The sequence below is a fragment of the Nicotiana tabacum genome, chromosome 1 (genome assembly GCF_000715075.1).
Source record: "Nicotiana tabacum cultivar K326 chromosome 1, ASM71507v2, whole genome shotgun sequence".
Lineage (NCBI taxonomy): Eukaryota > Viridiplantae > Streptophyta > Magnoliopsida > Solanales > Solanaceae > Nicotiana > Nicotiana tabacum.
In genome coordinates, this window is record NC_134080.1 from 214,658,813 (window position 1) to 214,730,901 (window position 72,089).

The 72,089-nt window shown below is 36.4% G+C and overlaps 4 protein-coding genes across 10 annotated transcripts; 1 reads left to right on the top strand and 3 right to left on the bottom strand.

The window, feature by feature from the left end:
• Window positions 1-3,748: 3,748 nt before the first annotated feature.
• Window positions 3,749-29,232, bottom strand: LOC107807683 (nuclear cap-binding protein subunit 1). 4 transcript variants are annotated; one of them, XM_075256726.1, is made up of 19 exons: window positions 26,992-29,232; window positions 26,825-26,884; window positions 25,454-25,510; window positions 24,463-24,534; window positions 22,360-22,422; window positions 21,359-21,535; window positions 20,289-20,420; window positions 19,623-19,689; window positions 16,691-16,890; window positions 16,169-16,239; window positions 15,887-15,971; window positions 10,548-10,616; window positions 10,285-10,403; window positions 10,025-10,163; window positions 8,020-8,517; window positions 4,966-5,265; window positions 4,684-4,859; window positions 4,440-4,551; window positions 3,749-4,086 (listed from the first exon to the last, which is right to left on the bottom strand). In XM_075256726.1, exons 1-19 carry the CDS (start codon window positions 27,073-27,075, stop codon window positions 3,979-3,981), a joined length of 2,589 nt encoding a protein of 862 aa, XP_075112827.1. In that variant the 5' UTR covers window positions 27,076-29,232; the 3' UTR covers window positions 3,749-3,978. The 4 variants fall into 4 exon arrangements, with proteins under 4 accessions (XP_075112827.1, XP_075112826.1, XP_075112831.1 ...); XM_075256725.1 differs by having other exon boundaries at window positions 4,440-4,557; XM_075256730.1 differs by having other exon boundaries at window positions 24,463-24,530; window positions 25,450-25,510; window positions 26,992-27,346.
• A 132-nt stretch (window positions 29,233-29,364) lies between these two features.
• LOC107762560 (tRNA (mnm(5)s(2)U34)-methyltransferase, chloroplastic) lies at window positions 29,365-34,130 on the top strand. Of its 4 annotated transcripts, none has more exons than XM_016580927.2 (7): window positions 29,365-29,587; window positions 29,664-29,730; window positions 30,759-30,951; window positions 31,842-31,915; window positions 32,079-32,234; window positions 32,519-32,647; window positions 33,670-34,130. In XM_016580927.2, the coding sequence occupies exons 1-6, from the start codon at window positions 29,365-29,367 to the stop codon at window positions 32,640-32,642; spliced, it is 837 nt and encodes a 278-aa protein (XP_016436413.2). In that variant the 3' UTR covers window positions 32,643-32,647; window positions 33,670-34,130. The 4 variants fall into 4 exon arrangements, with proteins under 4 accessions (XP_016436413.2, XP_016436416.2, XP_016436418.2 ...); XM_016580930.2 differs by having other exon boundaries at window positions 33,732-34,130; XM_016580932.2 differs by having other exon boundaries at window positions 33,778-33,911.
• Window positions 33,378-37,036, bottom strand: LOC107762559 (transcription factor MYB58-like). The gene is made up of 3 exons (XM_016580926.2): window positions 36,863-37,036; window positions 35,883-36,012; window positions 33,378-34,186 (listed from the first exon to the last, which is right to left on the bottom strand). The coding sequence occupies exons 1-3, from the start codon at window positions 36,999-37,001 to the stop codon at window positions 33,553-33,555; spliced, it is 903 nt and encodes a 300-aa protein (XP_016436412.1). The 5' UTR covers window positions 37,002-37,036; the 3' UTR covers window positions 33,378-33,552.
• Window positions 37,037-66,692: 29,656 nt separating this feature from the next.
• LOC107826882 (ubiquitin-NEDD8-like protein RUB2) lies at window positions 66,693-71,644 on the bottom strand. The gene is made up of 3 exons (XM_016653921.2): window positions 71,408-71,644; window positions 68,349-68,608; window positions 66,693-66,988 (listed from the first exon to the last, which is right to left on the bottom strand). The coding sequence occupies exons 1-3, from the start codon at window positions 71,498-71,500 to the stop codon at window positions 66,877-66,879; spliced, it is 465 nt and encodes a 154-aa protein (XP_016509407.1). The 5' UTR covers window positions 71,501-71,644; the 3' UTR covers window positions 66,693-66,876.
• Window positions 71,645-72,089: the final 445 nt, after the last annotated feature.

Here is a 72,089-nt window from a genome sequence, read left to right on the forward strand (position 1 = left end):
AAAAAAATCAAATACAACAAAACAAAAAAAAGTTCAAACTTGTAACCTAGCAATATGTACACCTACAGCTACACAGTTAGTTCCCCGGCAACGGCGCCAAAATTTGATCACGCCCAACTATGCCTTATAAAAAGGACTAAGCGGTCGTTTCAAATATAATCCGGTTTACAAGTCCGGAGTAGAATCCCACGGAAAACTAAGGCTTAGCTACAGTTGTTCAATATTGCTAAGAAACACAAGTCCAAACAATTTCCTAATTATAAAGATTATAATATTTATTTTTATCTAATCAACTAACAAATACTAGAAAGCAGTAAAACTATCAACTAACAAGGATATGGATTGGAGAAAAGATTAAGGAGGTCTAGAGTTATGATTTTCCCTATTATTGGAATCTTTTCCACTACGTCTTCTATAAATTTCTCTAAGTTTTCGCTACCGATCATGAGCGCTCTGAGTGTTGTAATTATCTCCCGAGTAACTACCACAATTTACTAGATATATTCTCCCGAATTACGCTAGTTGGTATTAAGTACGGCTCACTCGGATCGCACCAAGGTTTCGTTATCCCTAATCCCACCTTTAAACCCTTTGTATTGATCCCTCATATACGTTAGGAGTGATGTTGTTCAACAACTACCTAAATATGCACTCTCTCCCTAGTAATACATACTAAATAGACACGGTCGATTGAGAGCTATTCAACCAACCACAATAATAATGTAGTTGAATAAATAGAGAAAATACTACAACAAATCTGTATTAACGTAACATGAAATTCATCCTCCAATAGGTTCCATCAAAAACCTAGATAACAAATTAGCTATTCATAATAGTATGCAAGCTACAATACTATAATTCACAACCAATAATGAAAATAGGAAGAAATAAGTGAAAAACTCGTAGAAGAATCCTCCGCATTTCTCTTAGTGTATTTTTGCCTCCTTAGGTCGAATCCCCGGTCTCCTTAGCCTCCTTAGGTATAAATTATGTTAAAAGTATGTCCAAGGTGCTCAAAATATCATTTTTCCATGTATATATACCAAGTAGGGTTGGTCCCAAACAATTACACCTTCTCCTACGCAAAAAAGGACACTTTTCCCGGACAGGACATCCGCGACCGCGGATTTTGCATAGTGTTTTGTCCGCACCCGCGGATTCGACCGCGGACCTGACCACGGACTGTTTAGAATTTGGAAAAATGTAAAAAATGAAAGTTGTATCCCTTTGAATTATCTTTCCAACCATATATTGTATAGCTCAAATGGAATTCTGAGCAAAACGTTATGTGCATTTTACTAGACAGTGCACAATTTGCTTACTCGATTCTTCGTTCGTTCTTAACTATCATCCGTTGATCCCCGAACACGATCCCGGCTTAATTCCTTGGGCTTTTACTTAGACTTCAAAGCTTCAAATTACTTGAATTCATTTCATAACATCTACATAACTCGGAATCACTCCTACAAGGCATAAAACACGCAATTAATGCAAAACACTAGCGATTAAAGCGCAAACTCAACTGAAGTGCAGTGAATTGGAATGTAATAATCAACTAAAATACATAATTATAGTATATCATCACAAACATAAAATGAAAAATAACAACTTTTATTATAGCTTCATTCCCCAGTAAGATGATTAAATCTTCAGTCAACACCTCAAAGAAGTCTCCAGCTTCTAAATGAGTAATATTTGAAAGGCATCCATAATCATCATCTTTATATGCAATACGTGCCTTAGAATCATATTTGTTTGAGGGACCTGCTTCATCATCATTATTTTAAAAGTTCAAGTGTGTCTCCACATTATTTTCTTTCTTTCTTAGCGAGACTTGATAAAGTTTGACAACATGATCTGGCGTACGACGAATACGTGCCCAATGACCTTTAATACCAGTGGCAAATATTAGTTTTACCTTTTGAAAGATTACTTTGAGAACCTTAGTGTTCTCTTGTTTATTTTCACCATGATGACGATAATTGTTTCGTCCCCTGCACGTCTACAACTATATCCACGATCACAATAATTATTTTATTTTCTTTTAGACTTATCATATGTTGCTACGACATTCACTTCCCGGAATGGAGCTGATCTAGTGGGACAAGTTTCCTGATTTTTTTATTAATAGAGTATTATTCTGCTCTGCCACAAGTAGGCATGTGATTAACTCATAATATTTTTTAAAACCTTTTTCATAATATTGTTGTTGTAGCACCACACTTGAAGCGTGAAAAGTGAAAAATATTTTTTCCAATAAGTCTTTATCTGTGATAGTGTTCTCCACATATTTTTAATAGAGAACTTACTTTTAAAATAGCAGAATTTTACTCGCGGGTTTACAATCTTGCAACCTTAAATGTAGTCGCTCGTACCGAGCTTTCGGTAATACCATAAGTTTTAGGTGGTCATATCGATCTTTCAAATTAATTCATAATTAAAATGGATCTTTTACGGTTAAATATTCAATTTTTAATCCTTCGTGTAGATGATGACGAAGGAAAATCATGGCATTTGTTTTATTGTGATTTGATCCTTCTTTTCCTTATATAATAGTATTCCCAAGACTTTTAGCGTTAAGGTGAATTTCAGCATCAAATACCCATGATAAATAGTTCTTCCTGACAATGTCTAGTGTCATGAATTCAAGATTTAACAAGTTTGACATATTGAAACTATCATAAAAGTAACCTATTAGAGAGAATAAAAATAGTTTTCAATGAAAATTTTTACTTGTAAAAAAAAATTCAAACAACTAATTAAGAAGTTGATGACTTTAAACATGTAGCATTAAAAAAAAAAAGGTGTAGGTAAAATATAACGTATATGTCAAATAAGCAAGAATTATGGAGATTCGGTATGGTAAAAGAAAAGCATTTTATTAGAAGAGGGGATTTGAAAAATAACTATATATGTTAATATAAGAGTGAATATATTCAAATATTATGTTCCACCAATTGTAAAGTAATTTAGACTATTATGTACAATTATCACTTTTTCACCTTGGTTTTCACTATTTTTATTTTTTTATAAAATGTCTTAAAGATAAGTTTTGCTCTACGCAGTCCACACCTATTTATTAAATTGTTTTCGTTAGTTTAACGCACTTAAATTCTATATCTTATATATTTTTTTACAATAAGCAAGGTAAGAGAACTTCAGTCACATGATCAACTAAAAAAAATGCTTAACAGTATATGAATTTGTTAATAATGAGCATACTGGTGGCATATATATTACCATAAACCAAATGGATATATCGGTGATATACCTGAAGGAGAATCAAACACAACTAGGATGTGATTGTAAAAATGAAGGTGGCAATCATGTTGATAACGTGTTATGAAATAAAGTAATTTAGCAAAATAAAATAACAAAAAAGAAGTAAAATTAATAACAGATGTAGTAGAATTCTCTTTTCTCTTTCTTAGTGGTCACTACCTATATAAATTGTCATGCTGTTATAGGCAAGAAAAGGTAATATATAATCAATCTTGAATAGTGCAAAGATAAATATCTTGTAGGAAAATCCATCCATACACTATTTAGAACATTTAATAACTTGTCTCCATTTTTTTCCTTATGTGCATAATATTTCATCCTATCCCATTCCAGAAACTCTTCGCTAAATGTGGCTCATAACCGGTGCCAGTAAGGTATTCCAGTTGAGATTCCCGAACTTTGATGATTGTCTCGTCCCCAAACTTCAAGAACATGCAAAGAAATCATGCAACACAACAGGAACAGATGCCCTACCAATGAATAGATTAGTCTATGAAGCCAAATGCTTTTGGATGGGTAGTTGAATAGGGGGATTCACTTACTGAAAAATACACAATTTTTCCCACTAATGTTGTTCGCTTTTATTTTTACATTCAACTAAAATGAACATCTAATCTACATAACAAAATCTAATACTCATGATACACCGACAATAACTCATCAAAAACATCAAGCGCAAGCCAACCAAGTTATACATCATTCATCCAGAGGTCTTCGCAGGCCACAGTATATAGCTTTTCGAAATAGAGGATGAGCATCTTCAGTTAGTACCTCAGCATCCAAATTCTCAATATTTTGCCATATCTGCAGATCACCAAACAAATGAAACAAAGAAAGATCAGGTTAAGCAACTCTAACAGTTAGGTCCATGAGTTTGCAGCACGGGAGTAATTCACACTCTCAGTGATATTAGACGGATATCTAGCTGCAGATTACTGAATTCTTCTGAGTAGTTGCAAGGCTGAACCTCTGCTTTTATTTTCACTCTTCGTCACAACGCTAGGCATTTTTCTTTATTTATAAAAGGGTCTTTTCACTCTTCACCACAATTCTAGCCATTTTTCTTTATAAGAAAACGGCGCCATCACTTTGGCAGACAAAACTAGTGGTAGCAGATGTAGGTCCAATAGGGTAATTGTTAGATGACAAGTACTTACCTCCGAAGCATATTGCCTTGTGAAGGCCTTGAGGTAACCCAGAGTTGATAAACACCATTGCTGTTTTCCATCAAGATTATAGCCATTTATTTCTCTGCTCCCATTAGGATGACTGTAACTTACCAACACAAGATTAAAATAATTAAGAAGCAAAAAGAAGAAAAAGAAGAAAAGAACAGAATAAGCACAAAAACCTTGTCCTAGTTACATCACAATGAAGAGGTATAATTAATGGATACACCACCTTTTCTTAGGTCTTCCACCATCATCCTTGTCCAAGTCCATTACAGAAGAATCTTCAAGGTCAATGTTCATCTCATCTGCCTGACCAGAGGGCCGCAAGGTTCCATCTCTGAATGCATCATTAAGGGGTTCCGCTAAAGCAGTCAAGAAGCCTTTATACAATGAAAGGATCAAAACCTGTAACACCACACACAATTTTGGCAGCATTTTAAGCACTCTCCAGATCCAATTATACAAGTTGATTTTTCCCTTTAGCTATATCCATGACCACAACATAAAATACCTTAATTTCATCAACTGCTCGAGCAAGAAGAGCTTCCTTTGCTTCTAAAGATTCACGAACAGACACCTCTTCCTCTTTTGCTTTTTCCGCATATGATTTCAGCCGTTTTATTCTTACAGGGTTTTCACCAAGAACAGGTTCCCCATCCATGATACTCAGCTTAGACTCCGCAGAATCTAACTGATATCTGGCTCTAGATGCAGCTTCTTCTGCCAAGACGACACTTCTCTCAAGGGATGAAATCTCTTTCCTCAGATCAGAAATCCGATTATACGTCTTACTGACAGCATTCCTGAGGATCTACAGTCACACAAACACTTAATCATGGATCAAACTACAATTATATCATAACAAAGCAGAAAGCAGAGCTGCAAAGGCAAAGAGAAAAAAAAAACTAGTAATGCAGAGGACACAAAGCATATCACAATATTCAGACAAGACAAAAGGTTGCAAGTTTCCTTTAAAATATAGAACGGAGATTATCTCACAAACGCAGTAATGGCCAAACACACTTCAAGATCATAAAATTAAGAGCGGATCTGCAGAAAGACAAAAATGCAGGAAAAGGGAATTGAGAACAGTAAGAAATAATCCTGCCAAAGCAGGAACAGAAAAACCCATAATAGAATCTACTTCAAACGTATGACTAAGGGGATTAAACCAGCGGCCACACCCGCCAAAAAAAAAAGAATTTGCGCGGGATTTCCTTTTACACACCTTAATTTTGAAAATTTCACAGCTAGAACCCACAATTCCACCATGTTTCAGGCACGATTATCCCAACTTTTCTTGTGCTTGAAAGGCTAAAAAATTTTTAAAAATATATCTAAAAGGAATTCAATGGTCCAGATTTGACCAAATGATGATCCAAGGGTCTAGATCTTCTTCATTTTATCATTTTTTTCATTTTCTTCCTTTTTCTTTTTTTAATATCCTGCTATTTCACCGTCCACACCTCCTTCAGCACCCACAGTGAAGCCACCACCTCTTCCAACACCCCCTCCAGCTGCAGCATCCCCACCTACCCCACCACCAGCTCCACATCCTCCTCTACTGCCTGCTCCACCATCAGCTCCTCCATTTTAACCACTCAAAATTCTCCTCCAGCTCTAAGACCTCAACAAGTACAAGCCCCACCTCCAAACCTTCCTCCCGAATTTTTACCACCACTAAAATCATGATCACGTCCTCCAAATCAAAACACACACACAAAAGAAAAGAATTCCAATGTTTTCATTCACATCTACTATCACACGTTCAAACTAAAACCGCATAAACAAAGAACCATAGAATGAATCCAATTGTGAAGATAACATTCAAATACGCCAACGAAAAGGTAAGTTCTTTTGTAGCTGTAAGACCTGCAATGTTATATGGGAGTGAATGTTAGGATGCTAAAGTCCAATACACACACAAGATAGTGTTCCTTAGATGTGGATGCTAAGATAGATGTCTAGTCATACAAGATTAGACAAGATTATTTTGACCACATTCTCCAGAAGGTGCAAGTAGCAAACACTGAGGATAAATGAGAGAAGGTCGCTTGAGATGGTTTGGTATGTCCTATGGCGACCTCCAGATGCAGCAGTCCGTAGGTGTGAAGCCATGGTCAGTCAAGGTGTTAAAAGGAGACGAAATAGACCTAAAATCACATGCAAGGAAGTTATCTCGTAAATCCCACAATATCTTGGAATTAATGCAGACTTACCGAAAGAAGAACATAATGGAAGAAAAAGATTATATAGTCATGTTAATACGTTTACTTTAAGTCCTATGCAGCTATGCTATCAAGGAGTTTAGTAACCCCATTAGTAGGAAACATAGAGAGTCTGTAGTATTGTTTATTTTTATTTATATTTTGTATATTGTTGACTTGGGATGAATTTAAATAGAAAACATGATCGGTATGAATTCATATAGCCGCCCCAACTTATTTGGGACTGAGGAGTAATTGTCGTAAATACTTTTCTATCGCGCTAGCGTGATCAAATGCAAAACCAATCTTTAACATACAAAAAACAAAAAAGATGATGGTATATCTAGATGGTATTTTATTGGTGGTGGAGGCTGTGATGGAGAGAATTTAATGGAGTAGAGTGATAGTGGTAGAGGAGAAGAAGAAAGTATTTTGGCAAAAGAAAAACTATTTTGGGGTTAATAGTAACTAATGAAACTTACGTGGAATGAGAAAGAATTTTTTAGCATTTTTATTTTTATTTGGCGTAATGACATGAGCTGCACTGATGGAGATCTTTCTGATTTTTATTTGTAACTAATGACATTGGAATGTCATGCACTTCTAAGCTTAAAAATAATCTAAGGTGAAATCATGGGGTACTTGCTACAGATGGTTGTGTTTTTTGATAAAGTAATAAACATCATTAATGTTTGGGCAAGAAAAGCCTATATACAAATATACCAAATAGTAGAAAACATACACAAAGATATGGTTTCCTACGAACATCTAATCTTATATATATAAAGGAACCTCAAAAAAAAAAAGTAAGGGATAAGAAGCTAGTCAAATGCACAAAACTCATTTCTACACCTTCAAAAACTCCCCTATTGTGCTAGTGTACCAACATTCCATGGCCTATGTGTTCTCCTCCGCCTACCACAATTCTAATTGAACATTACTTCTTTCACGATGTCCGACATCACTCAAAGCATTCCAAACCATCTTAGAATTTCCCACCATAACCCCGAGACTACTCGGCAATCTAAAAGGAGATGGTCGACGTGTTCACCCGAGCCCTTACACAAAGTACCAGCTGACCTAAGTGATCTTCCGCTTCATATCTGGTGTGTATAAGGTTCCCCGTGCATTTAGGGAGTTTAAAAGGTTCACCTTTACAAACAAAAAAAAGGGTGTGTGTTGGGGGGGGGGGGGGGTTATGCATTACTTGGACTGGAGAACTAATAAACTAAGCACATCAGCACAAAAATGGGTGAAGTTTTTACAAAGAGAACATACGTTTAAAAAGTTCAGAAGAGAATGAATATAAATATGCCCGTAAAAAAGTGACTCCACACTAGTTAAATCGGGTGATTTACCTCCCATGGACTGTCAGAGACATGAAATCGATCAAGGTTCGATGAAGAGAAAACCCATCTCACTATGGCCAAATTAGATATAAGCCGATAACTCATCATCCGGTCAATGGATATAGCTGTCATTTGAGCGCTGTTTTGCCAGTAAGAACTTACTTCACTAATCAGCTTAAATTGTTGATCATCATCAGTACAAATCTTTGCGATGACTTGGCCATATCTCTCCAAGACAGTGATCAAATGAGTAAAGCTTTTGGATCCAATGTCAAGAAGCGTTTGAACAACAACTCTGAGGGTGATATCAAAACCATGGGCTGGAAAAACATTTTCTTCTACCCAGGAAATCATTTCCCGGGCAGATTTCCGACCTTTCACCATGTCCTTCAGCTCTACAGAGAGCGCACGCTCAGTTGGATCGGTACCATCTTCTTCACTATATTTAAACTGTGGTCCACCTCTCGGTGGAAGTAACTCCTCCAAAGCAGGGGTGTTCTCAATGCTCTGTAGAAGAATGAGGGAAAGAAGAAATCTAAATAAAATTGCATTAAAGAAGCATAAGGAAATGGATTAAATTCTTCCCAAGAAAAAATGAACTACGTCACTAACTTCTTTCTAGTGTTTACTCCATCTAAAACCTATATAATGTTATAGCGGTAAAATCACAGATTCTATTAAAATATTTTCCTAGAAAAACATGTTCATGCAGTACTTAAATTAGCAGCTCATATAAAAGAAAATGCAAACATGGGATACATGTGCAGAATTCAAATGAACACATCCAATAAGTATACACCTTTTACTGGAACTTACAATATAATTACTTATAAATTGATACTTATAGTAAAAGCAACAGCAGTATCACCTAATATACTCTGCACCCAGTGCATTACATTCTCAAACGAATATTCATTATTACTTCATGCAATTCAATTATTGGATTTCTTTGCTCAAAACTTTCATCTTGAATGTACCTTGTCAACTTTTGCCTAGATCATCGAAAAGAAACCGTTAACAAAACAGGCCAAACATCTACCAATTTCACAAAATACTGTTTTTAGCTATTAATATGTGATGTCGTTTGTTTGGGCACAGAATTTAAGAAAGAAAGACTATTGAAACTTGTGGTCTAAAAAAAGCCATAGATATTTGTGTGGCTATAAATCATCTCATTCAAAGTAAAATGGAAAGTTTAAAGTTGAATTGTTTTTAAGTATAGAAAGATGTATTTTTAGGGACAAACTAAAAAGGAAAGAGTATCACATAAACTGGGACGAAGGAAGTAACTTGATAAATTTAGAGGCCAACAAAAATGAACATCAAAGATTGCATTACATATTGACACCCAAAACAACAAAGAACCATACCAAGCAAATTAATTCATTTGTCTCGCAGCACTTCAGAACAAATTTTATGTTGTATTGCTTTGAAGAGTGTACACACAAAAATAATGGAAAATTTTATCCCAAACATTATGTGAAAGAAATAATATATGTTCACATAATATTCTAATCCAATTAAAGGTACTTTTTAAAGCTTTATTGTATGCCCTCTTTTCCTGCTGAGTGAAGTATTCAAGTACTTCTCAGATCTACTTATTTTACAAAGAAACTTCCAGCTCTCTGCCAAGAACGCAAAGAATAAAAACGACAATTTACTGAAGGTCACAAGAAAATGAAGGGAAAACATAAATATGTGCTTGGTGTGACAAAATTGGTGAAATTCTTTCCAAGAACCAGGTAATACAATTGCCATTGAAATAACTTAAGCGACAATTTATTGAAGGTCACAAGAAAATAAGAGAAAATATAAATATGTGCTTGCTGCGACATTCTTTCCAAGAATCAGGTAATACAATTGCCATTGAAATAACTTAAGCGCCAAACGTCTAGCTTGTTACTGCACACCATTAGTTTGGTATAACTCATTTGAGAACTTAAATGACCAGATTAAGTTTTTCAGTATCAACATGCAATTAGCTGGTGGAATTTTCCATTATGGAAGCAGATACCTGCTTGATTTTGTCCCAATATGAAAGACGGACTTCTCTTTCCAAAACCTCTTGAACAAACACACGCTGTGGGGCCCATTTTGGCAGATCTAAAACATGAGCCCATTCTTCCCATGGCCAGATAAATTGAAAGTTTGACCTGCAAGACAAAATCTCAAAGAGAGTGATCTCACTGCTCGTACATAAACACAACTCAATAATGGAAGAAGGTAATAATTAATTTAGAATTAACACCTCAGAAGAGTAGCATTTCAACTTACAAATGATGCGAGAACCAAAGGATGAGACGTGTTCGGCATTCCATGTCTAAATCTGCTATTTTATCAAAAAGAGCACGGACAGCCCCAGCTACAACCGCTGGAAAGGCCCCTGGCAGAGCCTAAAAAGAGAAACATGCAGTCAGAGACTTGCTTTTCCATGGAAGTATCTTTAACTAGAAAAATTTTGAGTTCCATAACACTCGATGGGAATTTCCAGAAACAAATTTACAATAAGCTTACAGCTCTAGAAGTTGTTGGATTACCTTGCATAAATCGATGATAACCAATGTGTAATATGTCGGTTTGAATGGCGGTTGAGGTAACAGAAGAAGCTGCAAATTTAAAAGATATTAGGAGAGATGAAGAAGAAGCCCCATAATGTTATCATGGCATCAATGATGAAGCAAGGAACAATTCAAAGCAATAAAACATAAACTGAGAACATGCTCCATCAATAATAAGGTTCCAATTCTTGTATAACCTGTTATGGTTATGGCAAAACTTAACCCCTGCAATTTAGTTCCCCCAACAAAAGAAGAAAAAAAGAAAATTACGAGAATAAATAAATCAAATACATGTCGTTCATCCTAACATTAGGTTCAACTCTGCCAGTTCAGGTTGATGACCATCAAAAACGATATTTTCAAGAAGCGCCTATAGAAATGGTTTCTCAGAGTTAAGGTCTGTAGGTATAGAACACACACACACGCAATATATATATAATGATAAGTTGTAGGTATAAAGCATATTGCCTCTAGCAAGTATTCCTGCAGCAACTACATTACTCTCCTGAGAGCAAGAGATGAGAAAGCCAAGGCTATAACAAACATTCCTTAACCCAAATGTGCATCAATTAAAGTTCCGAGCAGATACCCTGGACATCAGATCCCAGTTATTAAAATATCACTAAAACTTCCTGACATCTTAACATCTTGCAATGGTCCAGCATGAGGAGCTCATATATGCACTTGATATCAAAATATTCTGTCCGACAAGTTGATGCATCGTATAGTGCGGTTCTTACAGCTATCCTCTAATGCAAAATAGAAGCACACACAAATTTCACCACTTTTATCTTCTAATGCGACTAAATTTTGAGAAAAGATATTTTGCTTCCTTCTTTATTTATCATCTAGAGAACATGTTAAACTGCGCTTTTCAAATACTTTGTTGATTCAGACACGAGATGTTTTACTCAAGCACAGCTCTACTTTTGAACTTCTACTTATTCACAACAATGTACTTCCTTTGTCTCCAAATATAAAAGATTAACAAACATTAACATTGATTTCCCACTATCAGGTGCAAGGTAATATCACGAGATTTGCCATGCTATAGCATCACGCTTTATGCAGAAAGAGAAGAAAAGCTCGCTCTCATTTTAGCAACTTAACCAAAACCAGGATCCGCTCAGAACTCGATAGTACTGAATTGTGGTGCAAGAGCAGGGGAACTAGCCCCTTTAGATTTTGATTTTTTTTATATATATAATGGACATGTCATGGCGCGTGTGGTGCAGGGAACCAACCTCTTAAGATTTTATTAGGGTTTTTTCCCACAACGGAAGTGTGCTCGCCTAATCCATGGTGTTCCTCTTAAGATTTTACTTGGATTTTATTTGGGTTTTTTCGTAATCTGTCCATCAATGTTTGGGTAAAGAGAAGAATTTACCTAGTGTCACCCCTGCTGAAATTTGAAACTTGGTTACAGGGTAGTGACTTCAGGTCTTCAAACCGCTAGGCCACCTCCATTAGATTGGAAATGCATGCAACAGACTCAAGAAGAGAGTAAAAAATTGGTGGACGAGCTACCAGCATCAAGAAGACTGGAAAGCGCACTGGTAGTCAAATGAAATCATTGGTAATGACTTGAAAGAATTGCAAGTGTGAGAACATTTTAAATGATGGAAAATAGTATGATGAATTACATGGGCAAGGAAAAAAAGAGATGGGGGAACAATGCACAAGGAGAAAGGGGTTAAAAGGAAAGTTGGAGAGAACATTGTCACATTGATGCCAAAGAGATGTGTTTGAGACAAAAATCAAGAGTGAAATGGTTGAAGGAAAAGGTTAGCAATACTAGATTCATCCCAAAATGGCTATTATCCGTAAAACATTCAAACTCATTGAGAAGTCACAAGTTGATAAATTAATATTTCAGAGGACCATAAAATTCTGGAGGGAGTGGTACATTTCTATATAAGCTCTATAAAGGACATGACAGAAACCAATCCCAGATAGGATACAATTCCACCACTCTACTTGAAAGGTATTCACAGAGGCAATTTGACAGGGAAGAATAAAAGAGGAGTAAAGAGCTATTTAGGAGATAAGGCAGATGACAAGAGGGCTTTGCTGCATACATTTTTCCATCGGAGCTGAGATATAACAGAAAAGGATGTCATGGAATGCCTTAATTAACTCCACTATATGGGTCATCTAAGAAGATTCTTACTCGTGCTTTATTGTACTCGTTTCAAGGAAGACTGGTTTACATCAATAAAATAATTATATTATATCCAAAATGGCTCAAAACAGCTATAGACAATGTATTTTCCAATTCTGGAAATGCATGTTTTGGAGGAAGAACAATCACAGACATTCTTGAAAGTAAATGAATTAGCGGAATCAAGATTAAAAAGTAGAGCTGGGAGTGTTATGCAAATTGGATATTGAGAAGGAAACATTACTCAGCATTTTCTGTTTTACATGCTTGGAAGAATGGATTGGACAGAAATGGAGAAATTGGACAGAAAAGTTGCACTTCCACGGAAAAAAATTCCATTACTTCGAGTGGCACTTTTTGCACATCTTTTGGCAGCTAAAGCGATAAGACAAAGAGACAGGCCGTCTCCGTTACTATTCTTTTTATTGGGACGGAGGCACCAGCTTTATTCTTGGGGGTTTGTGTAGGTGTTGATGACACATGAATTTGTTGTGTACCATAGGCAAAAAGCTTCAACATTTGTTTAGGACATTGGTTAGATTCAAAGGGGTGCAATTTGGTTTCGGTTGAGATGTGAGTATAAACTATTCATGAATTAGCAAGGGCATACAGAGAGCAAGGTGACAGGCTGACAACACCTACTGGCAAAAAAACCAAATTTGTCACTAGGAGAAAATTCAGGTTACCTTTATATAAACTAGGTGAAGTTAGCACGTGGGTGTCGCCCCAATTGAGGACAAGATGAGTGAAGCGAGGCTTAGATGGTTTGGACATGTGAAGAGGCGGAGCACAGACCGGTCAGGAGGTGTGAGAGGTTGACACTGGAAGGCCTACGGAGAGGCAGAGGTAGGCCGAAGAAGAATTGGGGTGAGGTGATTAGGCAAAACATGGCGCAGCTTCAGCTGACCGAGGACATGACCCTTGATAGGAAGGTGTGGAGGTCGAAGATTAGGATGGTAGGGTAGTTAGTTTAGTGTTCCCCTGCCATACCGGTAGTATTAGTACGTACTTTAGTATTCTGTTGGCATTAGATTTCTATGACTACCTGTCATTTCTTTCATTGCGGCCACCTGATTATTTGGTTGTTATTTGTGCTGCTTTTACATGACTTCTCACTCTTGCGATTTTTGTTTCTCTTCTTTAACGTGGTGCTTATACTTCTCTGAGCCGAGGGACTATTGGAAATAGCCTCTCTATCTCCACAAAGTAGGGGTAAGGTTGCGTACACTACCCCAGACCCCACTATGTGCGATTATACTAGATTTGTTGTTGTTATTGTTGTGAAGCAAGCACGGGCCCAAGCTTAATTAGAGAGATATAACACAAACCAAGTTAAGAAATGGACTAATTCTATTTTTTGCATATTTATGTATGATTAAAAAAATTAATCGCAGCTTTAGTTTACAATTATCAGGGAACTGAAGTTAATGTCAAGGCAACATATTCATTTACGATAGAGTTGTTGAGTGGTTAAGTACATTCTAATACATGAATAGGAACTGCTAAATATAAGATATTCTTTTTCAATATTCATGCGGGACAAGTTTTCTTTTTGTAATTTTTTATTGAATGTGTTTTCACTTAAAAGCATATTTCTTCTTGCTTCTTTGATACATCATGACTAAATTCACCAAGCTCGCGTTAGAAAAGGTTGGATTAGGTAGAGCATGAATCATAACATTATTCAATTGTTATAATCGGATCAACCCCATCAAAAATATCATTCTACATTTTGTATTTCAATGTTAACATCAGCAAGTTGCTGGGGAATGTCATTACCTTCATAGGCATTCAATTATTTTACTTCAGCATTTTAATGACATAATTCTAGAGCAAGTCGAACTAAATTTTGAAACACTCTCATTTCCTCCCGTTTTTCCTTACGAACAATTAATACAATTATCAACACAAGTCCCAAGGCGTATATGTATAAATTTGATATGACTCTCTCATCCTTTTAGCTGTATATATTTAATTGTATAAAGTAAAACAGCTGGGGTAAAATCCACTGATACAGTAATTTTCAGGGAAAATCGAGAAAGAGACACCAATAAGTTTCTGATAGTAATTAGTTCATAAGTTTCATCTTCTAACTTTTAAGCTATTTTTTTCGTTGTTTCATGTATTTTCTACTTTTGCTTGCCACATAATCAATATTTGTCTCCTTCCTCTTCCGTCTCTCTATGGATAAAGTTAAGTGAATTACTTAAAGAAACATTTCAAATGCAACAAAGTTGTCCAAAATAATTCGTAGCCAGCATCATGCTAAAAGTAGAACGATATGTAAATCTAGTGACAGGCAAATATATGAAAATGTAATTGTTGATGAGAAAACAAGTGAGCTTTGTTTGACATTTTTAACAATCTTTAGAATTTGTTTACCTTTTCTTCTTCTTTTTCTTATAGTTTGTTTATCCTACGTCCTAGCAAATAAATTCAAAAGAGCAAAAAGGGAAGAAACTTGGTTTTTGTTTTGTTGGCAATCAAAAAAATAGCTGCTAAGTAATCAGCAACAGTAAGCTAAAATAATTGAAGTGCAGAGCTAAATAATGGGGTGGAGGACACAGTCCAGGTAAGGAAATTCAGTAGGGGGGGAGAGGAACTGATTGTGTAAGAAAGGATATAGATGAAGTGAGCAATGAGGTAAACTGGTCAAGACACCAAAACATTTGTATAACAGCTACAGTAAAGCAGTTTTCTAACATTGCTGCATTTTAAGACATTTACAGAAACACCTTCCTGGGCCCATATTGGAAAAGGCAGGTCGTAGTTAACCTTTGAACGAAAAATTGCTGGTTTATTCCGTCATTTCTGGTCCATAAGAAAGCATTAAAGCACAGAGAACAATCAAATAATGCACAAAAGTAATCCAAAATCACCAGAATGTTCACATAATGAATTTTCTGACCATAAGCTAGCATTTTGATGGGGAGCTGCTTAACTCCCACTTATAGAATAGCAGAATAGAATATAAAGAGAGAGAGAGAGAGGAGTTATGAAGGAAGGGAAATAACACCAATAAAGTCTACTAATTTCTAATACTAACACCTACAACATGTCTTCATTTTATATGCCGAATGCCATATCAAATCAATGTAAAAGATATACACATCATGGGACAAAGAAGTCCATTATTAAGTAAGCAATCAGTTCTTACCTGAGAGAATATTGTCTCAGCCATAAGATATTCATATCTGAATGGTACAGGCAGCCCAACCATGTATGAAGTGCATTCCTTTCGACTAGCTTGCATAAACCGAAAAGAAAAGGAATAAGAAAACTAGCCGAATTAAGCAGATACTACAAAGGTACATAGCGACTAGGTGCAGCATAGATACGCAAGGGCACCTGTAATATTAAACCCTAAACCCAAACACAACAAATGAAACAGAAATCCTTCTTAAAATTAAAGGAACCAAGATTGGGAGAGTCAACAAACCATCCATTCAAGAATAAAAGCACATCCACCAAATACTCTTCCACAACAAAGCGATCAATGGGTTGAATATCCTGGTAAACAACAAAAAGAAAAGGCAAGATGAGCAAGTAAAAATAATAAGTTAGAGTAACTCATCCCCAATAGTCAGTACAACTGTCAAACAAAATATCCTCGGCATAAGCCATCTATTCATAGAAACCAACTAGCATTGACTAATCCCAACATGCATGCTCTATAGCAGCAATTAAACCGCTTTAATCCCTAAAATTACACTACATAACAGATAAATTGTGACAATTGGGGGGAAATTTCCTGAGAGGAGGATGAGGAAGTAGAGCAAGGGAATTCTAGGGAAAACAGGTAGCACAAACACAGGACATATAACAAAATAAGAACTTCATGATATCTAATATGCCTGGATGGCTGGATATATGCAAATTCAAAGCTCTATGAGCGAATCAGCCATCATGTTTTCCTTCGCTAGGATCAATTTAAGCATCACAATATAAAATAATCAATTACCTCAGTTTTATTTGACGGAAATATATTAAGCCTCCTTATCCTCTGAGGATATTTTAACTCAGCTTCGTGCTTTTGTCTACCGAAGGCAATTCCAGATAAAACTCCAGAAGGACCTGGTTGCTCGGGGCAGCTTACTGGAGCCAAATCATGAGACTTTCCAGCAACTAATTGTGCCTCAAAAGAGAGGTGCGGTCTGGGAACTAGACAAGATAAAATGTCACACTTTTAACATTAACTTCGAATGGGAAAGAGAAAAATGAACTGCAAAAACATGCACTAATAGCTTAGTTCACATGATGCGAGACTTGAACCTATGACCTAAGTCACAAGTCCCTCAATCAAGCGAGAACAGTATAACAGTAGGCGTATTATCCTCGAATTTTGAAGGTTGCGGTTGGTCCTAAGGGTTGATCCTGGATGGACTTCTCGGTCATCAAAGAAGAAACACCAACAACAACAACTGCGCCTCAGTCACAAACAAAGTTGGTAGCGGCGATATGAATCCTAACTTCTTTCTTTAAGCTCAACCCATATCATCATCATGCCAAAATAAAATAATAATAGTAGTGAAAATAATTTATATATATATATATATATATATAGTTAATAATTGAAAAACATATAATATTAAAAGTTCTCTAACAAATTTAAAGCCTACTCCTAACTAATAAGTATCACTTATATGGATCTTTTTCTATCATTGTGCTCTATCTTTAGCTAAGTCTGTATTGATTCCAATTTACAAGTTTTACTCATTGACGGGAGTAAGGGTACAAAAAGGGCAGCCCAATGTAGAAAGCATCCTGTCGAATGCAGGGTCCGAGGAAGGACCGCACCCCGGGAGTAATGTAGGCAGCCTACCTTGATGCAAGGGTTAGTGGTTGATTCCCAAAACTATTCACCAAACAACTGGCACAGCTTGATTTAGGCTCGGCTCGGCTCAGCTCCCACCCAAGCTCATGAGGCTCAAATATGAATGCAAGCATATCTTAACCCCTATTGTAAAAAATGGACCATGGACCTAACTCCACCTTAAAAAAATAGTGCATGAGGTGAGGATTGTCCAATAAAACTATACAAGGAGGCAATGAATTCCCTCCTTGATGTGGGACATTCTAACACCCCTCTAGCACATCCACGCCTGGCAACTGGAGTGTGGACAATATATCATGGGGCACAGCATTGGGTAAATCAGATATAGAAATGAATCTAGCATTAATACCATGCAAATTTTGACTTTTTTAATATTATAAGCTAAGTTGCTCGAACACGGGTGTGGGTGTCCGACACGGGTGCAGATCTAGAGGTCGGATCCTTCCAGATGTAAATTCTAAGATTTGGGGATACGGATCTTAGTATGGATACGGGTGCGGAGATCTAGCTAAAAAAATTCAAAAAATAAAAATATAAAAATATCTCTAAATTATGAGAAATTTTGTGGAATACTTACGCATAGCTTGTAAAGTGTGGATTTCTTTTTTTATTCTCAAGTTGTAGATAAGTAATGAATTAATTTCCAAGATAATGTATGTAATTTTCTTCAAATTTAATTTTGGTTTTGATTTCAGGAATCAAATTGTATCTGGTCTCGAATTTTTCCGTCCTTCGTGGTCAAAGTACCCAAAATTGTTTGACCAAAACCGGTACGGATCCCATACCTACACCCATACTAGTGGTGTGTCAACACGGGTGCAGCACCTAAACTACCGTGTCGGAACAACTTAGATTATAAGGTAAATAATTTTATTTAGTGAGAAAATCTCGTATATAAGTATATATAAGTAGTATACAAAAAGTAAAAAACTTACATGCTTCCCCACGAAAGACAATCTTCCATACAAACGGGAACTACATGGGTGCACCAAAAAGAAACAAGGAGAAAAAAAAAATTAAAAAAAAAAGGATCTTGAACCTAACCTAATCTCAACGGCTAGCTCATAAAGTGAGAATTGCCCAAGAATATATAAGGAGACAACAACATATTCCCTCACCAATGTGGGACATTCTAAAAGCTATGATATGCTCGAAAGGCTAGGAAACCAATCTTGGCCTTGTCTTTTCTTTTTTTAATATATATATATATATATATATATATATATATACTATTAGATTTTCATATCAAGCTCAAAAGCAAAAGATCAAGTACATATTCAACACTCACTTGGTGTTCTTTTCGTGAATTAAAATCTTATCGCTTACCTAGAAAATAAAAGTGAATTCAATAAATATATAGAAAGAGGTGTGTAGCAAGAGTTTCCAACATTGAAATTCGAATCTCTCCTCTCAAGACCAAAACATCATCCAGCTCGAGCCTTAACCCAGAGTCCTCTCATCTCTTAGGTTTAGCTCAAATCTCACTGGCCATTTGGCTTCCAATCTATGGAATACAAAGCTTCGCGACACGAGATTCTGCTCCATGTTCTACAACTGCTAGTCCACTGCTCCCTCCTCCAAGGGATTTCACAGTGTCGGCTGCTGCCTTCAATGCATGTATGCTTACTCTGCCCATGCTGCCTTCACTACACACAACTTTGCCCCTTGAATTGCTTCCTTTCGCATACCTTTGAGAGTCTATCCCGAGCCTGAACAAATTGGACGCATGCGAGATCAAACCTGCTAAATGGTGGCTCTATCGAGCCTTAGCTGAGATCCCGTTTGGATAGAATCAACTAGATTGAGTCTAAAATTTGCTCAGCTTAGCTCATTATACATCCCTAGAGGATTTTAAATTTATGGTTGTTAATTTGTTTTTTAGAGAAAAATAGCAATGGATGATATATAGTCATTAATTCACCTACCATTCTTACGTAAGTGTTTTGCCTTCTTTGGAGCAGAAGAGAGACAGCTTTTCTTTGTCAAAATAGGAACAGTTTGTAATGGTGACAGTGGAAAGGATCAGAACAATTTTAAAATCAATGGAAAGTACAAATACCACTATCAAGTTTCCACTCTCTACTAGAAAGATCTTGAACTCGAGACCACAAATCCTCCAAGAAATCCTGTAAATCAAACATTTCAACTCTTAATAGTACAAACATAACTGCATATAAATAATAATAGGGAAAAAACAAAAAACTATTTTGATTGAAGAGCGATCTTCACTAAGTTTATCTTAAATATCTCTCATGTTTAGCAATTTCTTTCTATCAGTCAAGTCCATCCAATCGATGATATGACAACCCATCAAGGACCACAAGTGGAAACTACCTGTTATATACTAGAAAGCACAGACACAAAAGCCAAGGCTGCACACTCAAGTTGACTCAAACCGACAATAATTAAACACCATGCTGGTGTGTTTGATAGTGATAATTGTACTTCCTCGTGGGCTAAGTACATAGAGAAGAAATTCATGTCTGCCCACTAATCTTAAACTTTTGTCTCTATGCTACAAATGTCCATGACTGTGTTACATAAGCTATATGACGCAAGGCCTTTAAAATAAATAAGCTGAGTCTCGTAGTGACGAAACAAACTTTGCTCTTCTTTCACATTCCTATCCTCTATCCTGGGATAAAAGAAAATTAGAGCCGACAGTGCAACGGAACAAGCTAGTATAACTTAAAAGGGCAAGTTTTCAAATCTATTACTAATATACCTTCTCATTGACGGCATTATTGGTTTCTTCAATATCCTCAAAGACAGAAAACCCAGCGTCAGATACACGTTTTCGAATACTTAAATAGGCTTCTACTCCAACCATAACCCTTTCAATCTCCTCAGGAACTTGCTGAAAATTGACATGAGAGGAAGATAAGTCAGATTTATGTGAGAAAAACAAAGTAAATGAGAAAAAAGCATGCATATGATTAAGAGGGAAAAAAATGACGCATATGAAACTTAAAAAGAACCACAAATATAACCTCAGAAAAGATATACAGATGTATTGAAAACCCAAAATCCATGAGAAAACAGAAAAACCAAAATGGTTGACAATCACCATGACACGTTGAATTATTCTCAGTCTTAATTCCTCGTAAATTAAAAAAGTATATTGACTGTAGGAACCATACAAAAGAAAATGAAATAATACAAATATAAGTTGACGCACAAGCCTCAGGGCCTTCATGATGATGACTTTATGCAGTATAAATGCATAAAGCAACAATATAGGCCTAACTCGATGTTTAATGAAAACTTTACCATTTCCAGAGAGAGAGAGAGAGAGACTCAATGTGTAATGAACTCACTAATGTGTTGAAATCTGACACACAGTGACACTACTGTAATTAACTAACTACTGTAAGCAACAGAAAAGGAAAAGCATTATACCACATTTTGCACCTTTTAACAGATGCCTTAATTCTGAGATCAATCAACTGTGCCTCAACACCAAACTAATTGCGGATGCTGCCTTAAATCTTTTACCTATCTCCTTTTCTGGGGATAAAGTTCCCTAATTTCCTTCTATATTGCCAATCGGTCCAACCCAACATGCGCAGTTCAATATTTTAGTTACAATTTTGGGTGGCATCATAATAAAGTGGCATAATGGCCTTGCTACCAAGAATTCACTAAGATTCATGCTTTTGTTGCTCAGATTCGTGAAAGAAAAATAAAAGAAGAAGGTAACCAGAAAAAGTAGAAGCAGGAAAAAAAAAAGCTTATCAGCAAATTGCAGGCAAGAATTGTCAAGTTTTGGCATTTATATCAAATGCATATTGTTACCTCAACAAGTTCAGCTCCACCCCAAGGAAGGCATGATAAAATACAAGTTATATAAAAGTCAGCACGTGCTTGCCAAGAGGGAATTCCTTTTTCCTCGTCCACAGTAGTCGCTGATGATGATAATAAACATTCAAAAATAACCACTAATGCACTCGGTTGGATAACTTTGCTGCACATCTAACCACAGAAACCATGTATTAGAATCAGTAATAACTGAAACTACAAAAAACGATTCTGTCTATCAATTGACTCGCTACATCAGATTATACCCAAAATTATCTGTGAAGGCACGAACAAAAGTGATGCAAGGTTGCAGGTTAAACAGAGAATGAGTGAAAAAGGAAATGAACTCAATTTAATGTCCGGATGTTACATGATGTTAGTTACCCGATCCTAATTGCCAGAGTAAAATCAAAACAAAATTGCAGAGAAAGTGAAGGATACAAATTATGGTTATTAATGAACTTGGTCTCGAGGAACTTTCTGAATGCTGGCATAATTTCTCAGTGGGTTCAAATCCCACTCTCAACATTACAATATTTGCCGAGGGTCTATTGGAAACAACCTCTCTATCCTCACAAGGTAGGGGTAAGGTCTGCGTACACACTACCTTCCCCGGACCCCATGGTGTGGGATAATACTAGGTATGTTGTTGTTGTTGTTGGTGGTGGTAGTGGCATAATTTCTAACAAAGATCAGAACTATAGATGATAACTAAAGTAAATGTACTTTATGCATACTTCCATTCTTTTCGAAATATCTCCACACCTTAACCCAAAGGCGACCAAATGTCCTGCTCTCAGACTACTTAGTTTTCGAACTCAAATAGAAACAGAATAGAAAAACTTCAGAGGACTTAGCTGGAATTGGAATAGATCATGAAAAAAATCAATCCTATTTTGTAATTCTGCATCCTCTGGATGCTTTTGTTATTAATATACCACTTACTTCATCAAAAAGATCATGAAAAAAATCAAAGGAGGCAGATTTCTAGGACATACCAAAACAGTCAGAAACCTCATCAATATACGGATCTTGTTGCACTTTCCAGTCTCCAAGGCATCCTGAAACGAAGGAAAAACAGCAATTGTCGAATGGATCCTGTTGATTACAAAATTAACATTGATGGAACTTCCTCTAACTTCTCTCTCGTACCCCTTCTTCCACAAAGCGATGGAAATACCAAAAGCATATAAACAACAGAATTCTCTAAGCACCAAAACTAATCACAGTTGATCCAGTTACTTTACAGCACTGACACTTGATACAAACAGTAAAATCGCAAATTCACGTTTCAACCCGACTATTTCTGTGGTGGTTTCAACTTCCAAAGCTAGCTTTAGTAAATATAAGAAACAGAAAACGTGAGATAAATCAAATTTGGCGGTCCAAGAAAATATTTCTACCAGAATACCCGCACTACCTAAACTTTTTTTACTTAAGATTTTACTAAATTAAGGTTTTAGCATTTTCTTTCCTCTACTACTGTCTTTTTCTCTAACAAAAGAATATAAGCCTATATTGTTCAATGTAGTTATCCCATTCTTTAATATGTCATGTGTAAGCGAGCCTTTTCAAACATATTAAAACAATTTTAATCACGTTCTCTTCAGATCTGTGTTCTGATAAGTGATCTATAGTTCCACTAAAATCTTCAAGAAGATACACCTAGAAGGCTTTATACTTTTCTTCTGTGAAATTTATTATCCTTTTACCAGCATTATGAAACCACTAAACATCTTTTTCCTTGTTGACCCTTCTCTTCAATCTGTGAACCCAAAACATTTAGACACTAGTTAAATAGGGTTAATGACCTAGATTTTGCACAACACGTAGATCATCAACAAATAGTAGAATTCATCTCCGGGTGAGCTAGGAGTTGGGCAACCCGTACCCGACCCATATCAATGATACACCACAGAATAGGACAACATTTCAAACTACCACTGAATCCATGGGCAAGCAAGAGACAACTTGGTTAATTCAAACATCTTAATTGCATAGGAAATGAAAGCAAAACTGAATCTGACATAAATCCAGACAATTTTTTATATTTAGCTTGGATGTGACTAGCAGATACTAAAGCTAGAGCATAATGGCTAAAAGCCTAAAACTGATCAAATAATGGTGTCAAACAACATCCCTAGTAAAAACAGTCTAGATCCTCAACTTTCAGGTCTGCAAGTGTCATCCTTGCTTGTGAATTAAATTAGGTACAAGTAATGGTGTCAACATTTGCAAGTCAAAATATAACATTAGGCTTGTGATCCATAATGTTTATTCAACTCAACTTAAAAGTAGAGATGCTTGTCTATCCTTGTTTATATAGAAAGAGGGGCGTGGGTGTGTTGTTGTTTGGTCTTTGGGTGGGGGGGGGGGGTTCAAATATCAGTGAGAAAAGCCAGACTAGCGGCAAATGCAGTAGTTAGTTGGAGAACAAAGAGAATAGAGTAGTGCATAAAGCAACTTTGTTATATTCTATAATCAATTAGGAACTATAGAAATAAAAGAATGTCTTCACGACTGAGAGAGATATAACGAGCACAAAGAGCTCAGTTTTGTTTAACTTGTAGTAGTTGTGGATACAAAAAGGAATCTTCTCTATATACCTAAACTATAAGTTAAAACAAAATTGAGCTCTTTGTGCTCATCATATCTCTCTCGGTCCTGAAGACCTTTTATTTCTATAGTTCCTAATTGATTATATAATATAACAAAGTTGCTTTCTGCACTACCCACATGAGGCAGTCAATATACCATATTCTAAATACTTTAAGCACCGGTTTGCTGTATTACTAGTGAAAGCAGCAAAAATTTAAAAAAAAGAATCCAGATGAGTTGGCAAGTTGTTTTCGTAGTGCAAAACTAATGAACAAAAATATAACAGATAACCACAGGATAAAAAGACCTGTTTGCAATATCAGATATGGAGTAAAGATAAAGAACAAGATAAAGAAGACCACCTTTCACTTATAAAAACAGATATAAGATGTAAAAACAAGATAAAGAAGACCAATTTTCCTTTATCAGTAAACTTTTTTTAAGAAGGTAAGGTCACTCTCTTCCCAATGTACAAAAATAATCAAATGTTGGGGCTTGCTGACCTGTAAATTAATTTGAGCATTCTCCACTAATTTCGCGACAAATTCCTCATTTTCCAAATTCAAAAGGCCTACCTGCAGATGGACAGACATGGTAAGAGGTGGAGAGAAGGAAGAGACTAAGAAGAAGAGACAGAAAGATTACTAAATAGTTAAAAGGAAACAGAAAAACCATTAGTGTGCGGAACTAACAAACATGAAATGCAAAATACCCCAATAATTCAATCGATCAATCAATTATATATGCCTCACCTACAGTTACTTAAGTCAATTGTATTAATCTTCTACATCCTTTTTGCTCTATTTGAAAACCATTTCTTTCCAATGCTCAATGATCTTGACTTGTAAGACAACTAATGGGATTTACAAAACTAGAAGTTCCCTAAATTTCACATATCCATATAGTAACATACAAGTTTCCAACAACACCAAAAGGACTCCTGGCAAGCACAACACCTAATATAAGTGTAGCAAAAAACAGTAAGGCGCAAAACCTGCACAGATTATTTAGTAATGGTCTATACATATTCTTTGCTCCACTGTATTTTGTATTGATAAGAAAATATATGCGAAGAGATATAGTAACAATGTAAAGTTTGCCTACGTCCCATCACAAAAACAAGAATCTGTTTAAATGATACTAGATCCTAAATATATTCTCCCATCGAATCATGTTCCTGATTCATCTACGATATGTCTACTCCTAATAAGAAGAATAAAATTACGTAATGCCAAAAGAACCTTGAGCCTTACTGAAAAGAGTTTCAAAGACTATCAGCTGCACATATTTCTTAAGCTTCAATTGTGAAATGCTGAACCGGTGTTACTTTTAAAAAAAATATTTTTACTATCAATTGCCTATCTGGCATCACCACATATACATTCACAGGTATGTGAAGAAGAAAGGTAAGAGGATAGAAAATAAGAAAGGAACAGGAAAAAACATGAACTAAATGGAACTCGAACGAGAAAAGGGCATCAGAAGAAAACCTACCAGCGTTCCATACAGAGGAATCTTGTGAGGCAATTGCTCAGCACACTGGAGAAGGAACTGCCAAGGTATAGGCAAGAAAGCACATAATTTAGCACACAACTCAGGAGTAGCAACCCATATCAATAAGCCTCCTTGGAAGCATAAAGTTGATCTCTCTTAATTAGTGAAAGCAATAGTGCAAAGCTTCGACTGAAATAAGAACTCTTAGTCAAAGGAGGTTTTTTTTTTTTGGGGGGGGGGGGGGTTACTCTTCCATAAATAAAGGGAGTGATTGGATACATTATAGAGATAGCTGCAAAGACGGGTTCTCCAACTACATTACATGTAAACACCCCAATGAAAACATAATGCCAAAAACAATGCATTGCAAAGCAGAGCAACATGCCAAGAAAATTTCTCACAACTAGTAGAACCGCCACGTGGAGGACGCGTTGACATTTTATGAGTTCAGTTCACCACACATAAGAAACTAATCAAAAAAATTCTTTTTATGTTAGCACTGAATAAGCGAACCCAGATATTCCGAAATGTAACAGCTCTAAATATATTGAAGCAATGACTTTGGACCTCAACTGCAGTTCCAGTGGCATTAAATTCCAACTTCCTCCATTCTATCAGTATCTAACTATTATTTGACCCAATGATAACCACCAGGAGCATCGCCTTTCAGCTGAGCAAGAACATTTTCATATATAACAAGCCTAAGGAGAAGGAATTGAAAATTCACATAGACCATTTTCTTTTTTCTTTTCTAAGGTTATATCATGTTTGGTCGCTACAGGAAGGAGGAACCTTTCCAATTTCCCTCCCGCACCAGCCCCTACATGTGGTCTAAAAAAGAGGGTTGATTACCACTATTTTTGCCCAACACTACTTAAGACAGAAATAATGCTCTATTTGACACATTGAGCAAAAATTATCAAGGGAAAAAGCAGATGAATCAGAAACTAGGTTCGCACTTGATAACCAACAACAACAATGAGCAAGAAGATGCAGACAGCCACGTGTATTCAAGTGTGTCAACGATGAAAGTTACACCGTGTAACTAGGTAACAAAAAAATATTTATATATAACACACACAGTAAAAATCCTGGCTCCGCCACCGGAGGCAGGCCCCCAGGGCTTTGGCTGGGTGATAAGGGCGCAAAGCATGAAGTATTATGGGTTAGGTGCACCTTACAAGTTTCGCTACTAGCTGAATCTTGGTATTTAAGTGGGAGTAGAGTGGAGGTGTGGTCATACTTACTAATGAGTGGGCACAATTAGGGTTGGGCCAACTAACTCACAGGGGCTCTCTACATTATAAAAAAGAAGAAGAAAACCCAAAAACAGCCACAGTGAGCAATAAGTGGAATAGAATGACATCTTACGGGAAAAATATCATCTCCAGAATGCTCTAATTCTCGGCGAACTGCACTATAGCATGCCTCCTACAATAGCAAATGTATAAGGATTTAAAAAGCAAGCTTTGAAAAACGGCTAGAACAAGTGAAAGCAGCATTCATCATAGGAATAAAAGCGCGAGTTGTGTACTGACAATTTGGTCTTTGAAGTCGGCATTTCCGGCGTACTCAGGGCACTTCTCGCCGAGTCGCAAAAGCAAGCTCTTCCAACTGCTCATTCCTTTTTTTACAAATTACAACAATGAAATGCGACGATGCCGAGCAGGATGCAGAAGAAGGCGGGGGAATTGAAGTGGAAGGCAGGGTTTTGCGCTTCTGCCTGCGGTCTTCAGTAAATTCTCGTCACTATTCATATACTGATACCCTTCTTACAACGAACCAAAACCCTTGTGCGAAGACCTGAAATAGCCGACCCGATCCGGCTCCACCCAAGGTCCCGTTTGGACCGAAAACTCATTTGAAAATACCTCTCAACACAATTACAATATTTGAATTTTAAAATATTGCAATTTTTAATATATACTCATGTTTTATGTCATTCTTAACCATTAAAACTAAATGAGATAATACCCTAAAATTCGTCTAAACTATTGGACCTTTATTAGTTGCCTACCCAAATTATTACATGTCTCCAAAAACCCTCTTAACTATATCCCCTTCATAATAAAATTTCCTGGTCGCATTCTTACTAGTGAGTGTAATACACTCTCCAAATCATTTTTAAAATCTACCACGTGGAAATTTACGTGAATTATTTATCTTAATAGCTACACTAATCTCTCAGTAGTGATTTTCTCCATTAATCTTAGTTCTAACCTCGATTACATTGTTTATTCTTGCTTCAGTTTGAAAATAGGGATAGAAACTAGGGTTTCTACTTCTAAATTAATATAGAAGATTAGGGTTTTGATAGACCAATATTCTGATGATTGTCGAAAGGAGATACCTAAATCGTCCTATTTCTTTATTCCCTAAATTCTTGAAAGGCATTAAACCTCATACTCTACACTTGAACGAATGTGCCTTCTTTCAAATAAATTCAGGTAAGAAATGAAGAATATATAAAATGAGAAAGATAAGAAATAAAACCAGAAATAATAAGATCGAGTGAATTTTAGATGGATTCAAAGGAAGAAAGGTTAAAAAAAATGAAGAAGAAAGGGAAAAAAATGAGGAAGGAAGGTGAAATATAAAGAAAAATATGAGAAAATAAAAAGAAATATAAATTTAAAAAACAAGGGCTAATTAGTTATTTAGACACGCCATTTTAATGGCTTTTTTACCCATTCACGCGCTCTTGGATGATCTATTACACGCATAATGCTACATAAACAACGAGGGGGTTTTATTATGAAGGGGATATAATTCATGGGATTTTCGGGAACAGACGATAGTTTAGGTAGACACCTAACAAAAATTGTATAGTTTCGGCGAATTTTAGGATATTAACTCAAACTAAATACTATGTTTCTTGTCTATATCTGTAATGTAATCTCTCCCAGTTTTTTCATAGACAATATATTCGAAAAAAATATCTTGCACCTTATTCCTCTCTCCTGAAATAAATTCTAGCTACATATCTAGTAATTCTTTTATTTTTTTATTATCGTTAATACTTCTCTTTTACATATTTTTTGTATTCTTTTATTATCGTTAATGCTTCTCTTTACATGTTTTTTTTCAGCCGATGGTCCACTGGAAACAACCTCTCTACCTTTCAGCCGATGCTTCTATTCATTTGTTGTATATCTAGTAATTCTAAATCTCCTGTAGTCGATTTCTTCACCTACTCAAAATATCCAGCACCGGAAAATAATCCACTCCTAAAAGTGCTAATTCTACCAATAACTTTGAAGTTGGTATTTAACTTCGTGAAGATTAAAATTGCTCATTTCTAATAAATTTAGAGGACTAAAAGTGCTTAAAAATATATTTAAAGGATGTTTTTCAAAACCCAATCAAAACATAAGGGACTATTGTTGTTGTCATAAATGTTCTATGCCAAACGCTGCCTTACCTCGCATGATTTTGAGTTTATCCTTAACGTGACCGGCAACTGCCGTCGATTCGCTGCAAATGAATCTCTTCTACTCGTATTCTTCGCTCTTAGGTCGGAGAATGGTGAAATGCGAATGAAACCTAAACCAATATATTTACCCCTCATTATCGCCATTGAAGACAAATTCTAGAAATATAAATCTCCGACTACTTCTTCACCTACTCAAAATATCCAGCACTGGAAAATAATCCACTCCTAGAAGTGCTAATTCTACCAATAACTTTGAAGTTGGTATTTAACTTCGTGAAGATTAAAATTGCTCGCTTCTAATAAATTTAGAGGACTAAAAGTGTTTAAAAATATATTTAAAGGATGTTTTTCAAAACCCAATCAAAACATAAGGGACTATTGTTGTTGTCATAAATGTTCTATGCCAAACGCTGCCTTACCTCGCATGATTTTGAGTTTATCCTTAACGTGACCGGCAACTGCCGTCGATTCCCTGCAAATGAATCTCTTCTACTCGTATTCTTCGCTCTTAGGTCGGAGAATGGTGAAATGCGAATGGAACCTAAACCAATATATTTGCCCCTCATTATCGCCATTGAAGACAAATTCTAGAAATATAAAAGTATTTGCGAATTCGTCGGAGCCCAATGGAGCTTCCATTTCAGTAGCTGGAGCTGACGGTTCTTGGTCGAGCTATCTTTCCCGCGAATCCCCCATTTCAGGTTTTCTTTTTTCTTTTCTTTTCACTGTTGTAGAAATCAAGTAATTTATTTGTGACTTGTGGTTTGATTTTCTCAGGGTCTATGGAGCAAGTAATGGTGGAATATGTATTTGGGAGAAAAAAAGCTACTGAAGTTGCTCACTAGTAGGTACTCCAATCCATTTTTATTCAGCTATTTTAGAGCCTACGTTTGTGGTTCAACATTAATTGGGTACATTTTCCTCCTTTCAATGTGCAAAAGAGTTCCTTCTTCAAGTGGAAGCAGCTGTTTTTACAGCTTGTTTGGATGGTTGTCATCTGTTGTTTTGTATCGTATTATTACTTTAAATACAATGTTTGTTTTGATTGTTACTTAAACCTTATTGTAACGTTTCGTTGAATCCGTCGTTTTACTTTATGGAAGGACCGATTTTGTGTGGTTGCATCGTTACCTTTTTTTAAAAATCTTGTCATTCCTTATTATTAAATAATCATATTTTATCCTTTACCCTACCTTTTTATATAATAATGCTACCTCATATCTTACCTTTTTTTTTTTATAATAATATTGCAAGTTTAAACTTTATATTATTGGTGCATGGCATCATGAAACAACCGCAAACAATACAATCTAACCAAACATTCTATACATCAAAGATACATAACAACCATCCAAACAAGCTGTTAATTTCTTTATGTTGTTGTGATATTCCTACAGAAAGTTTTCTACTTGGAAATTTGGTTGGTCACAAGTATAATGGAATAATTTGTTATATGCTGTGAGAAACTGCTCAGCGGGATTAACCCTTTGTCATTTGTATAGATTCGAATGAAGTGCCATCAATAATAAAGTTGATAAATTGCTTGAAATTGCTTTCTCTTGTTAGTGTTTGTCTTATATTTTTCAACTATCAACTTGAATTCTGAACTCTTAAGTTCTGTTCGCAAGTTCCTTACTCTGTATCAGTGAGGATCATATAGCCGATCCCAATGCTTTGTTGTTGTTGTTGTAATTTCTAGCAATTGCTTTGTTTTTGCACTTTTAGAAGTTAAAGAAGTTAAAGTCTGCATTGCCTTGTTTTGACTTTAATAGCGGTATGACTATACTAGACCACAAATGGTGGCTTACCTCTTTCTATAATTGGTAATGTCAAGGGTATTATATTATTTAATCAGCGCATAACCCCTGGCAGTGTTTGGAAGCAAGTTGTGCAAAAAGGGGATGCAGTTGTTGATGCCACCTGTGGAAATGGGTATGATACTTTGGCACTATTGAGAATGGTTGCTGATAACGCAGGGAGAGGTCGAGTTTATGGCATGGATGTCCAGAAAATTGCTTTAGAAAGCACTTCATCCCTACTGGACCAGTTTGCTAGTCCAGATGAGGTCGAGTTATTGCTTCTGCTATTTTGTATCTCCGGCCCTAATTAATGTTGCCATTTTACCGAATGATCCAATAAGTAGATCGTCCTGACTATGTAGAAGGAAGCTAGAGAGAATGGTGGTTTGGATACATATTCCCATAAAGTTGAAACTCCGTTTGGTTTAAAGCTATCTATACCTTATGATCTAAGCACATAGTTAGCCAAACAGTTGCTTGCTTTATATTGTATAATCTTACTTTATATAATGCAGCCTTAAAAGAGTGAAGTAGTCTATCTCAGCCCTCACTTTCACTTTTCCCTCCTTCAAAAGGCCGGTTGTGGCGTCTTGCCTGGCAACTTACATCCATCTCCAGAATTACTAGAACCAGCCAAAATCACTAATGAAGTAATGGTAGTCTTTTATACTATGCTTAACCTAGGCAGGGACCATTCCCTCTGCCACCCAAATTCAAGGCTTCCCTAGCCTTTTTTCAGTCCAAATACAACTGATATAAGATGTAGTATAATTTATCTCATAAGTGTGCTTATGAACAGCGAAGCTCATATAAGACTTCAATTGGAGAAGTTTGCAAGCTCAATCTCGTTACTCGTTAGTGCTTACACATGGGTGAACGGATTTAACCCTATTGACCAATGTCTTGTGGGGTAGATAAATATTACAATTTCATTCTAGTTCATGAAAATGTGATGAAATGGATTTAGCATCCAGGAGGAGTCAAATGGCAGCTCCTGTTTTCTTTTCTTGACATTCAACTGTTTCTACCTACAAATTGTTTTCACATGATTATGGCTCTGACTTTTCTGTAATCATGCTCCTCTCTTCCGAAAATGATAGTTTTTCTTCCACATCATACATACATTTGAAGCACATCTGTTGTCCTTGTCATGCAGAAAGAACTTGTTGAGCTATTTGTTATGTGTCATAGTCAAATTGAGGACATTGTGCCGAATGATGTGGCTGTAAGGTATTCTTGCTTCTCAAAAGGATTTTAATGGCTTACACACTGAATGTATATATCATCTAGTTTCTGTGAAGTGATCTTAGTGACAGAGCTGCACCTATTCTGTCGTGATCTAAGCATCCCAATGATCACCTCCAGTTCTTTTTTGGCCCAATGCTTCTGTCAGGTTAGTTGCTTTCAACTTGGGTTACCTCCCTGGCGGTGACAAAAAGCTCATTACCAGGTCTGAAACAACTGTGCTTGCATTAGAGGCTGCTAAGAGAATCTTAGCACCTGGCGGACTCATCAGCATTGTAACTTATGTGGGCCATCCCGGTGGAAGGTGAATTCTTGAGCCTTATGTTCATTTTTCAGCTGAAAGTATTCCCATTTCTATTGTTTGAGAGTTTTCGTGTAGCCGCTTGCTGACTATATGTTCAAGCATCTTGACTATATCAGTTCGATAGCTTTGCGTCAATGGCCTTTCCCATCATCCAAATGATGACCTCTGTATAAGCAACGTAGCTGTATGATTATCATTTGTTTATCATCGCGCGTGTAATGGTCTTCTATTTTCAATGGTTCTATACTATGTTACAAAAATACTTACATTTGTTTATCATGTAGGGAGGAGTTTGAGAAGATTGAAGGTTTTGCTTCCGGATTACCTGTTGAGAGTTGGAACTGCTGCAAACTACAACTGTTGAATCGCCCACTAGCTCCCATACTGATATTTTTGTTCAAAAGATAGGACAGGTATTATGTGTTACCGTAATGAGACTTGGTATCATGTTTCTGAAGTTACATGCCTAGTAAGTTGTAAACGTATATCAGAATGCCCTTTTCATGCATCATCATAGTAGATAGTGCTGCCTTTGTCGTAGCCTTGTAGGAGTACTACCTATACATCAAACAGCAGCTGTATAAATACTTGTCCTCATTTTGGCTGTAATTTCGATCTCAATTCTCATTTTCGGGAATGCAGTGAAGTCCCAAAGACCCAAACAGCAGCTGTATTATTTTCAATTTATTTTTTTGAAAATAGATTTTTTGTTTCCAATTCCCATCGTTGTATAAACTTTAGGGAATGCACGCAAAACTATTTTGGGCAGTTAAGGGAACATACACACTAGTCAATATATTACTGCTAGTTTTTGCATATATATGCCTCATAGATTTTCACAAGTTAAATGTAGTACAAGAGGAAGAGAAATCAACTCTCAAGTCTAAGCGCTTAAATAAATAAAGTATTACACTTAGAAGATCATGAGTGGTGTGATGAGTCTAATTGAACTACTCGATCGTCTGACTCATGCACCATATGTACCACTATATGTTAAAATCCTCCCTGAACTATATTCGATGTTGCTGTGACATCAAAGGTAAGGTGTGTCGTAGCAACTTCGGGTATAGTTCAGGAGGATTTTATGCCTTATCCCCTTTAAATAACAACAAGATGACTGAACTGAGCTGCCAGTAACTAGTGTGGATTAACAAGCATCCCTTTATTTCTAGGTAAGAAGACAAGCGAGTCTTAGTTCTAGATGCAAAATACTACTACTACTATACAGTCTTTTTATTACCTGGGCTAGTAATTAGTATAGTAGGAGTAATAGATACTATTGATGTATAAATGGAGGTGAAAAAGGCCTAGCTGAAGCCTAAACTTGCATGGTGTTATTTTGGTCTTGTGTGGTAAAACCGTCGCAACATTCATAATAATTAGCTCCAGTATATGTAGTAGTACTAGTTTGAGTTAGTCCAAGTTCAATTTCCAGGTATCTCAACCACTTTTGACATTCATCATGTTGATCTGACGAGCTTTCATTTGTATAATGAGGCGCCTGCAGCTGAGACTGATCAGAGTGATTGCTGTAAATGTCCAGTACTTTGGAGTAGTCTAAATCAGGACTCAAATCAGTATCCAACATGTCCCAAAAATCAATATCTGTCCCTGCTGAATCTGATGGTATTTCATTAATCACCTGATCTTGGTTGTCGCAAGCCTCTGCTGCGCGAACGTGATCAGTACTCAAGTTGCAGAGGTTTAATGATCCATAGGAAGAAGTTGGAGAACAAGAACCTGCTGCAGATGCTGTGGCTTCTTCAACTAAACTAGTAGCAACATCTATATATTGGCCCTTATTGTTGGTTTCAAATTCTTCTTGTGTAGTAGTAGTATTGATCTTGATATCTTTGTTCAATATCCCTACTCTTTTTTTTAAATGAGTATTCCACACATTTTTAATCTCGTTATCAGTTCTTCCAGGCAAATAAGATGCAATCTTTGACCACCTGCATTTATTAATGCATGTGATTAGTGGTGACAAAATGGATTTAAAAAAAAAATAGATATCCATTCATATTATACACTAAAAAAGGGTTGGATAATGAATTTTTTAAAAACGGGTCAAATTTGGATAAGAACCCACTTAGAAAATGGATAACCGTACCAATGGATAACTAATTGGTTTAACCTTTACATTTGTAAATGCTCAAATTGGGGGTTCAAACTTAGGAGACTAGGAGTTCTCTCAAAAGTGATCATATTAAAAAAGCCATGGATAATATGGTTACCTATATTAACCCATTTTCTATCCTTATTAAATATGGATCTGGTCGGAAAATTTATCCGTTTTTGCATTTTCCGTTTTCGATGTAGAAGTGACACCATGTAGCCACTCTAAGGGGCTGTTATTTAAGAATTAGCCAATGCATCCTGAATTTCAGTTTTTCAATTCAATTTTTCGGGACAAGAATATCTTGAATTGTCTTAAAGTTAAGATTTTTAATTTAAAATTTCAGGACAAAAATAAATATTTGCTAATTTCTAAATAGCATCCCTAAGAGGGGTAGTTTCAAGTACCTGGGGTCGTTTATTCAGGGGTCCGGGGAGATCGACGAGGATGTCACACACCGTATAGGGGTGGGGTGGATGAAATGGAGGTTAGCGACGGGAGTCCTGTGTGACAAGAAAGTGCCACTGTTACTGAAAGGTAAATTTTATAGGGCAGTGGTTAGGCCTGCTATGTTGTATGGGACCGAGTGTTGGCCGGTGAAAATCTCACACATCCAGAGGATGAAAGTTGCAGAGATGAGGATGTTGAGGTGGATGTGCGGGCATACAAGGAAGGATAAGATTAGAAATGAAGATATTCGAGAGAAGGTGGGTGTGGCCCCCATGGAGGACAAGATGCGGGAAGCAAGACTCAGATGGTTCGGGCACATTCAGAGGAGGAACACTGATGCACCGGTGAGAAGGTGTGAACGACTGGCAGTGGTGGGTACGAGGAGAGGTAGGGGGAGACCTAAGAAGTATTGGGGAGAGGTGATCAGGCAGGATATGACGCGACTTAGGGTTACTGAGGACACGGCCCTAAACAGGGAATTGTGGAGATCGAGCATTAAGGTGGTAGGTTAGGGAAATTGTGATGTCTTTGTTACAGCGCACTAGAGTGAGACTAGCCAGTTAGGAAGTAGTCTTAGGATGCTATTGATCAACTACTGATGATGGGCTTTATCTCCTGTGTATTAATACCTTACATCTTTCTCGTATTTCCTATATCTCTTATATTGTTGTTACTTTGTTTTTATGGTATTTATGTTATGTTATGGATTTTATGGTACTTTATGTTGTTTTATTATGAGTCTATTGATAGTACTAATATAGTGTCTCTTGTTGCCTCTTTGAGCCGAGGGTCTCCTGGAAACAGCCTCTCTGCCCCTCGGGGTAGAGGTAAGGTCTGCGTACATATTACCCTCCCCAGACCCCACTTGTGGGATTACACTGGGTTGTTGTTGTTGTTGTTGTTGTTTCCTCTCTAGCATCCCAAAAATGACTATATATGCTCTTGTCCCATTTTTGACTCGTCCATATTCTACCCGACCCACCCATTCGCCACCCCTGTGATGAATAATTAAAGCAAAGACAAAATTTATTACTACTATATATATTTGACAAGCTTGTAGAGGACTATATATTTGTATATACCTGTTCCCCAAAGAGTCATGTAGCTTTATTATGGTGTTCTCTTCTTCTGGAGTGAAATTCCCTCGCTTTACGTCAGGTCTCAAGTAGTTAATCCACCTCAAACGGCAACTCTTTCCACACCTCAGTAACCCTATATTATAAATCCACAATATTGACATTATTAATAAAATGAGTTTAACTTCATAAAAAAAAAAAATTACACTATCCGATAATAAAAAATACTACATGCACCCGTCCATTATTAAAAAGTAGAATAGTGATATAGTGTTACCTGCTACAACAGGTTAAAAACATTAAATGTTTACGTTCTCGGTATATATATATAAGCTAAATCTTTTTGATACTATTAGAGGATATGCTATGTAGGAGAATGACAACATAGAGATACTCAGGAAGAATAATATAAAGATCTAATTAATTCTTAAACATATAGTTGGAATATATGGACCGAAGAAGAGTCTTGGAGCAAAGGTAAAGTTATTTCCATGTGATCTATAGGTAACGAGTTTGAGCCATGGAATTAGCCACTAATATTTGTATCATGATAGACTTCCTACGTTATACCTTTGGGGCCCTTCCCCCTTTATACAGGGGTGCAGCGATCCACTACACTACCGCTATGTGCGGGGTTCGTGGAATGACAGGAACACAAGAGTCTATTGTACGCAGTTTTACCTTACATTTCTGCAAGAGGATAGTTGTTTCCACGGGATTCAACCTGTGACCTCCTGGTCACATGACAACAACTTTACTAGTCACACCAAGGCTACGTAGGGGAACCATTCTCTAGCCCGGTGCACTAAGCTCCCGCTATGTGCGGTGTCCGGAAAAGGACCAGACCACAAGGGTCTATTGTAAACAGCCTTACCTTGCATTTCTGCAAGAGGCTGTTTCCATGGCCCGAATTCATAACCTCCTGATCACATGACAACAATTTTACCAGTCACGCCAAGACTACATGTCGGAACTACAAATCTTACCAGCTTGTTTGGGGAGGGATCGCCAGTTGCCATGGCCATTTTTTTGAATGAAAGAAATAAGCTTCAGATCTTCAGCAGGAGTCCATGGCCCTTTCTTCACCTTACTTTTATCACAACAAGGTGCTCTTCCTTTACCCATCGATAATCTTTTTCAGTAGTGTTGCTCTTATAATTAGTCCTAAATTCTCCCGTCTATATATATAACTTGCAATTCACAAATGTTGGTTTTGTTTCTCACCTCTCCTTTCCTTTATATATCTTTTACATATGTCTATATCTCCACGTAGTGGGATAAAGGGCTAGATATATATATAGTCATAAAGATGTCTATTTAATTTATGACAAAATTATGGAAAAAGAAGTGGGGCCCTCTTAAGAATTTCTAGTGTGATAAGTGGACCAGAATATTCACTACTTTTAATTTACTAGTATTTGCAAATTCAAAAATATCCATCCTTCTAAGTCAAACTAGTAATTCCCTTTGTTTTCTAACAAATTGAATCGAATTAAACACTTGTTTTTCAACGTACAGTACTGTAGTGGGATGGTTAGAGTCTATACGGTACATCCTTAATCAAGAGTCTCGTGTTCGAACTCAAAAAGTAAAGAATTTCTTGGTACATAATAATTTGGTATTTATATACGTATGTATGTATATAAACATCGCTCCAATGTGATAGACAAGTCTGGTATGACAAGCTTGAGGCAGAAAGCATGCAGGGAATTTTGAACGTACAAACTCCCATTTGGGAGATCTCCTGCCCAACCAACTCGACTAGCCTTAGCGAGCATATCCATCTACTATTACTAATATCAATTACAGCGTTCCTTTTGTTTAAATCCATTGTTTTTATTGAAGTAATATTGCTTCTTACGTATAAGCAAATTAAAACCTGTTAAATTTTACATCATAAAAAACAAAATTGTAATGCACGAGCAGATCATTTCCATCCTAACAAAACCCTAACATACAAAGTTCTCTTGTTCTTCAACTTGCTATGTACTTTCTTCAAGAATAAGTTCTTCGGATTTGAAATTTTTGATCTGTTAAAATACACTACTAGAATTCGGCCAAAAAGCGACCAAATATTGGCGACCAAATTTGGTCTGTTAAGAAAAGCGACCAAAGTTGGTCGCCAAACTACCGAAAATAATAAAAAAAATATTTGAAATAATTTAGCGACCATAGTTGGTCGCTATTTGGACGCAAATTTAGTCAAACTGTTGACTGGACTGGTCAGACTTGCTTGGTCAAAGATACACTGAGTTTAGCGACCAATGTTGGTCGCAAAAGTGGGACCCACACAATTTTTTTTAATAATTTTATTATTATTTTATAAAACTTATAAAATATAAATATATATAATTTAAAACTTGCGACCAAAGTTGGTCGCTAACTGAAGGATAAGAAGATAGCGACCAACTTTGGTCGCTAAAGTGGGACCCAGTTATAATATTTTAATAAATATATATTTATGTAAAAAATTTATAAAATATAAATAAATATAATTCAAAATTTAGCGACCAAAGTTGGTCGCCAATGTGGGACCCAGTTCTAACGTTTAACAATTTTTATTATTAATTTAAATATTATATAAAATATAAATAAATCTGATTAAATTTTAGTGACCAAATTTGGTCTCTAATTTAAATTCATGTATATTTAGTGACCGACTTTGGTCGCTAAATTAAATTCATTTAAAGTTAGCGACCAAAGTTGGTCTCTATATGGTCAAATTTAAAAATCACTTTTGTGTTTACTATGTAAATAATATAAATGTAAGTCGTTAATAATTTTGTAATACAAGGGATGAATAGTACTACGAAGCGGGCGTGTGTGTCTATATATACAATATATGTACTTACGCTATACTATGCACTAAGTATAAGTGTATGAGGTAATACCGTATCGAATATAGCTTATATATATATAATATATGTACTTACGCTATACTATACACTAAGTATAAGTGTATGAGGTAATACCGTATCAAATACAGCTTATATATATAATATATATACTTACGCTATACTATGCACTAACTATAAGTGTATTAGGTAATACCGTATCGAATACAACTTATATATATATATAATATATATACTTACGCTATACTATGCACTAAGTATAAGTGTATGAGGTAATACCGTATCGAATACAGCTTATATATATATATATATATATATACAGCTTATATATATATATAATATGTACTTACGCTATACTATGCACTAACTATAAGTGTATTAGGTAATACCGTATCGAATACAGCTTATATATATACAATATATATACTTACGCTATACTATATATATATATATATATATATATATATGTACTTACGCTCTATACTATGCACTAAGTATAAGTGTATGAGGTAATACCGTATCGAATACAACTTATATATATAATATATGTACTTACGCTATACTATGCACTAAGTATAAGTGTATGAGGTAATACCGTATCGAATATAGCTTATATATATATAATATATGTACTTACGCTATACTATGCACTAAGTATAAGTGTATGAGGTAATACCGTATCGAATATAGCTTATATATATATATATATATACATACGCTATACTATGCACTAAGTATAAGTGTATGAGGTAATACCGTATCGAATACAGCTTATATATATACAATATATATACTTACGCTATATTATACACTAAGTATAAGTGTACTAGGTAATACCGTATCGAATACAGCTTATATATATATATATAATATATGTACTTACGCTATACTATGCACTAAGTATAAGTGTATGAGGTAATACCGTATCGAATACAGCTTATATATATACAATATATATACTTACGCTATATTATGCACTAAGTATAAGTGTACTAGGTAATACCGTATCGAATACAGCTTATATATATATATATATAATATATGTACTTACGCTATACTATGCACTAAGTATAAGTGTATGAGGTAATACCGTATCGAATATAGCTTATATATATATAATATATGTACTTACGCTATACTATGCACTAAGTATAAGTGTATGAGGTAATACCGTATCGAATATAGCTTATATATATATATATATATATAATATATGTACTTACGTTATTATATATTTGTTTTTTGAAATAGCGACCAACTTTGGTCGCTATTTTGGTCAAACGGTCAGAATATAGCGACCAAAGTTGGTCGCTATGTCTAAAAATTCAAAACTGTTTTACCCACCAAAATAGCGACCAACGTTGGTCGCTATTTTAATTACATAACTCTCAAAACCGGGATCCCCTCCCATTCTTTCTAAAAAATTCCCAAAATCCCTCTTTTCCCTCTCACCCTCAAACCCCACCCTCCTTCCAACTCCCACCACCAGGCCCCACCCACGCCACCAACGACCACCGCTCAGCTGCCGCCGTCGCCTCTGCCGTTGTTGCGTCTCTCCTTCTCCACCTCTTAAAAATTCAAGGTTAGAATTACAAACCTAGGGTTTCAATTAGTGTTTCAATTGTTTATTGTTTCAACCTAGAATTAGTGTTTCAATTGATTATTTAACATTGTATTTTATAGAAACCTAGGGTTTAGATTGTATTTATCATTATTTAACATTTTATAGAAATCTAGGGTTTAGGGTATGGGTTGAATATTTAGGCTAGGCTTTATTGAGTATTTCTCCTTCAATATTTTAGTAAGCAATAGATACTAATTTAACGTCAAAGACTTGATTCATAGGTAGATATATATTAGGGTATAAATTGAACTTTTAGTTTAATCTTGATTAGTTTATAGGTAGATATTTAATATAGACACATGATAGTATATTTGGATTTTCTCTTAAAGTTCAAGACAATGTTAATGTTTAAGGCCTTAAGCGAATCGTTGCGTGGCTCTTGTTTGAGTACAACGAGTCGCCCACTTTTAGGATATAAATTGAACTTTTAGTTTAAGTTTAAACTCGTAGGATACGAATATAACTTTTAGGATATAAATTGAAGCTTTTATGTATGAGTTGAACCGTTAGGATATGACTTGAACTTTTGTGGATATAAATTGAACCTTTTAGGATATGAGTTGAATTTTTAGGATATGAATTGAACCTTTTAGGTATGAGTTGAAGCTTTTAGGATATAAATTGAACTTTTAGTTTAAGTAGGATATGAATATAACATTTAGGATATAAATTGAAGCTTTTATGTATGAGTTGAACCTTTAGGATATGACTTCAGATTCATATCCGGACAAACTCATCAGAACAAACAAGTAAATCCAAATCACTAAACTCGATCATCAGTTGACCTCAAACTAAATCAAACAACATCATAACCAAGATGAATGATTCATACTAAATCAAAAACTAAAAAACCAACACATAAACACTCACATTAAATCACTTGATGAAAAACTAACGAACTTCAAACAAAAATGAACACGAATTTTAGGATATAAAACTGAAGCTTTTATGTATGAGTTGAACCGTTAGGATATGACTTGAACTTTTGTGGATATAAATTGAACCTTTTAGGATATGAGTTGAATTTTTAGGATATGAGTTGAATTTTTAGGATATGAATTGAACCTTTTAGGTATGAGTTGAAGCTTTTAGGATATAAATTGAACTTTTAGTTTAAGTTTAAACTCGTAGGATATGAATATAACTTTTAGGATATAAATTGAAGCTTTTATGTATGAGTTGAACCTTTAGGATATAAATTGAACCTTTTAGGTATGAGTTGAACCTTTAGGATATGAATTAAAATTTTGGTTTATGTTTGGAATTTTAGATTGCGGGAGGATTTTGTAGAAGAGGTTGATGACGTTATTAGACATGCAATGGAACTTCCTTCTCGACCAAGAAAAACGTTTTAGGATATGAGTTGAATTTTTAGGATATGAATTGAAACTTTTAGGATATGAGTTGAATTTTTAGGATATAAATAGAAATTTTAGGATATGACTTGAACTTTTGTGGATATGAATTGAACCTTTAGGATATAAATTGAACTTTTAGTTTATGTTTAAACTCGTAGGATAAGAATTGATGAACTTTTAGTTTTTAGGGTTTGTTCTTGTGAATTGAAATTGTACGATATAAATTAAAGCTTTTATGTATGACTTGAACTTTTTAGAATATGAATTGAAACTTTTAGGATATGAGTTGAACTTTTGGGAAATAAATTGAACCTTTAAGATATGTATTGAACCTTTAGGATATGACTTGAAGTTTTAGTTTATGTTTAAACTCGTAAGATATGAATATAACTTTTAGTTTTTAGGTTTTGTTCTTGTGAATTGAACTTGTAGGATATAAATTGAAGCTTTTATGTATGACTTGAACTTTTTAGGATATGAATTGAAACTTTTAGGATATGAGTTGAACTTTTAGGAAATAAATTGAACCTTTAGCATATATATTGAACCTTTAGGATATGACTTGAACTTTTAGTTTATGTTTAAACTCGTAGGATATGAATATAACTTTTAGTTTTTAGGTTTTGTTCTTGTGAATTGAATTTTTAGGATATGAATTGAAACTTTTAGGATATGAGTTGAACTTTTAGGATATAAATAGAAATTTTAGGATATGACTTGAACTTTTGTGGATATGAATTGAACCTTTAGGATATAAATTGAACTTTTAGTTTATGTTTAAACTCGTAGGATAAGAATTGATGAACTTTTAGTTTTTAGGTTTTGTTCTTGTGAATTGAACTTGTAGGATATAAATTGAAGCTTTTATGTATGACTTGAACTTTTTAGGATATGAATTGAAACTTTTAGGATATGAGTTGAACTTTTAGGAAATAAATTGAACCTTTAGCATATGTATTGAACCTTTAGGATATGACTTGAACTTTTAGTTTATGTTTAAATTCGTAGGATATGAATATAACTTTTAGTTTTTAGGTTTTGTTCTTGTGAATTGAATTTTTAGGATATGAATTGAAACTTTTAGGATATGAGTTGAACTTTTAGAATATAAATAGAAATTTTAGGATATAACTTGAATTTTTGTGTATATGAATTGAACCTTTAGGATATAAATTGAACTTTTAGTTTATGTTTAAACTCATAGGATAAGAATTGATGAACTTTTAGTTTTTAGGTTTTGTTCTTGTGAATTGAACTTGTACGATATAAATTGAAGCTTTTATGTATGACTTGAACTTTTTACGATATGAGTTGAAACTTTTAGGATATGAGTTGAACTTTTAGGAAATAAATTAAACCTTTGGGATATGTATTGAACCTTTAGGATATGACTTGAAGTTTTAGTTTATGTTTAAACTCGTAAGATATGAATATAACTTTTAGTTTTTAGGTTTTGTTCTTGTGAATTGAACTTGTAAAATATAAATTGAAGCTTTTATGTATGACTTGAACTTTTTAGGATATGAATTGAAACTTTTAGGATATGAGTTGAACTTTTAGGAAATAAATTGAACCTTTAGCATATGTATTGAACCTTTAGGATATGACTTGAACTTTTAGTTTATGTTTAAACTCGTAGGATATGAATATAACTTTTAGTTTTTAGGTTTTGTTCTTGTGAATTGAACTTGTAGGATATAAATTGAAACTTTTAGGATATGAGTTGAATTTTTAGGATATAAATAAAAAGTTTAGGATATGACTTGAACTTTTGTGGATATGAATTGAACCTTTAGGATATAAATTGAACTTTTAGTTTATGTTTAAACTCATAGGATAAGAATTGATGAACTTTTAGTTTTTAGGTTTTGTTCTTGTGAATTGAACTTGTACGATATAAATTGAAATTTTACGATATGACTTGAACTTTTTACGATATGAGTTGAACCTTTAGGATATGACTTGAACTTTTGTGGATATGAATTGAAGGTTTAGGATATGAATTGAACTTTTAGTTTATATTTTGGAATTTTAGATTGCCAGAGGATTATTAGAAGAGGTTGATGACGTTATTAGACAAGCAATAAAACTTCCACCAAGAATAACTAAGACACAGTACCTGGCAAAGTGTGCCTTTAATTGTTCTTCTCATTAGCGACAATGATGATGAGAAGGCAATGACATGTGTTTCAAATAGTGATGGTGTAGGTAGGAATTTAGTATTTTCTAAGTAGATAAAAGAAGAGCTTATAGAGTAATTCTGTACTTCATTTTCCATGAGGAAAAGAAGTTTAATTGAGAGTGACAAGGTTGATGAAGACGGAATGTGTTCCGTTGGTCATGGCAGTTCCCATAGAATGGGGATCATAAGACTCTATGATGACAGAGATTATAGGAAGTTTTGTTCTAAACTTTCTTCCAAGTCTGATCCGTACAAGCTTAATGTGATATTAGTGATATTTCTTCGGATTCAGACAATGATTTGACCGACAAAAGTATGGAAATGCTCTTAAAAAGAATTAAAGGTAAAATCTTTTCAGCATCCTTCTCTACCAAGAAAAACATTTTACCTTTAATTCTTTTTAAGAGCATTTTCATACTTTTGTCGGTCAAATCATTGTCTGAATCCGAAGAAATATCACCAATATCATATTAAGCTTGTACGGATCAGACTTGGAAGAAAGTTTAGAACAAAACTTCCTATAATCTTTGTCATCATAGAGTCTTATGATCCCCGCTTTATGGGAACCGTCATGACCAACGGAAAACATTCCGTCTTCATCAACGTTGTCACTATCAATCAAACTTATTTTCCTCTTGGAAAGTGAAGTAGAGAATTCCTCTATAACCTCTTTTATCTACTTAGGAAATGTTAAATCCTACCTATACCATCACTATTTTGAAACACATGTCGTTGCCTTCTCATTATCATTGTAGCTATAGAGATCAATAATTGATCAAAGACACACCCTGTCACGTACTGTATCTAAGTTATTCTCTGTATCCAAGTTCATCTCGAGTAATAGTACCACGAGGATAATCACCAAAGCCACCAGACAACTTTATGATGCCAATGAAGCAAGATGAGCTATTCAATGAAACTCGTATTGTAAAGAAGAAGAAAGAGACTGATTCAGAAAGGAGGGTCGAACCTCGACTATATACATGTAAGGTTTTTACTTTTCATTAAGTATTTTGATTTACTTTTATATAAATTTTGAAATACTAATTCAATATATATAATTTTTCATATAGGTTCGCTTCACATGCAGCTGACGTGGGAGAATTCATACGCAGTCAACCACCTAATGAATCGGGCGAGGCAATCCAACTTTCGGACGAGGAAGCTGAAAGAACACTCCTTGAGTACTTTATATACTTTGAACTAGACAAAAAAATTTAGTTCTATTGTGTTAGTTCTTTTTAGTTCGAATGAGCTTGTAATAAGCGTTAACTTAGTTTTGTTAGCTTAATGTGTTAGTTATATTGATTGTTGCTTTTAATTGTTGTTGTTGTTGCTGCTGGCATAAAATGCCTGTTTAGGATGTTTGGCAAGCTTGCAGGTGGTGTAGCTGCCAAAACAGGCAGTTTCTGCCAAAAATATACCAAGAAAAGCGACCAACTTTGGTCTCTATTTGGTCGCATTTCACTATAAAAAATAATTTTCTGGGCAATAGCGACCAACCTTGGTCGCTACCTGCCCAGATTTCTATTAAAAAAATACAATTTCTGGAAATATAGCGACCAATGTTGGTCGCTTATCTTGAAAAAAAAAATTAAATTCTTGAATTTAGCGACCAACTTTGGTCTTTATTGTCCAGATTTTAAAATATAATATTTGGATTAGAGACCAAAGTTGGTCGCTTTCTAATGATTAATGATAAATTAAAAACAACGTATTTCATATGTAGAGACCAACTTTGGTCGCCAAATTTATATTATTAAATTAATATAGCGACCAAAGTTGGTCACTAAAGTCAAAATCAGAATATTTGGTCCTTTTATCTTAGAGACCAAAGTTGGTCGCTAATTAGCGATCAACTTTGATCCCTAAAGTAAAGGGACCAGCAATATTGCGACCAGGCATGTTTGGTTTGGTCGCTTTTTGTGATCGCTTTTTACCGGATTTCTAGTAGTGTGCCATGGAAAAGTACTTCCACAATCATCAATATAACTTTGATTAAAATTAATTCTTGCGTTAATTAATTGAAGAGAAACCGTCATTAACTGAGGTAGCTCTGTGCTAAACTCGGTTTTACATTAATTTGGTTCAACTAGAATTAATATTTTGTAAATAATGGATGCAACTGATTTCCAAGAACAAAGTTAAAATCTAAAAAGTCGGCGAATATATAATATTTTTTATATTCCAAAGAAAAACGAGATATTGCAATCCACAAACTCATAAGGATCTCAAATAGGTTAATTTTTTTCCTCCTTAATTAATTACAAGTAACAAGAAAACAACACGTCTTATTCTGTTGAGTCATACTTTTCAAAGATTAGTCTTCATTATCTTACCTACATCAGACCAAGAGTACTGGACATCAAATTCTTGAGAAATTATTTGTAGACTTTTCACACAGTGATTATCACACTTAGTTTGGTAGGATTTTCTAAAGCGTTGGACGTTTGTACATCAACATATTCCTACTTTTTGTCCTACCTTTAGGGCTCGTTTGGTCTGGGAAAAGGATGATTAATCTCGGAATTAAATTTGAAATAAGTTTATTCCACGTTTGGTTGGGATAAAATTGCAGTATAACTAATCCCAAGATTAGTTATTCCGAAATTGTAGTGCTATTTTTATTTCTATAGAAGTATGGGATAACAATCCCTAGATAATTTATCCCGAGATAATTAATTTTAGGATAACTTGTTTTCCAACCAAACGACCTCTTAGTACTTTGCTTTAACTTAAGAGATCATGGATCTGGCTGACATATACAAACTGTTTTTGTCTCTTCCCTGTACTAGTATAAACACTTCTAAATATTCCAAACTTGTTTAGAATTAAAGCATAGTAATTGTTGTTATTAACGGGCGTAGGGACCCTAGAATAAAAGTTTCTTGTCTAATTGGGATTTCATTTTTTATTGGCAAGGGGCCACGAATTTTGCAAGATTTCCAAGTTTTGTTGTGTAGAAATATTAGTATATGCCACATAATGGTCAAGCTGTATTGTTCTTCTTTTCTTTTTTCCTAATTTTTTTTTTTAAAAAAATAACTACAGTCAGGTTGGAAGCATATGTAACATCTAGGGCATTTACCTGTTTAACAGAAAAAACAAAAATAGGTTAACGAACATTTGAAAAGTTTAGGTGATCCACTATTGGTCATTATATTATACAAACTGATAATAAATTTAAAAAAAAAAAAAAAGAGATGCATGGGCCACGCAGTTTCACAATTTTTAAATGATAGAATTAATAAAAACGGATAAGGAAGAATAGCATTAATTAATTTAGCTTTGCCTCATCACTAGTAGCTGAACTATTGCATGCCATTGTTTTCAGGTGGTATTTGTGCGTCATAACCATGGTACGTAATTACTAATTGATTACTCAAATTATATTCTTATAAGCCGTCTTTTCTTTCCCTAAATATGGTTTTGAGAATGTAATTTAGGGTTTAGACTATAGGGAGAGAAAGGACGAGCGACCGGACATGGTCATAACTTAACTAACGCATATACGTTCATCATCTCGCATATGCGTAGTTCTCAAATCAAGCAATAAGTAGCAAATAGATCACCTACGGGGATAATTCTCTCTTATAAGGGTAGACAAGACACTTAACTCTTCTCGGGAGCATATTCAACCTTCTAAAATCGCTTTTCCTTTCAAATCCACCACCAAACGGCTCGAATCTAATCAAACATTGCTCAATAAGGTCAAATAAGGCGCTATAGAAATCAATCCCAAATAATAAAGCTTCAATCTTTAATCAAATCACTAAAAGTCAACGAAAGTCAATCCGAACCCACATATTCAAAACCCGAGCCTTGGGATAGATCTCGTTGACCAATGACCCCGCGAATCTAGCACAAACTGCTCCCAAATATGGGTCCGGACGAACAAAGAGCCCGAGAGAGAGAGAGAGAGAAAACAACCCTTGGTTTTAGAGTCCTTGTTTTTCATAGCCAATTATGCTGTTAATTTTTGGGCTTTTTTCACTTTTAGTTCGCGCCAAAAACTATTTATGTCCTGTAGCCGAAAAAATATATAAAACGTCTATATTTTTGTTATGTGGATGCAGAATTTATATGTATGTATATCTCTTTCTCTCTCTCTCTCTATATATATATATATATATATATATATATCGATTATTATATTATTTTGAGAACGGTTATACAATGTCATTTTTCCTTAATATTCTGTTTTATGACGGCATGTTTTGCTTAATTGGATTTTGAACACTTAAGCATGTGGTTTAAGGTCTATGTACTTTCTCTAATCTCTTCTTTTTTCGTCTTTAATTTTATATGAACCTTGGGATTTTAATTCCTATAGAGCTGGATTTACAATATATTAATTAGCACCAGACAAAAAGAAAAGAACAAATAAGGACCATAACATAGGAAGTAGCCACTTGTACCAACACAAAAAATGCCACTTTGTAGTATCATCATCATTAATAGATTTTCACTAAATATCTTGTTTAGCTGAGCTGACACGTCTCACAATGGTTTTCTGTTACCGCAAAACCAACGACATGATTAGCTAAATTAGGGGTGTCAAACGGGCAAATCAGGTCGGATATGAACGAATTAAAATAGATAATTTAAAACGGATAAGATATTCGATTCGCCCATATTTAATACGGATAAAATATTAATTAATATGTATACCCATATTATCTATGACTTCTTGAATATGATTATTTTTCAAAGAATTTCTAGTCTTCCAGATTTGAGGAATTGTTTGACTCAAAAAAAGTTAAAATCCTTTTGAACAAATCAATCAAAAATGAAGGGGTAAATCTTAGCCAAAGATAATTAATTCCAGATCGAAACATTAATGATAATGAACGCATATAGGACCAAAGAAATAAGATCGATCTTAATAAGTTTAAACATTGTCTTCCTCACCCACTTATGAGAAAGTCGATTTACAGGGGTTTTTTGAGATCGCTTTCATTGTTTTCTCATATTGCCGGAAGAAGCTTTTTGTCCTCCCCCTTTGAAGAATGGCGAAGCCCCCCCCCCCCCCTCCCCCAGTTTGTGGGGAGTTCTCTGGCTATATATAGTCGAGACCCTTTTGCTCATTGCTTGACTTGACACTTTCTAGTCGTCAATGTGTCTTGGTCTTGTTTTTAAACATTACTCTTTTTGACTTGTAGAATGTCGCAGAAGAGAAATGGAGAAGGATCTATTGGCTTTCAATGTACAATTACTGGGCACGGGGTGTTGGGCGACCTGGTCGTGATGGTCAGATTTTGACCAATACAGTTAGTCCCTCCGTCTGTCGGGGTCGTCCTACGTCGGCCTCGACAGACGGATCATGCTCGTTACGAAGTCGAGAGAAATCTGGCCCAGGACTTTCCGTTCCTTAGTTGCATCCTGGGGGTTTTTAACGAAATGGTGGGATTTTCTCAGTCCTCGCAGACCGTTGTGGCAAATTCGGAACCGAAACGTCGATTGATACTGAAGCGCCGGTTCGTGGTTAACACCATTATGACATACGTTTCTGGGAGACTGAAACGTTTCGTGCCTTATCAGATTCGAATGGTGACTCTTGGATTTCGTGCTCGGGGAATTTATGTCTCTTATAAATTGAGGGAACTTGTCATTTGATTGATTCACTTCATCTTTCGTTTGAGTGAGTTCTTCAGATACAGCTTTTTCTAACACCTAGAATTTTTGCTCACCTCTTTGCTCGCTGAAATATTTTATCTCTTCATCTTGTTACTTCTTTCGGTGCACTCTCTGCTAAAAAATGACCGGTGATTCTTCTCACGACAATCTTCCTGCCGCTAATCAGGTTCTAGAGAGTTCTGTTCAGGTCACCAGAGGGGCGGATGTGGCAGAGGATGAGGAGGTTCCCTCGGTGGTTGAGATGCTGCCTCGCCCCGGGAGGGAGGCAACTGACTTTAGTTTTGGTGGTGGAGCGGAGCCGGAACCAGTCGCTTCCATTTTGAGGGAGAAGGGAATCGCGGATTTGAAGGAAAAGTGGGGAATCCCCAATTATGTCGAGATACGGCCGGTGGAGGGGGACGATAGAGTTCACTTCGACCGTCCTGGGTACTACGTGTTCTATGCTTACCCCTTCATTGTAGGGTACACACTTCCTCTTCCCATGTTGGTGGTGGATTTTTGCCATTTCTACGAAGTGTTCCCCGCCCAGCTTTCGCCTTACCTGTACAAATTATTCCTTATGCTGCTCAAGTATGCGGAACTTGCCGGCCGTGAGGTCACCTTGGACCATATGCTCAGCATCTTTGCTCCTCAACTAATTCATGGCTCGATGATCCACATGTGTCCTCGGGGGTCGAGGAGTCTGGTGGTGAAAATGGATGACATGACCAACCGTCGTTTCTATGAGAACTACTTTTATGTGCGGACAGAACACATTGTGGCGGGCCTAACGGGATCCCTAAGAGATGGAACTTTGCACGTAAGTTTGCTCTTTTATCCAAAGAAATGCTTTATCGTTTTCCTTGAGTACCAAACTGACTCGTCCTTACAGCTGAGAGATTACCCCCGCCGTCCGTCGAATGGATTCGCGAATGGGTAGAGGCCATTCTTCCCCATATAGTGGGAATTCGCACGTGGCTGGCCTTTCATGAGAGGTTCAGACGCAGGCCCCTCACAGATAAGACGACGCCTTTATGTACCATCCTTTTCTCTTTTCTCTTTTTTTATGCTTATCTTCCCAAGCATTATTCGTCGCTGTCAGTGAGGGTGCAGAGAGTAAGGGCACCTCAACTAGCTTTCTGTCAGCCAACTGCATCTGCTCGCCCTATCGCAGTATCTACGACACGACCTTCATCGAGGGGTGCTTCCGTCAAATCTGTGGCCTTAGTTACTCAGGCGAGGGAGGCTTCTCTGGACGAGGTCCCGACCAACGTCGTTCGTCTCACGAACGAGTCACCGTCTACTGGAAAGGAGGAGGAGGGGTTGTCGAAGAGACGGAGAGTAGAATTTGAGGTGGCGCCCCCAACAGTGATTCTCCTGGACGATTCTCCCCCAACGGGCTCTGGAGAGGATGTTATTGCGGCTCCCCCCATAGGGGCGGAGCAGGCCGTCAAAGTTGTCGACACCCATGGTCAGTAGTCAGAAACTCCCGCCGACATCTTGGCTCAATCAGAAGTCCCTACTGTTACTGAGGATCAATATCTTGTCGTGATAGAGAACCAGACCTCGGGCACCGCAGTTGTGACTTGAGACGTGCCCTCATCTTCTGCAGCGGGTCGTGCCCCTCCTTCAGTAGCGGAAAGGGGAAAATGAGTGGTGATTGACGAGTATGAATCTAAATCAGACCTGGACCCTAATGATGTCAGGATGTTCTATGAGGGCCTTACTCATTCGGTGGTTAATGCGGGGGGCTCGACCCGTGTTCTTTGGATCCCTTCAGGCGTTAACCTCCTAGCGGAAGGAGAGGATCTGGTGCCGCATTTCAGTTTGTTATGCTCAGAAGCTGAAAATGAATCCCTTCGGGATGTCCTTGATGCTGAGCTGAGGGACGAGGTGGCCACCATGGGCTTAAGGGTACGTTGCGTTTTGCTTTCGCTTTATGCTTTCCCTCATTTTGAAAGTACTAGTTTAACCCCGTCCCTTTGTTTTCCAGACATACATGGTGGAAATGGAAAGCATTCACAGGGCCAACATCCGGGCAAGGGTTTTCTTGAAGATGTTGGAGAAATATCGTCTCTACCGTGACAAATGTCGCGAGATACAGGAGCGGCTGAGGATGGATCCCTATAATCAGGCTCTCGGTGAGGAGTTGGATAAAAGGGACCAGGAATTGATGCAGACTATCCGCCGCAAGAGCGAGCTCGAAGAGAAACTTTGCATTAAGGACGAGGAGCTCAAGTTGGGTAGCGGTCGCGGTGAAATGCGAGCATTTACAGGGTAGGTTGAGGTCAATACAGTCGGAGATGGACTAGAACTTGGTTAAGGTTGAGGCGATGAGCCTGGAATGGACGAGGAAATTGACCGCGATAGAGAGCAAGGTCATTGGCTTGGAGAGCATTGAGAGAGCCTGGTCTGAGGCTTTGGCGAAGGCGACAGCTCTTGAGAACACCATTCGTGTACTCCAGTCTGAACAGGAGTCGGAGAGAGCGACAACCACTCTGAGGGAGGTGAGGCTCGAGGACCGCATTGGCGTGATTGATCAGGAGGCGTCGGGTCTAGGAGATCGGGTCACGGCCCTGGAGGCGGAGAATGAACAATTACGGGCCCAGGCTGAGTCGTCCTCCGTTGTCGTTCCTCACCGAATGCAGGAGCTCTGGGTTTACGCTGAAGCCCAGCGGGATATATATAAGAGTTTGTGGGAGGCAGGCGCCGTGGCCGAGGCTGCTTACGAAGAAGCGCGGGCAAAAACTCGTGAGGCTCGCATTAACTATGGATATGACACAGCGACGCCCGAAGCTAATGGGGATGCGGATGATGGTGATGGAGAGTCTTGGATTTGGTGATGACAGTGGTGATGGTGACGACGGTGGTGACGCCAAATGATGAATGTTGTCCTTCATTGTTGATTTTTCTTTTTTATTTTGTTTGTCGACTGTCGTTTGTTCGTTTCTTCTTCTCTTTTTTTTATTGGTTGGCCTGGGCCATATGTAAGCGGCGGTAGCCCGCACCGTGACTTTGCATAAATTAAAGTTCTCTCATTCGCTACTTGCCTTGTACTTTACTTTTTATTCACACTGTTCATGACTTTGGTGCAAGATAGAGGCTCGTCTAGCGAGTCCCAATTTTTCTTTTCTTCCGTTGGTTGTCAACCTTTGGTGATGTCGTTTTGGACTTATCGAAATGTCAGCCTGTCATGTTATTTCGAATTTTATCGAAACAACAGCCTCGTAATCGTTCGATCGAGGTCGAACCGTCCCTCTCCCCCCCCCCTTTTTGAGGCGAAAGCCCTTGGCCTTAAAGGGTGTTATTTCAAACTAATCAAAATAATGACCCGTCGTCGTTCGATCGAGGTCGAACCTTTCTATTTTGATGGCGAAGGCCCTTGACCTTGAAGGGTGTTATTTCGAACTTATCAAAATAACAGCCCGTCGTCATTCGGTCGAGGTTGAACCTTTCTTTTTTTAATGGTGAAATCCCTTGGCCTTGAAGGGTGTTATTTTGAACTTATCGAAATAACAACCCGTCATCGTTTGATCGAGGTCGAACCTTGTTTTTTGATGGTGAAGGCCCTTGGCCTTGAAGGGTGTTATTTCGAACTTATCGAAATAATAGCTCATCGCCGTTCGATCGAGGTCGAACCTTTCTTTTTTTTATGGTGAAGGCCCTTGGCCTTGAAGGTTGTTATTTCAAACTTATCGAAATAACAGCATGTCGTCGTTCGATCGAGGTCGAACCTTTCTTTTTTGATGGCAAAGGCCCTTGGCCTTGAAGGGTGTATTTCGAACTTATCAAAATAATAGCCCGTCGTCGTTTGATCGAGGTCAAACCTTTTTTTATGGCGAAGGCTCTTGGCCTTGAAGGGTGTTATTTCGAACTTATCGAAATAACAACCCGTCGTCGTTCGATCGAGGTTGAACCTTTCTTTTCTGATGGTGAAGGCCCTTGGCCTTGAAGGGTCTTCTTTCAAACTTATCGAAATTACAGTCTGTCATCGTTTGATCGAGGTCAAACCTTTCTTTTTGATGGCGAAGGCCCTTGGACTTGAAGGGTGTTATTTCGAACTTATCGAAATAATAGCCTGTCGTCGTTCGATCAAGGTCGAACCTTTTTTTTATGGTGAAGGCTCTTGGCCATGAAGGGTGTTATTTCGAACTTATCAAAATAATAGCCCGTAGTCATTCAATCGAGGTCGAACCTTTCTTTTTTGATGGCGAATGCCCTTGGCCTTGAAGGGTGTTATTTCGAACTTATTGAAATAATAGCTCGTCGTCGTTCGATCGAGGTCGAACCTTTCTTTTTTGATGGCGAAGGCCTTTGGCCTTGAAGGGTGTTATTTCGAGCTTATCGAAATAACATCTCGTCATCGTTCGATCGAGGTCGAACCTTTCATTTTTGATGGTGAAGGCCCTTGGCCTTGAAGGGTGTTATTTAGAACTTATCGAAATAACAACTCGTCGTTGTTCGATCGAGGTCGAACCTTTCTTTTTGATGGCGAATGCCCTTGGCCTTGAAGGGTGTTATTTCGAACTTATCAAAATAATATCCCGTCGTCGTTCGATCAAGTTCTAACCTTTCTTTTTTAAGGCCGAAGGCCCTTGGCCTTGAAGGGTGTTATTTCGAACTTATCGAAATAACAGTCTGTTGCCGTTCGGTCGAGGTCGAACCTTTCTTTTTTGATGGTGAAGGCCCTTGGCCTTGAAGGATGTTATTTCGAACTTATCGAAATAACAGCCTGTCATCATCCAATCGAGGTCGAACCTTTCTTTTTTTATGGCGAAGGCCCTTGGCCTTGAAGGGTGTTATTTCGAACTTATCGAAATAACAGCCGATCGTCGTTCGATCGAGGTTAAACCTTTCTTTTTTGATGGAGAAAGCCCTTGGCCTTGAAGGGGTGTTATTTCGAACTTATCGAAATAACAGCCCGTCGTCGTTCGATTGAGGTCGAACCTTTTTTTTATGGCGAAGACCCTTGGCCTTGAAGGGTGTTATTTCGAACTTATCGAAATAACAGCACGTCGTCGTTCGATCGAGGTCGAACCTTTCTTTTTTGATGGCGAAGTCCCTTGGCTTGAAGGGTGTTATTTTGAACTTATCAAAATAACAGCCCGTCATCGTTCGATCGAGGTCGAACCTTTCTTTTTGTTTTTTTTATGGCGAAGGCTCTTGGCCTTGAAGGGTGTTATTTCGAACTTATCGAAATAACAGCCCGTTATCGTTGGATCGAGGTCGAACCTTTCTTTTTTTATGGCGAAAGCCCTTGGCCTTGAAGGGTGTTATTTCAAACTTATCGAAATAACAGTCCATCGGCGTTCGATCAAGGTCGAACCTTTCCTTTTTTATGGTGAAGGCCCTTGGCCTTGACGGGTGTTATTTCGAACTTATCGATAAACCTTTCTTTTTTGATGGCGAAGAACCTCGTCATTGAAGGGTGTTATTTCGAACTTATTGAAATAACTACCTGTCGTCTTTCGATCAAGGTCGAACCTTTCCTTTTTTATGTATAAGGCCCTTGGCCTTGAAGGTTGTTATTTCGAACTTATCGAAATGACAGCCCGTAGTCGTTCGATCGAGGTCGAACCTTTCTTTTTGATGGCGAAGGCCCTTGGCCTTGAAGGGTGTTTATTTCAAACTTATCCAAATAACAGCCCGTCGTCGTTCGATCGAGGTCGAACCATTCTTTTTTTATTTATGGCGAAGGCTCTTGGCCTTGAAGGGTGTTATTTTGAACTTATCGAAATAACAGCCGGTCATCGTTCGATCGAGGTTAAACCTTTCTTTTTTGATGGCGAAAGCCCTTGGCCTTGAAGGGTGTTATTTCAAACTTATCAAAATAACAGCCCGTCGTCGTTCGATTGAGGTCGAACCTTTTTTTTTATGGCGAAGGCCCTTGGCCTTGAAGGATGTTATTTCGAACTTATCGAAATAACAGCACGTCGTCGTTCGATCGAGGTCGAACCTTTCTTTTTTGATGGCGAAGGCCCTTAGCTTGAAGGGTGTTATTTTGAACTTATCAAAATAACAGCCCGTCATCGTTCGATCGAGGTCGAACCTTTCTTTTTGTTTTTTTTTATGGCGAAGGCTCTTGGCCTTGAAGGGTGTTATTTCGAACTTATCGAAATAACAACCCGTCGTCGTTTGATCGAGGTCGAACCTTTCTTTTTTTGATGGCGAAGGCTCTTGGCTTTGAAGGGTGTTATTTCGAACTTATCGAAATAACAGCCCGTCGTCGTTCGATCGAGGTTGAATCTTTCTTTTTTGATAGCGAAGGCCCTTGGCCTTGAAGGGTGTTATTTCGATCTTGTCAAAATAATATCCTTTCGTTAGTCCCAGTTTCTGGAGAGTTGGGAATCTTTCGTAGGAGTCCTAGTTCGTTCGGTATTGTTTGCGTCAGATGGTGCAATGCTGGTGGACAAGTGGCGTCAACATTTCGTATAGGCTCGCGTTGTGCGCACATTATAGTTTTCTTGTCTGACTCCGGCCGTTCAGCTCGGAGATGCTGATGGCAGGGCGAGTTTCGGCTATATTTGAAGTACATTTTGTTGTTCAATCTAGATGTCCTTGCATTCATTCGTTCACGCGGATCTTATGTGTTTGCTCTAACGAAGTGTGGGAGGTGAGAGTGAGATTTTCTTCGCTTCCATCAGGTGGTTCGGTGGGGGAGAGCTGGTTTTGAAGCACCGTTTTGCCTAGTTTAGAAGATTTGCAGCTAATGGGGCGAGGAACTCCAGGTTTTGTAAACCCACCCGGCTCTTCTTCCCTTACCACGCTGTTCTCATGTCTCGCGTGAGTGAGATTCTCCCTTCGTGCTTCTTTCGGTGAATGATTGTGCTTCTCAGCTTTGATCTGGGAAAAACTAGATGTTTTCACTAAGAAATCCCCACAGACGGCGCCAAATTGTTTGACTCAAAAGAGGTTAAAATCCTTTTGAACAAATCAATCAAAGATGAAGGGGTAAATCTTAGCCAAAGATAATTAATTCCAGATCGAAACATTAATGATAATGAATGCATATGGAACCAAAGAAATAAGATCGATCTTATTAAATTTAAACATTGTCTTCCTCACCCACTTATGAGAAAGTCGATTTACAGGGGGTTTTTGAGATCACTTTCATTGTTTTCTCATATTACCAGAAGAGGCTTCTTGTCCTCCCTTTTTGGAGAATGGCCCAGCCCCCCTCTTGTTGAGAGTTCTCTGGCTATATATAGTCGAGATCCCTTTGCTCATTGCTTGACTTGACGCTTTCTTGTCGTCAATGTGTCCTGGTATTATTTTTAAACATTACTCTTTTTGACTTGTAGAATGTCGCAGAAGAGAAATGGAGCAGGATCTATTGGCTTTCAATGTACAGTTACTAGGCACGGGGTGTTGGGCGACCTGGTCGTGATGGTCAAATTTTGACCAATACAGGAATCCCCAATTTGAATCTTTATAAATATATTAGTTAAACTCATTGATTATCCATTAAGTATCCAATTTTAAGTGGATAATATAGATCTTATCCATATTTAACGCATTTTTCAAAAATTTATTATCCACCTATTTTTCTAGTGAATAATATGGAACTATAATTACTTTTTTATATCTATTTTGCCACCACTAATCAAAACATACTCGAATTGAGAAATTAAGAATGAATGAACGTTATAACCAACAAGAAATACCAAGACGAGGGATGTCATAAACACGTCGCAATCTTAGGATACCGGCAAAGGAAGAAGGTAGATACTACTTTGATTCCGATTCGAGCAGAGGAAGACTGATTTAGAAGGGTAGGCATTCACGTTCGCCAGGGGCGGCCCTTCCACAAAGCAAATAAAGCAACCGCTTTAGGCCCCGTATTTGTGGGGGCCTTATTTTTTGTTACACCTAACACACTATGTATAAGTTTAAAAAAGAATTTTGTACAGTGAAAAAGTTTGATTTCTTTCTACCAAGAAAATTGCACTTGAAATGAATATCGAACCCGAATTTCGTAAAAAACGTGTGATATATAGGAAGTAACAATTTGATACAAGTATTAAGGAAAATAATACAATTAAAAGATAACAGTTTATTTAATACACTTAATCAAATAAAAAGATTTAATTCTTTTTCAAATGTCTAAATTGCTTATGGAATAATTTTAATAACTCATGTTATCATTGCTTCAACTTATGTACAAATCCGTCATTCTTATAGTTATCTGAAAAGTCATCACCTGGAAACCATCACATTAAATACCATTTCCGACTTGTTGGAAAAAACAAACACTTGACACGTACTTGTAATTTTGAAAAAAATACTTTTCATCACTGATTTGCTGTGGTATTAGTAAACATACCATTTGACTTATTTTCCTTTTTGTCCTGACAAAATAAAAAAAGAAAAAAAAAAGAGGAAAAGATGAATATGCATTACGTAGCACTATATATGTTGGAGTTAGGTTAATGCGTGGATTTGGTTAGGAGGGTGAGTAGTTCAGTGTCTGAAAAAAGGTACGTAAACTTTGACACGCATCAAACTTGTGTCAGTCACATGGATATTGAAACTATTATACGTAGTTTTATTAAAAATATTACTACTGCTCCTATCCTATGTACTTAAAAACAATGCCAAACTTTCATAAGTCTATGCCACTAATTTCTGATTATATTAACACACTCATCAGCTAAATATATTTTTTATCAATGTCTTTTATTCCCACACATTGATGAAAATGTGTATTATTCATCCTTATAAATGAGAAACTTCGCGTCATCATATACTTTCCGAAAGTAAAACAGTTATATGTAGTATTAAAATAAGTCAAACGCGTTACCTACATTTGCGTGTAGGGATGACAAACGGATGGGTCGCATCGGATATGGACGGGCCAAAAATGGGTAAATACAACAACTGATAAACGTATTACCTATATTTGTGTGCAGTGGCGAAGCTAGAAATTTTTCCAAGGGTGTTCAAATTAAAAGAAGTGAAAAAATTTCCGATAAAAGGTGTTCAATATGTGTTATATACCTCTAAAACGTAATATTTTACCTATGTACACAATACAATTTTTCGACGAAGGGTGGTCAACTGGTCAGTTGACCACCCTTATCACCATGCGGCTTCGCCACTGTTTGTGTTATAGGGATGACAAACGGGTGGGTCGCATCGGATATGAGCAGGTAAAAAAGAGTAAATGCAACAACTGAAAAATTATTCAACCCGACCCATATTTAATACGGATAAAAAATGAGCTGACTGACGGATAATATGGATATCCATATTATCCATGACTTTTTGAAAATGACCACTTTTGAGAGAATTCTTAGTCTCCCAAACTTAAAAAATTCCTTAATTTGAGGCTTTACAAATGTAAAAGTTAAACTCATTAGGGCATCTTCAATGGTGCGCTATTTTTTGCACTAAATCTAAATTTGGTGTAAAATTTGGTGTTTTTTTGCTCCAATGGAACACCAAATTTTGCACCATTTTAGTGTGTGAATAGTGTCACACCAAATTTGGTGTAACACTGTTCATCAACACCAAATTTAATTTATTATTATTTTATTCATCTTTTTATTTTTTTGGACTTTTAATTTATCATATATTGTGTATATAATTAATTTTTATATTAAGATCTTTATAATTTTAATTTTATATCCTATTTTTTGATATATTAATTTTTGTATATATTATATTTACATAAAATTATAAGTGGATTTTATTATTATTATAATTGTATAAAAAGAAATATAACCATTATTTAAAAATGAAAAATACAAATGTAAGATATCTAATTTTATTCTCCAATCTCGCTAATGGTATTGCTCCTCCAGCCCGTTATGTTATTCAAGGAAAAGAATATGACATGAGTTATTATTTAGCTGACGATATATATCCAAAATGGTCTACTAATCACGCCCAACTATGCCTTGTAAAAAGGACTAAGCGGCCGTTGCAAATATAATCCGGTTTACAAGTCCGGAGTCGAATCCCACAAGAACTAAGGCTTAGCTACAACTGTTTAATATTGCTAAGAAGACAAGCTCGAACAATTCCCAAGTTATAAATATTAAGGTTCTTATATCTAATTAACTAAATAATAATTAAATTAGTAGATTAACAACTAAAGATATTATGGGTTGGAGAAAAGATTAAGGAGGTCTAGAGTTATGATTTTTCCAATTGTTGGAATCTTTCCCGCTATTTCTTCTATAATTTTGCCTAAGTATTCTTTACCGATCACGAGCGCTCTGCGTGTTGTAATTCTCTCCCGAGTAATTACGACAATTTACTAGACATACTCTCCCGAGTTACGCTAGCTGGCTTTAATTACAGCTCACTTAGATCGCACCCAAGGTTTCGTTATCCCTAATCCCACCTTTAAACCCTTGGTTATTGATTCCTCACATACGTCGGGAGTGATGTTGTTCAACAACTACCTAAATATGCACTCTCTCCCGAGTAATACATACTAAATAGGAACAGCTAATTGAGGATCCTATCAATTAACTACAACAAGAACGTAATTAAACAAATAGAGATTATACTACGCTCAATTATATAAAAACATAACAAGAATTTATCCTACAAAAGGTTCCATCAAAACCCTAGATAACAAATTAGTTATTCATAATAGTATGTAAAACTACAATAATAAAAGTCATAGCCAACAATGAAAAATAGGAAGAGGAAGAAAAAACTTGTAGAAGAATTCCCCACCTTGCTCATATTGTGTCTCTGCCTCCTTAGATCGAATCTGTGTCAAAAGTATGTTCAACCTCCTCAAAATAGCGTTTTTACATGTATTTATACCAAGTAGGGTCGGGCCTAGACGAAAAAACCCTTTTCTGCGTGAACTAGGACTTCGCTCTGTAAAAGTTGAACAGCCGCGCCGCAGGCTGCGCTGCACCATGTGGCGTGTTAGTGCATTTTATCAGCAGTCTCAACTTTTCGCATCAGGCAGCATTTTACACTGCTGCGCCGCGCCTTGCGGCGCGGTAGTGTAATTTTCTCAAAGTGAACTTATTTCGTCCTCTTTTAACATCCAAACTTGGTACATGATCTCCGAACACGATCCCAGCTTAATGTATTGGACTTTTACTCAGACTTCAAAGCTCCAAATTGATCAATATATCTCCAAATTAACTTTTCAGCTCAGGATCACTTCCTGCAAGGCATAAAACACGTACTAAGTGCAATTCACTATCATTTGAACTCAAACGTACGTAAACAATGCAGTCATTGGCATATAATACTATGGCTAAAATGCGGGTTTCTAGCCTAACATTATCTACTATTGTGCAAACTATTCGGGAGTCACATTCAGCAAAGAAGAAATATTTTGCAATGAAACAAGAATCATGTCGAAAAGATGTTGAACGTGCATTCAGAGTTTTGCAATCTCATTTTGCAATTGTTGCAGGTCCGTCACGTTTTTGGAGAAAAGAGGTGCTACGTGATATAATGACCACATGTATTATAATGCACAACATGATAATTAAGGACGAGTGTGATCTTAATGCACCAATTCAAGATGCACGTGAATGTCCAGCTTCTATGGTAAAAATGGCAGTAGATGAATATCACCGATTTGAACAATTTTTTAGCTCGACACAAAAAAATTAAGGATAAAGATGCGCATTTCGCACTTCGTAATGCATTAATCGAGCATTTATAAGAGAATAGAGGTAAGAGTTGAATATTTATGTGGTACTTAAATTAAATTTGATTATGATGTATATTTATTTAATTATCTTTTATCAATGATTTCACTTTTAGTTGATTTATCCTTTAAAATAATTCTGTGATAAATGATTATATAAGTGGGTGAATGTGAATTATATGTGATGAATATGGAAAAAAGAAAAAAGATAGAATTTGTTTGAAGGAAATAAAAAATAAAATTTAAATAGAAGATAATAATATAATATAGAAGAGAGAGAAGAATATAAAAAGAAATTCTTTTTTGGTGTAAAAAATGGTGTAATGGTTGGAGTAAAATTGGTGTTACACCATTTTGGTGTGAAATTTGGTATTAGGGTTGGAGATGGTCTTAATTATCCTTTGGTTATTCATTTTCTAAGTGGATAATATAGTTCTTATCTATATTTGTCCTATTTTTAAAAAGTTCATTTTCCAATCCATTTTTAATGAATTGGATAATATGGGTGAATAACTATTTTTCAGAATGTGCAAACTGAACTCATAACGCTTTAACATAAAGTGAATTTAGTCGTTTGAACTTTTTAAGCACATGAATATTTCTAAGTATTCACACATTGGCAAGTAAAAGAATCCGTGCAGTATCAGGATTGCTGTACTTATGCATTGGGTGGTTGGGTAGGGAAGGGGCTTTGTACATATAATAATGTCACCAGCATCTACCATTTCTTGGACAGTCAATTTTGAGATTTTATGTTGGTAGGTAGAATCCAAATAGGTGAAAGGACGGCAGAAAAAAATGAGACCATTTTTGACAATTCTTGTTCCAGGGTGTACTGCCACCAACACTTTTTGGTTGCAGCATTTTTTGACAAGCTAAAGAGTAGTCCATTCCAATATCTCTATACTAACTATGACAATGATTGGACAACAGTAAGGAGATGAGGACTAGCTCACTTGGCGAGCTCCCTGCCTTCCACGGTTGAGGTGACGAGTCTAATAGCTTGTTTGGCCAAGCTTTTTTTTGCCAATTTTTTTTTTTTTTTTGCCAAAAGCACTTTTGGCCAAAAATTGAAGTGTTTGGCCAAATTTTTGGAAGGGAAAAAAGTGTTTTTGAGGAAAAACAGAAAAAAGTAGCTTTTGTCCAAGAGCACTTTTTTGAAAAGTACTTTTGAGAAAAATACACTTCGAAACAGTTTTTTAAAGCTTGGCCAAACACTAATTGTTGCTCAGAAGTGTTTTTCAAATTAATTAGCCAAACACAAAATGCTTCTCACCAAAAGTACTTTTGAGAAAAGCACTTCTCAAAATAAGCTAATTTTTACAGCTTGGCCAAACGGGCTATAAACCCCTCCCCCTCCTCCCCTGACCCACACACAAAACAATGTACAACAACAACCAAGTAAAATCCCACAGTGGGGTCTGGGGAGAGAAGTGCGAACGTTGACTTTACCCCTACCCCGGAGGAGTAGAGAGGTTATTTTCGAAAGATCCACGGCTCAAGAAGATGAAAAGAGACAATATATTCGTAACGACAATAGAAGCCAGAAAAATAATATCAGCATCTTAAAAGACAGAAAATAGATGGAAAAGCAATAACAATGGCCAATAATAATGGCACAATTAAGACTGTATGGTGGGCCGGGCCTGAACCGGACCGGACCGGGCCCACGGTCCTAACGGGCCTGGTGGGCCAGTCTTAACGGGTCTTTAAAGCCCGTGGCGGGCCGGTTCTTCCTTGAAAGCCCACGAGCCCGGGACCGCTAAGCCCGGGACCGGCTGGCGGGCCTGGGCCGGGCCTAACGGCTAATTTTTTTTAAAATTTTTTTTAAAAAAAATTCCAGTGGCCAACCTACTACCCTTCCCCCGGCTCACCGACCCAGACCTGGTAGACGTCCTGCTACTCCTATTATTCTTGATAGTGATAACCCCTGTTTTCAATTTTTCGATAGTCAATTTTGCCATAATGTTGCACCAGGTGAAAATTTAGATGATGAAACTATGAATGCTCTTTATCCTAATGAAACTATCTTTGAAATGAGGATGAAGATGAAACCCAACCGGATTTAGATGATACACTTACTAGTCCTTTTAATAACCCAACTGATGTAACGCCCGACCCACCTGTAGAAACCCCTAGTTTTAATAGACAACCTCCTAAACGCCTAGAAACATCATTAGTTTGAATTATTTTTTTAACTCAAGTAAGAGAACAAAATAAGGCTAAGTGTAAAACATGTGGGAAATTACTGGCGCATAAATATACTGGAGACCGTAGCGGCACGGGTAGTTTGACTAGGCACATAAAAACACACCCTAGAGATAAAACTAGATATTTACAAATGAAAGCGCAGCTAGAGGGAACACATGTAGATTCTGATGTTAACCCTAGTACAGGTTCAAATCTAGTTCAACCAGGAATTAACACTGTGACCGGAGGTATTTTATATTATGATCCAAATAGAGATCGTGAAGAATTAGCAAAGATGGTTACCGTTATGTGCTTACCCTATTCTTTGCCCTCTAATCCTAATTGGATGCATTATATTAGAAGAGTTTTTAATCCTACTTATAAAGGTTAGCCTCGCGCAACAGTTAAGAGCGATATTTATAAATATTAACATGAATATGAACAATATTTGCGGTATTTATTTACTCATATAAGTAATCGGATTTCTATTACTACTGATATTGGTAGAAGTGGTAATGATTGTGATTATCTAACTGTTACAAGTCATTGGATAGATGAGGAGTGGACAATGCAAAAACGCATTATTGCGTATAGAATAATTAATTCATGTCACACAGGTAAGTTTATAGCTAACACTGTTGCAGATATTTGTAGATATTTTTGCTTTAGAGATAAAATAATGGCAATTTCTATGGATAATGCTTCTAGTAACACTAGTGCTATAGGCATACTTACAACAACACTAAATCCCGCATTTAGGAATATATTCCATGTTAGATGTATTTGTCATATTTATCATTTAATTATCGGTGATGGTATGCGAATTTTAAATTTAGAAATTGAAAAGTTTATAATGACTCTTAATTGGCTTTTTTATTCAAACCGTAGAAGTAGACTAAGAGAATATTTTAAAAAATGTGATGAATATGGCCTTAGAGAAAGAAAGGTTCCTAAACCTTGCCCGACTAGATGGAATTATATGTACGAAAGTTTAGTAGTTGCATATGAATATAGAAACCCAATTAATGCAACGTTTAATGCTCGGGTGGGTGGTGAGGATGATGATGAAATGCTTACTACTCAAGATTGGACGAATGTTAAAATTCTTATAGATTTTTTAGAACATTTTCAAATTGCTACAAATGCATTTTCTGGGCAATATTATCCGACTATTTAAAACTGTTTAGTTTATATTGCAGCACTATGTGGTTTGTTTGTTGAATTTTCGGAGAGTGGGGAAATTTATCAACTTGCTATAAATGCAATGAAAGAAAAGTTTAAAAAATATTTTTTCCATATCCCTCCTATTTATGGTGTTGCTGCAATGTTAAATCCTACAATAAAATTAGGAGGTCCTCATTTTTGGTACTCAAATATTTATAAGGTTTTAGATCTTTCAAATGAGGAATTTGCTACACTTGCAGATGCAAAACCCTCAATTAAAATTAATGCTCAAACAATTTATAATGATTATCAACTTGCCTTAGAGCATACTAGGCCAAATGTTCCAATCCCTACTTCGTCTAGTTCACAATCGTCTAAAAGAGTTGCGGGCTTAAAAACACTTAAATCTTGGACGGATTTATAAAATTTGTTAGAGATACAATGTAGATTATGGTGTACCTTGTACTTTTTGGCATATCTTCTTTTAGTTTTTTTCCCTTTTAATGGTGGTATTAGTACCTTGTTGTGCTCATTCCATTGGGGGGAGGAAGACTAAGAAAGATATACCATTTTTGGTAATAAAAATTATAAGACATGCCCTTGAATATCTTTTTGCAATATTTTTTTGTCTTTAACTTGCAATTATTTATAAGCTATAATATATATACATAACATACAATATATACTACAAGAAAATATATAAGGTAATATATATACATAACATACAATATATACTACAAGAATCTATATATATATATACTACAAAACATTATAAGAAATGTATTTGGAAATATATATACATAACATACTACTATACTAGTATACTATATATACTACAAAACAAGATTTTTCAAAATTCAAAATGAGGGCCCCACCCCCAATGACCACCAACGGCCATATTGCACAAATAGCCGTTTTTTTTCAATTTACAAAACTAACCTTCTCTAACACTATAAATACCTCCTCCCTCTTCTTCATTTCAATACTCAATACTCATTTCTCAATCTAAATTTCCCTCAATCTCTCAATCTCCAATATTCAAGACTTCAAGTCTCAATCTTAATTTTCAAGTTACATCATGCCTCGTTCGGAAAGAGTGCGCTTATTTGTTTCGCACTACTATGAAGTGCTTGAAGAAAATGAAGAAGGCCAAATATTAAAATGCAAGAACTGTGGAAGAGTCTTAAATTTTCGTTCAGGGTGTACCACAGGCATTTTAAGGAGGCATATAACATATTGTGTTGATGGTATTTATCCGCAAATTCGTCTTTAAGATATTTCAATAATTTGTGTTATTTTAAAATTATTAGACGTATTTATGCTTCATGTTGTACTTTCTTATTAATTTATTATGCATGGCAATTTAGTTTTACTATTGTTTTGTTATTTTACTTTTTCGTCAAGCACTTTAATAATTAAATTTCAACATATATATTATTTATATAGCCATGATATGGTTTACATGAAATTGCCTTAAACAAAAAAAATAAAAAAAGCCCGAAAATACAAAAGCCTGTTAGGCCCGCTAAGCCCACGGGCCCGGCCCGTTTAGCCCAGGACCATATGGGCTTAGGCCCATCACGGGCCGGTTCCACCACTTGAGCCCACGAGGCCCGGGACCGCTAGAGCCCAGGCTCGTTAGGCCCGGCCCGTTTGGCCCATTTAGGCCCGGGCCAGAATACAGCATTAGGCACAATATTATGAAAAATGGAAAAAACGGTGTGAACACTACATAAACCACTAGCAGTCTAAGACAAATACTATCCGACTAGCCTCAACCCCCGTAACAAAGTAGAAAAATGCTCAACTACGTCCTTACCTTTCAACCCTAATGCTCGACCTCTACACCTTCATATCAAGGGTCAAGAGCAACAACCCCCCCCCCCCCCCCAACACACACAAAAAAAAAGAAAGAAAAATTGGGCAGTGGTGATGACTCATTGGGTAAAACTTAATAATCTTGTAGCAGCTTCTCCAAGCGAAAGGGAAGAAGGGAGATCAATCTGTCGGTATACATTGTTTCTCTAGGGTGACATGGTTTGCAGCAGAGCGATTATGTGCATATTTAAAAGGGAGTAAACCTCTATTGGTTGTAGCAAGAAATGAAAATAACTACAACAAACCCAGCTTAATCCCATACCCGTCTCGAAGAAATGAAAAAGAACTATAAATAGCAAATTAAGCACGAGTCCAACACAAATAAGGGGCAAGTCAATCACAACATATTCAACCACAAGTTTTCCAGTTTATTCCAATAGTAAATCACAACATATTCAACCACAAGTTTTCAGGTTTATTCCAATAGTAAATCAGCAAAAGATATCCCAAATTCATGGAATAAAGACAGGACATATATGTTTCCACCAAGTTAATTGCTACCTAGAGTCTGCCACCCCTTAGTGCAAGAACAAGGTGAAGAACTGAACCACCTTCGATGTTGTAATCTTTAGCCGTCTTGTCATCTGCCAACTGTTTTCCAGCATAAATAAGCCTGCAATAAACCATAGGCACAAAAAATAAAACCACTGTCGTAAACTGCCGAACAGAAATAAAACAACAAATATGAAGAAGGTACTTGTATAACGCGCTGACCGTATAAGTAAAATGACTTGTTCACAAAAATATTGAGTTAGGGACAAGTTAGATATCTCTTAGCCACTATTTACTTTCTGCCGATAAGACCAACCGAAGTGAAAGTGAAATCAAATCGGTACCATGGAATTTCGCGAACTGAGAAAGTGTATTTCAGTAAAGGCCTGCCTAATGTACTAGATAATGACCATGATACACAACGAAAGTTTGCCAAAACTGTTAAAGAATAGAATTATGATTTTTTCATCTTTTCCGTTATCTCAAACACATAAGATACGAACACACTGACTGAGGGCTTACACATAAGTTGTGTTTTGACGTTCACCGTCCCTTCTAAGTAAGGGAAGAAGCTAAGCAGTCCAAATTACTATAACAAAGTGCATTTTAGTTATATCGGTCAACTTGCAAGAAAACCATTTTAAGAAACCAAGACTGTAAGCAATCTTTTTCTCCAAAGAAGAGAGATAAGATTGAAACTTAAACAAAAAAGGAAAGAAAAAAACATTTGGATGCCCAACATTATTCTGAGGCATGCCAGCAAGCAACTATGAAATTTGGCTGATGAGAGCAAATGCAGACAAAAGATCTATAAGCTTCATAAGACCTGCTGAATTTTCTAGACGATGTCTTAACCAGTGCAGAATGGCAGATGCAAGAGCTGTTAGACCCGTTGAATGTTCACAATGCTCTTAAAATATGCCAGCATTGCCAGTTTATAGAACTTGCGTTTTTTACATATTTTTCAAGTCAGTATGTCTTTACTTGTATGCTTGTCAACTGAACCACACAAAAGTTTAATTGTATTCTCCAAAGAGTATGCGGTATGCCTCAAAAACATTTATTACAATATGGACCTAAGGGCTTCACATTCCCTTGATCCTTGAATACACTGCATCTAAGCAACTCATATGTGACATTCAATTGACACAACTATGAATTGTTATACTTATGAAAATGGGTAAAGTAGAAAAATTGCGATAAATCAAGTCTAGGAGGAGCATTTAATAATAGTAGTTATTACAGGGAATGTCAGAAATATCAGGCAACACAAAAATGACAACCTGCAGATTTTAAAATATAAGTCCAAAAAAGATTCATAGGCCAGGCACACAGCATCACTCATACAACATTGCCACTCTTTTGGTCACATGGTGAGGGTGAGAGGAGGCAGTATGGTGTGGGGGAAGAGGAGCAAAAACAAACACTGGAGACCACAAATCTGTGGTATTCAAATTTATTGAAATAAAAGAAATAAAAACCTTTGCTGCACAGGAGGTATTCCTTCTTTCTCCTCAACACGTTCCTTAATCCGATCAATGGTATCATTGGGTTCAATGTCGATCTCAATTTCCTTTCCAGTGAGAGTCTTCACCTTGATCATAGTTCCTCCCCTGAGCCTCAAAACGAGGTGAAGAGTTGATTCTTTCTGAATATTGTAATCAGCCAGGGTCCGACCATCTTCCAACTGTTTCCCAGCAAAAATCAGTCTCTGCTGATCAGGAGGTATGCCTTCTTTATCCTGGTAACCAACACATACAGTATCTTGTCAGCTCTAAGTAAAAAGAAAAGAGCACATGACTAACTAATGCATGTTAGCATGAATGCCAGCATTTAACAAATACTCCAAAAGATAAGTGGACAAAACCAAGGCAGTGCAGGGCAGACAGGGATAGCAGGAGAAGGAAAATTTGAAACAACACCTCACTATCCAACAGCAGATCGCATATTACGGCAATTAAAAGTCGATATATGCAGAAATTGTAATTCAAGGACCTTCATTTAGCTTATAGGGAGTCGATGGTTATGAGCTTTTCCTTATGGGTTATGGTGGGGTCATACATTTTGTGGGTCTTCTTAGAGGTCATATTTTGGGACTGCACGTATTTGATAGTATTAAGGTTGATTTCAAATAAACTAGTTACCAAATCAAAGACTGAGTACAATCTTTACCCATATTTGATCAGGTTTCTCGTAGCCCTAAAATAGAAAAATGCCCATGGTTGAGTGAGCATAGAGTTCTAGCACCAGGGAAACAACATATCTCTATCCCTACACAAAGAATGGCTACACCTAAGCCAAAAGAACGGAAAGAGAAACTTCAGGAACTACTTGACAAGGGATTCATTAAACCGAGTAGCTAAACAAGATAAAGGGCTTCAAAACAAGCTCCAACAATGGTGAATATCTGGTAACATCATCCTAAGGTAGTAAGGGATATCATCAAGAGCATGGTAGCACCAATTCCCACGAGGGAACAAGTAGATAAATGAATTAAAAATATCCCATCAAGGCCACCTAAACATACAAGCACATAATGGAGATTCCAGGTGATCCCAATACTATCAAACAACGGTTAAATATCATCTAGTAAAAACACCGGTGCCCAGAGGCATTATCTCAGATTTTTATGTTTAAGCATCCAAACACAAAGCTGATATTTATATGCACACGGCATAAGCACTAGAAAACACACATGACAAGTCAGTCATCTTCATGTTGGGCTAAGATGGTATGTGCCAGCTACTACTGTTGAGTTAATAAAATCTTGGAACAACAATGGAGGCTCAGTGAGACAGAAGACATGGTGGAGATTGATACTTGCTTGCATATGATGGACAATATGGAAGGATAAAAACTCAAAGAGTTTTTGAAGACAGATACAATTCCATTCAGGATGTCAAGATGAACTGTATTCTTCTATTTCATTTTTGGTGTAAAGAAAGTCTTGTAGAGGATACAGAATCTTTGATAGACATGTTAGGCTCTTTGTAGTTAATATAGATCAAGATTGATCCCCCTGTACATATTGCGTCGCACTGCCTTAGTGTTTTTTCTATTAATACAGATGTTACCATTCTCAAGAAAGTCCGTCGTCTTCATGTAATGCACATTCACTCCAACAACATCTTGAGGAAGATTTCAAAAGAGAAACAGGGAGGAAAGAAAACCTTGGAAAGTGCAACAGGGACTTTATTTGGACAGGCAAGGTGATAAATCTCCAGAATGAATATTTATCAAAAAATAAAAATAAAAAAATGATCCGGATAAATAGCAACACATGATTAGTGAGCATGAAACTATTAAGTCTTACTACCAAAAAGAAAAGAACAAATAATAAGATATCTTAACTCCAGCAGCCATCAATAACCCAAATGACAACTACAACATCCACATTCTACATTCTTGTGTCTTTGTGTCATTGCAGGTTTATCTGTCTGTTTTATATCCAATTTGGTGAATGTATGCATTTTCAATCTTGTACGATTACATCCAGTACATACTTAATTCAATATATTTAACCACTTGTAGGGATGCAATAGTCAAGTTTCTTTTTTTGCTAAAAAAAAATGAGTTGAAAGTGATGTAGGTAACTTAAAAGAGTTTATCACTCATAACTTGGACATCAACTTGAAGTACATATTCCCTTTTTGAACAGTTATGACAATCCACAAGAAGCCATAGGCACATTATGTGAGCCCATAAGCCTGTATCAATTGAGGTTCCAAAACCAGTGCCTTCTGGCACAGCATTTGACGGCAAATAAGGAACTGACAAAATATTGCATAGGAGGAGCAAATTCCAGTTCTCATCCTCGGCAATTGAAAGATCAATTGATTTAGACTAAAGACGACGTGATGTTACGAAATAGCAGGGCAGAAAAGAGCTCCCTTTCAACTTCGAATTATCATGTATTCATGACCACCAATTAGATTGTAAGCAGTGCATCGATTAGCAGAATATATTGTCCAAAAGAAACTTAAATTGCAACACAAATTGCCGAAAACGTTGAGCTATTATCAGAGGCGGATCCAAGATTTAAATCCTATGGGTTCAACTTTCAAGGTTTTTTAGCATTGAACCCATTATATTTTTAAAGTTATGGGTTCATATCTACTATATTTTAATGAATGTTTACATAGCGTCGAAAGTCATGGGTTCAATTAAACCTGTCGGTTCAACACAACATTCGCCCCTGGCTATTATAGCACCCAAGGGTGTGGCCTTGTCCAAGCCTTGGTTGAGAGTGTTACCTGATACCTACGTTGGTGGGAGCTAACAGGTACCCGTGAAATTAATCGAGGTGAGCATGAGCTGGCCAAGATAGATTATTATTATTATTTAAAACGTTGAGCTATTATATGTATCAATCTCCACACACATTATATACGCATACAAAAAAGATTGCGCCTTTGATCAGACAAGAGAAAAACTAAAAACCAGCAATCTTAATATCCAAAAAGTCAAAACCCTAATTCATGAAAACAAAACGAAATCCTGAACAGTAAAAAGCGGCATAAATTGGAGGGCGGGAATATACCTGAATTTTAGCTTTGACATTGTCAATCGTATCGCTGCTCTCAACTTCGAGAGTGATGGTTTTTCCGGTTAGGGTTTTCACGAAGATCTGCATGATTGATTGATTTATTGATCCTTTTACTTGCTCAGCTACAGAAACAGAAGAAGTCGACGCTCGTCCCTTTTACGCTAACTTGGGATGAAATAAGAATAAGAATAGCGAGCGCTATTTATTTGGTTCCATTTTGTGGTGTAGTGTACCCCGTCTTTATTCCGAATCTCGCTTTTCTTTTTTTTTTCCATTGGCCCCAAACCAAAAAGTTTTCTGAATAATGGACCCCTCACTCTATTCCTTTCTTTTCTTTAGCTTTGTTTTCTCCTTTTTTTTCTCTCCTTATGCTATTAGGACGCGGTTTGTTTATTAAATTGCTTTGGAATTGAATTTGGTTCTGGTTTTTTTATTGACTTTTGTTTTCCAGGTTTTTTTTTTAAGAAGAACGAGTTTTTGGAGATATCAGGATTATTTTTCTTCAATAAAAATAGTGTTTGGCCAAAAATATGGATCTCGGTTCAATCAATTAGATTTAAATAAGGAAGAGTCAGTCTTAGCTTATAATAATATCCTAAAGATAAAGTTATCGGTTTTATGACAAATAACTTATATATTTGTCCGGATAGCAATGAATGTAAGCAATAATAATAGT

Bases quoted from the DNA above. Each gene is read 5' to 3' on its own strand.
- LOC107807683 (XM_075256725.1), bottom strand. From the start codon at position 27,075: ATGAGCAGTTGGAAGAGCTTGCTTTTGCGACTCGGCGAGAAGTGCCCT. The intron at 16,891-19,622 runs GTATTTGTACTT...TATCTTGTCTAG, and splicing joins AGAGTGGAAACTTGATAGTG to TTCCCAGACCGCACCTCTCT. The intron at 5,266-8,019 runs GTAAATCACCCG...GTGTGACTGTAG, and splicing joins TCTCTGACAGTCCATGGGAG to ATCCTCAGGAATGCTGTCAG.
- LOC107762560 (XM_016580927.2), top strand. From the start codon at position 29,365: ATGAATCTCTTCTACTCGTATTCTTCGCTCTTAGGTCGGAGAATGGTG. The intron at 29,588-29,663 runs GTTTTCTTTTTT...TGATTTTCTCAG, and splicing joins CCGCGAATCCCCCATTTCAG to GGTCTATGGAGCAAGTAATG. The intron at 31,916-32,078 runs GTATTCTTGCTT...TGCTTCTGTCAG, and splicing joins CCGAATGATGTGGCTGTAAG to GTTAGTTGCTTTCAACTTGG.
- LOC107762559 (XM_016580926.2), bottom strand. From the start codon at position 37,001: ATGGGTAAAGGAAGAGCACCTTGTTGTGATAAAAGTAAGGTGAAGAAA. The intron at 36,013-36,862 runs GTAAGATTTGTA...TTTATAATATAG, and splicing joins ATCCCTCCCCAAACAAGCTG to GGTTACTGAGGTGTGGAAAG. The intron at 34,187-35,882 runs GTATATACAAAT...TAATAAATGCAG, and splicing joins CATGACTCTTTGGGGAACAG to GTGGTCAAAGATTGCATCTT.
- LOC107826882 (XM_016653921.2), bottom strand. From the start codon at position 71,500: ATGCAGATCTTCGTGAAAACCCTAACCGGAAAAACCATCACTCTCGAA. The intron at 68,609-71,407 runs GTATATTCCCGC...GTTGGTTACCAG, and splicing joins ATGTCAAAGCTAAAATTCAG to GATAAAGAAGGCATACCTCC. The intron at 66,989-68,348 runs GTTTTTATTTCT...GGTTTATTGCAG, and splicing joins ATACCTCCTGTGCAGCAAAG to GCTTATTTATGCTGGAAAAC.